This window comes from Pezoporus flaviventris, unplaced genomic scaffold (genome assembly GCF_033815535.1).
Source record: "Pezoporus flaviventris isolate CSIRO_AGI_PZ_B2104156 unplaced genomic scaffold, CSIRO_AGI_Pfla_v1 ptg000140l, whole genome shotgun sequence".
Classification (NCBI taxonomy): Eukaryota; Metazoa; Chordata; class Aves; order Psittaciformes; family Psittacidae; genus Pezoporus; species Pezoporus flaviventris.
Window position 1 is genome coordinate 14,078 of NW_026892688.1, and position 72,089 is coordinate 86,166.

General features: G+C 38.9%; 1 protein-coding gene across 2 annotated transcripts; it reads right to left on the reverse strand.

Moving 5' to 3' along the window:
• Positions 1-3,691: 3,691 nt before the first annotated feature.
• ST8SIA4 (ST8 alpha-N-acetyl-neuraminide alpha-2,8-sialyltransferase 4) lies at positions 3,692-55,331 on the reverse strand. Of its 2 annotated transcripts, none has more exons than XM_061479040.1 (5): positions 54,864-55,331; positions 50,433-50,564; positions 40,844-41,101; positions 32,810-33,103; positions 3,692-5,566 (listed from the first exon to the last, which is right to left on the reverse strand). In XM_061479040.1, exons 1-5 carry the CDS (start codon positions 54,974-54,976, stop codon positions 5,287-5,289), a joined length of 1,077 nt encoding a protein of 358 aa, XP_061335024.1. In that variant the 5' UTR covers positions 54,977-55,331; the 3' UTR covers positions 3,692-5,286. The 2 variants fall into 2 exon arrangements, with proteins under 2 accessions (XP_061335024.1, XP_061335025.1); XM_061479041.1 differs by lacking the exon at positions 54,864-55,331 and adding an exon at positions 54,643-54,693.
• Positions 55,332-72,089: the final 16,758 nt, after the last annotated feature.

Here is a 72,089-nt window from a genome sequence, read left to right on the forward strand (position 1 = left end):
AGGGCAGACAGCCCAGACCCTCCTCCTCTGGGCTTGGCACAGGCAGAAGGTCATCAGTGCAGTGCACACGGGGCAGACACTCTCCAAGGTCACAAGCACATGGATGTTCACAGATCCCCTGAGTACCAGCACAGACCCTCTGCCGCCCGGCACCCTGCCCCGAGCCAGGGTCTCCTGCTTGCTGGTTGGTCCAGATTGGAGTTCACTGGTGATTTCACATGCTCACCCCACGTGCTCCAGGTTTGGGAAGGAAACACACACCCACCCCTTAGCAGTGACACCAGGCAGCACATGGACTGTGACCTGTGGTCCTGTGCCAGTCACCAGTCCTGAGCCCCTCACTTGTCTCACACTCATGCTGGTGACTGGTGACTTCCAGAATGGCAGTTTTGGGAACATATATCCTTCCCAGCCTAGAGTGGGAAGCTCAAAGTTAAAGACCAGCTTCATCTGCTGGCACTGAATCACTGAGTCAGAAAATCATTTAGGTTGCAGAAGATCTTTAAGATCCAACTGTTAAGTCCAACTGTTACTCCAGAACTGCCAAGTCCACCACTAAACCATGTCACTAAGTGCCATACCTACATTTTTTAAGACCTGAAGGTCCTTTAAATATCTTCAGGGATGGTGTCTCAAATACTGATCTGGGCAGCCTGCTCCAGTGCTTAGTAACTGTTTCAGCCAAGAAACACTCCTAATATCCAAACTAAAACTTCCCTGGCACAACTTCAGGCTGTTTCTTCTCATTCTGTCACATGTAATTTGGAAGAAGTGTTCCAACACCTCACTACAACCTCCTTTCAGGTAGTTATGGAGCAACTGAGACCTCTGACTCATGCCAACAGCAGACCTCACAGACCAGCGGTACTCACAGCCTGGTCTGACTTTGGCCTCCTCTCCTCTCACAATCGTCCCCAGCAGCTGGCATGGAGTCCTTGCAGAACTCACACATGTAGGACAGAGTGAGATTATGCAGACAGGTAGTTAAAAAAAGGGAGTTAGGACAGACTGTGTCAATCAGGCGCAGGGCTCAGCCAGACAAGCGTTCTTACCAGCCACAGTTTACACGAAACTGACCCCTTTTCTGTCTATTCCTCTTTTCTTTCTCACCTGAACATTGCTTCATCAACTTGCACAGGTCCACCAATTCCCCTGCAGCCCTCAAGACCTCAAGGTTTGGAGATATCAGGTCTGTGTCTTAGTATACTTTGTCCTTTCCCCTCTTCCTCAGTATTCCATTTGACAAGCTCCTTGATCAGATAATCTTATGGGAATAAACATTCCTACACTTCACATACCTTTACCAGTTAGTGCGACTGACCAGCTTCATCTCATCAGTGATGACTGATCTCATCACTGCCTCCCTCATAATTTCTTGGACAGTTTTGTGTCTGTGTTCTCGTTTATGGCCTCCTCCTTTTCTTAATATCCCCTTTTGTGCTGAGAAAGTCCTTGACCACACAACTTAAAGGAGCAGACATTCTCCTTCCATATTATCTTTCCAATTAGCACATAACTGAAAAATGTTATCAAAACTGTGTTACAAAGGAATATAGTTCAGAATATAGCAGAAAAATGAAAAAAAAACTTCTTTATTTTACAGTTATACAAATAAGAAACAATCCCCATAGCTGTACTTGAAATAATATTAACAGTGTCAACCATGAAAATCCTTACAGAATACATATCAATACTTTAAAGCACAAAAAACTGTATTACATACGCTCAGTAGCAATAGTACTGTGCAAGAATGAAGCTCTCTGTAAACGCTCTTCCTTTATTTTATTTACAACAATTGTGCTTTTCGCTACACAAAGTAACAGTGCTCTTAAAAATAAATAATGTGCAATTTCAGGGTTATATCCTGAAATATGCTAATCTGGATCCCCATCTACATCCTGGACATGTCTTACCCAGGAAAGTCACTGTAAAGAGTGCTCAGCACTTTGCTAGATTAAACACAAAAAAAAGGTTACTGAACCCACACTTGTTTTTCTTCAAATTGTAGTCAATTAGAGAAAAAGTGATGATCTCAAGCACATGTTGTTTATATTATTTAAGAAAAAAATGGTAGAGTCTTTATTACACATTAGATTGTGTTAACCAGACAAGGTTTGAAAGGTTCAGTAGATCTTATGTCTGGAGAGCAGATCAGAGCTCTGGGAGACAGAACTGCCACAAAGCTGAAAACTTAACAATCAAATATAAGCATCTATTATTTTATGTAATATGAAAGACTCTCTCAGCAGAAACATTAACATGTACATTAATAAACAATTCACAATAAATTGATCAGAATTAAATGATGTTGTTCAATATAAAGCTGCCATAAGAACTGGAAAAATATACACTGCTGTCTTGATAGTAGCTCCCAGTTCTTATTTGTAAGATGAGTTTTGGAAATTCAGCTGGCAATTGATATGACTGATACGAGGATCAATTTGAGGAAGACTGAACTGATGGGCACTCCTCAGATGGGCACTCCTCACCAGGGCAGATATCATTACGACATTAAGGATCCTTCTTCTTTTTATCCTATCTAGCTTGGTATTACTTGTTGAGACTATTAGATGATAAAAGTGGTAATTGTAATAAATCCTGCTTATCTGATCTGTGCTGCAGGCAACATGGGAGGTGTGAACATATTTAAACAACAGAAACTATCCAAGGCAGCTATGAAGGTTTAAGATGTTGCCCACTGAAGAGCCACAAGGTGACATTTATTCCACTGCAAAGTACCTATACAGCAGCTAAGCCTTTGGTGCTATGCTCCAGGTCACCTTTAGGGAAAAAGAGTCACATGGTGGAAGTATTCTGGTTTTTCATTCATGACTTGGGGTGCCTCAACAGAAATACCCAAATTGCCCAGGGCAATACAAAGCCAGGAGGTATACAGGAAAGGGTGAAAAAGATCACCTGTCAGTTAATATTTCAGTCTACTTGAATTTGCTTCCCGTTGATGGCCTGACACTAGAGAGAAGAAAAGACATTCCCAGAAGAAAAGATAAAAGCTAAACAGATGCTCCTTTGAGCTACTGTGAGACTGGCATTTGTGAATTCTTTATCTCAATAGAAATTCTGTCGATGTATATGAAATAAGTTCTGAAAGATAACAGCAGCAAAACCCTAACAGAAAGAACAGGAACATTCTTACCTTTCATCAAGGAAATAACCTTGTCCTAAGCTCTTAAGTATACACAGTGTACAAATAACACACTCTGGCTTACCAAAATCCAACTAAACACATTCAAATCTGTATTGCTGTTCAGATTCTCATGATGCCTTGGTTTCAGTGGTGATCATGTTAGGGTCACAGCCTACATCTTAGCATATAGCCAAAGTAAACTGTCCTGGGTGAGAAAGATTGGTGAATTAGGAAAGATGCTACTGTGTTTTAGATACAGCAAAATAACTTTCTGTTTCCCAAAAACTTTTTGAAAAACTGTCTGCAAGGCAGTAATTTAGCTACTACATTTACATAATCAGAGAACTTTAGTCATGAATACGAAATACAGGTGAACTTGAGCGGAAAACTGGGTAATAAATGGCACTTTTAGCTAGTCAATGCTTGAGAGTGTTGTGCTACATATGAAATTGCTCAAGTTAGTTCAAAATTCAACAGGTATAGGGAAGATCATATTTGGAGATGAGGGCCTAAGAACATAAAAGAAACATAGAAGAAGAACATAGAGCTAAGAACATAAAAGAAAACATCCATACATTTTACCTGCATGTTTTCTCCTTAGCCTAGCCTGACATGAAAATAGTGGAATCATGGTGTTCTTCATTTGCCAGCTCCATTAGGACTAAAACATATCATATGCAGACAGGTTTTTTATGTTAGTATATGCTGCATTGACACTTTACCCTCTCTCACCTTCCTGTAATTTCTTATTCTCTTTTTTGAAATAAGAGAGTGGTTTCATGGATAAACAGGAATGATGCTCAGAAAAATCACTGTGAGATAATGCAGCTCTGTTATTTCAATTACACATCAGAACATCAAGTTGATACAAACAAGTAGTACCTTCAACACTGTTAGAAATCTAAGTTTTAAAAGAACAGTTTGATCTACATTTCTTTTATTTTCCATTTAATTGGCTAGGTCTCCTATATTTGTTTTCTTTATACATGTTCTGATGTCACCTGAGTTCCTTTAGACTTTGTATTTTCCTTTAAAATCAGGAACAAAAATTGTGTATGTATATATGTATTTGAATGTATGAAATAATTTCTTTACTCCTGCAGATTTTTTTGAAAAATGAAATTCTATATGCAAAGCCAGAAAAGAAGCTTTGCTTTGAGATGCTTAATGAAAAAAATTAAACAACAAAAAGAATATGCTCCCTTCAGCAGCAAAGAAACATCATAATAAATCTACACTCTTTCTTCAAGGAAAAGAAATAATGTGCATAAAAGTAATCTTTGGTACCAAAAATAAGGGCACCTTCTCATATGTTTTCATATCTGAACACAACAGAAAAACTACTCTTTAAAAATGGATCAAAATGACCTCTGACTGGCTCCATGTAGTGGGCACTGACAGTGGTAGCCAGAAAACAATTGGGATATTACAGGTTGTGTGACAGCAAGATGCATCACAATAACGATAAAATATTTGATTTTTGATTGACATTTCCCTCCACCCTCCCACCTTATGATTTTTTTTCCTAAGACAATTCCATAAGATACATACTTACATTCTCAAAATCCTTTAAGGGCTCAAATACTTAAAAGCAACAAAACCCAACCAACAGCAGTAAGGAAAACAGCAACAAAAGCTGAGATTATAATACAAGATCATAAGCAGTCCCATGACTGAAGGCATTTACCGATTTGTTTGATCTTACGGACTTCACTCTACTCAACTCCATCATGATCTTTTTGCTAATGCCTCATTTAATTGCTTAAGAAATATTCCATTCACTGGGGATTTCTTCTGAGGGCTGCCTGACCACAGAAGCAAGTCAGCAGTAAACAGGTTGTATTTTGCTTCTTTAGTTCATGATCAACGTGTCACTGCAATCTGTAAACACTACTGAGCATACACTCAATCTTTGTTCTTAGTGAAAGTGGCACTTACTTGAACCCTTGCAGTCAAGATAGCTTAGTTATATAGCACTTTACAGGTATAATAGCTGGTTATGTACTTCTGGTAAAATTCCTTTTTCTGATGGCTTAGTGGGTATTGAAATGTATCTTCACTGGGATCTGATTGCCATTCCACAACATCTTTATGACAAGGTGTGCATACTGTACTTCTTGTTGTACTTTACATGAGCCTTATTACTGTATGCATTTCCCTGTCGTTAATTTAAGTGCTCCTCTGTTATGTAATACATACAACGTCTTAAACTCTAATGGCATCCTATGAGGACTGGCATTAGAAAAGTACCGGTACTTCAGATCATCATAATAATGGTACTTGACTGGTTTCCCATGTAAATCCTTTGGGAATGGCCAAAATCCATACAGGTGAATTTCATCACAAAATCTGGTGGCAAGCGTATACATGAGAAGACCAGTGCTGGGTCGTTTAATGTGGACCTTGTTTGTCAGCCAATAGCTGCAAAGAAAGAAAAAGTACATTAAGAAACTCTCATACAACTTCATGTGAATAAATCCTGTAAACTTATTTTACCTGTAATGCATTTATTTTACACTATAATAGAAGCAAAAGTTTCATTCTTCTCTCTAAACTGAAATTATAGATGACAACACCGGTTTGGCACACCTTCATTCCACCTAGAAGAAGAGAAGTGAAACTTGACACCAAGCTGAAGAAAACCTGGCCAACTAAGGTTCTTAATTCAAGCTTTAACCCTAACAAGAAATCACAATGCCTGCAAATGCCAGAAAACTGTAGCTAAAATCCTCAACCAGATCAGGGAACAGACTCTTTCTATAAATTTTGACCTCTTGCTATAAACTTTGACCTCTTGCAGCATCCAATTCACCTTATCAAGTCAGTCCTACATGGAATATCTGATTGTGATTACTTACAGGTTGCTTGCTAAATAGAAAGTAAATGGAAATAATACATGTAACACTTTAAGAATGTGATTTTCAGAAGTAAACAGAAGCGAAGCTTCAATTACTTTGTGATTAAGTACTCAAAGCTTCCTGGCTGCTAACAGCAGTCTCCAGAAAAGCAAAAGCTGATGCTAATAATTTTGAAAAGGTTTTGTTTTGTACTCAACAGTGCACAGATCTGATTGAAGCTATAGGACAGTTTTCCTAAACAGGTAACAACATGTCTGGTTTGTCTCTTCAAAACATTGAATGGCACGAAATGGCAGTCAAATGGATCTGTGGGAAGTTACTTCCCTCACATTGTAACCTGTTATGCAGAAAATGTATGCACCCTAGATAAAATAAGTGTATCATGTTTCATGTCAGCCTGAAATTTCATGTCAGTCTGAAATGAAGGAAAGGCTAGTTCAGTGCTTAGCTATTTTAGGCAAGTTCATGTATTTAGTCTTTCCTTCATGACAAAAAGATATGCTCAGCCAACTCAAGCAGTTCTAACTATACCCTTCTGCACCTGCTCCTTTCATCTGATATTATCGCATTTTACCTCAGCTCCTTGTCCCAAATTGAAGCCATCTTTGCCTCCAAAAGCTTTCTATCTGCCTCAGACATATTATATAGTTTGTCATGGCACAAACCTTTGACCTCTTTCATTCAGTCCAATATGGTTCTCCTTTCTACAATCCTTTATTTCTACTGAGCAGGCACACTTCAAAGAGATCTCACATGATTTTAAAATTTAAACAGTAATCATCTACATGTTTCACAAAAGTGAAAATAGTCAAAGATATCTTTTAGTATTTGTTAAGACTGGAGATAAGTATTGTCAATAAATGGTTTGTAGCAGGAATATTTTAATACTTTCTGGTTCTTTAGGCTTAAAGAAAATGTTTTTTCCTTCCTTTTTAATGCTGTTATCTTACAAAAAGCTAGTTCTTACATGTAGTCCCACACCGTGAATAGAAGACTTGCATGTTTTAACATTCTTTATATAAAAATGTAATTTTTGGCAAAGTCTATTATCTCTACTAAGATAATAATAAAAACTAGGGTAAAGGAGAAAGACTTATGTGTTAAATAATTTGATTTCAAATTGAGACATAGGTATAAAAATTAAACATCTCAGTAATGACTTTTACAAGAACCATGGGGTTATTCAGGCTGGAAGGGACATTAGCAGATCTCTAGTCCAATCTCTTTCTCAAAGTAAGGTCCCTCAGCCACTGCTGACAGGGCCTGTGCTCCAGCTTAACCACCTCTGCAGCTCCCAGCAAAATTTACTGCAGCTGGCAATATCTTTCCTGTATTAAGGGGGCGTAAAGTAGGTCACAGCCTCTGGATGTGGTCTAACAAGTGCTGGGTAGAGGAGGCAATCACTTTCCTCACTTGACCAGCTACCCTCCTGTCAATACAGCCCCAGATGTTTTTGGCTCTTTGCTGCCAAAGAGCGCTGATGACTTGAGCTCTTGCTTCCTACCAGATCACAGAATCACAGAATGTCAGTGTTGGAAGGGACCTCTGGAAATCATACAGTACAACTCCCTGCCAGACCAGAGCCACCTGGAGTAGGTCACGCAGGAATGTGTCCATGTGGGTTTTGAATGTCTCCAGAGAGGGAGACTCCACAAGCCCCCCTGGGCAGCCTGTTCCAGTGCTCTGCCACCCTCAACGTAAAAGTTCCAACTCACGTGGAGGTGAAACTTATTATGTTTTAGTTTATGCCCATTTCTCCTTGTCCTGTGGTTGGGCACCACTGAAAAGAGTCTGGCATTATCCTCCTGGCACCTGCCTTTGAGGTATTGATATGCATTAAATACATCCCCTCTCAGTCATGGCCTCTCCTGCAATCTCTGCTCAGAGAGATGCTCCAGATACCAGATCATCCTTGTGGTCTCCACTGGACTCTCTTCAGTAGCTCCTTGTCTTTCTTGTACCAAGGACACAGTTCTCCAGATGTGGCCTCACCAGAGTCGAGCAGAGTGAGGATCACCTCCTTTGATCTGCTGGTCACGCTCCTCCCGAGGTACCCCAGGACATTCTTGTCCCTCCTGGCCACAAGGGCAGACTGCCAGCTCAAGGTCAACTTGTCATCCACCAATACTCCAAGGTCCTTCTCAGCTGAACAACTCTTTAGTAGATCAGCCCCAACCTGCACTGACACTTGGGGTTCTTCCTCCCCAGGTGCAGTACCTTATAGTGGCCCTCGCTGAACGCCATTAGGTTTCTCTTTGCCCAATTCTCCAGCCTATCAAGGTCCCGCTGATGTCCAGGTTCCTTCCAACAGAGCTCATCCTTGCCACTCAGTCAGCCCCTAGCCTGTGCTGCTGCTAGTGTTAACTCATTCCCAGGCGCAGACCTCTGTATTTGTTCTTACTGGATTTCCTAAGGCTCCCATTAGGCTATGCATCCAGCCCAATTGTTCAGCTAGACTTTGACCCACTTAGTAATCCAGTCATTCACAGTACAGCATCATAACCTGGATAAAAGAATACTGGGGGAGACAGTGCCAAAAACCTTGCTTCCAGTCAGGTATATGACATGAAGTGTTCTCCCCTTGTACACAATGTACAGGATGTTTACAAAATGTTCTGTTATTTTACGATTTTAAAAGGGACTTACCTTTGCCAGATAAATCACATTCTGTTCTTATTCACACTGACAACAAACAATAAATTCTAATTCCTAGTGTTAGAAACAAAAATATTTTAACATTTTCTTGTGGAAGATTGTTTTCCTACAACTTAAAGCAAGCTAAAACCCATGACTTTGTGGTAAAATATTATTTTCTTACTACCTGGGAGAAAAACTGGTTTGAAACCTATAATCAATCACTGAGGGTAAGAATGAAAATTCAAAGTAAACCTGACAGATTTGAGAAAAAAGAAATCCACAACAATTTAACAAACAGGAAATTTAAGTTATACAGAGAATTGCCTGCAAATGCTGGCAAAATATCTTAAAGTGGTACTTCTTCAGACATGGTTGTGGAGGTTAGAACTGGTCTTAAAACTGCATAAGAGTTAACAGGGCAAACCACAGATACTTATATTTTAACGTGTTCGACGTATTTGCATGCCAATTTTTGCCATCCCAGAAGCAATAAGAAGGCTTTCTACTCCAAGTAAAGAAGCAGAAAATGGAAAACTTCTATGAGGAACCTCCAGTCACACATGCGCTGTACCTCCACTGGAATCAATGGGATTACACTGGAAAGTAAAAATTTAAGAGTTTGTTTCTGTTGAGGTCAACAAACTCTCATTCGAGCTCTGGAATTCTAAATATACATTTGAGAATATTTCTTTTCTTTGTAACATTTTACTTTCTTTCAGTCCTCACAAACATTCATCTTTTCTTAACCCCAGCTGACCTGAAACTTCTTAACTCAACCTTGCATGAAGGAAATTTGAAATAAAGTGAAATAAATAAAAACCATGGTGTGAACAGAATGTGATATAAAACATTCCTTCTTTGTTCAGAAGTAACCTTCCGGCAAAATGATTGCCCTCAGTTACTGGCTACAACACTTCAATAATTGTAACTAATTTTTGCCACTGGGCTCAGTTACAATGCAGTACAAGTTACAAATTACTGTACATTGGTGTTAAGCCTTGTAAGTGAGCAGTAAATTGATATGATTTGTAATGGTCTGGAAAAATGAAAGGAACCATGAAAGAAAGGAATATGAGAGGAAAAAATCTTCCAACACCTGAAAACTGAAGTAATTAAAACGTAAAAGTCTGCCCTGAGATAAATCGATTTTTTACACCCTTAATCACTGTTAAAAGATTGCTTTGACACTGACATTTGTCTTCAGTGTTTACAGAACCTCAATATTTTGGCCTTTAAAAATATTGAATCTCTTTCTGCCAAATCAAAATATCTCCTACGGTTTAACCCACAGACAAAACCACCACACTTTCACCCACACCTAGCAAGATATTTTTACATTTATAAGAATGAAATGTACTACTATCAGCATGTTTGCAGAAGAACTGTTAATTGCATAGCATGTTGCTGGCAGATAATGACTTCTTGCAGCTACTGACAAAAATTAAATTCAAATAAACACATAAAAAACATAGACATCTGTTTTAAAGATAATGTTAAAATGATCTTCTGACAGGACTCTATTACAATGACTAATACATGCAACACCTCGTGCTGATTGTCATTACATTAAATGGATACTGGGGAATTCTAACGACAACTCTTACTACTGTGGAATAGATGGCTTCTGACTATTTTAAAACATGAGACATGCTTTCCAAGGTCACTTGGAGTATTGTGTACGGTACTGGTGTCCTCAACATAAAAAGGACATGGAACTGTTGGAACAAGTCCAGAGGAGGGCCACGAGGACGATCAGGGGACTGGAGCACCTCCTGTATGAAGACAGGCTGAGAAAGTTGGGGCTGTGGAGACCTCATAGCAGCCTTCCAGTATCTGAAGGGGGCCTATAAGGATGCTGGGGAGGGACTCTTCATTATGGACTGTAGTGACAGGACAAGGGGTAACAGTTTAAAACTTAAACAGGGGAAGTTCAGGTTAGATATAAGGAAGAAGTTCTTTATTGTGAGGGTGGTGAGGCACTGGAATGGGTTGCCCAAGGAAGTTGTGAATGCTCCATCCCTGGTGGTGTTCAAGGCCAGGTTGGACAGAGCCTTGGGTGACATGATTTAGTGTGAGGTGTCCCTGCCCACAGCAGGGGGGTGGGAACTAGATGATCTTAAGGTTCTTTCCAATCCTAATTATTCTATGATTCTATTCAGAATTATATGTGTCATGTGAGACAAGGAAAACTTGATATGATCAGCTACCTTCAAACGTCAGACAAGCCAGCATATTTAACCTCTTTATTTGCCATACCTACAAATTTGACAGGATTTCTAGGTATAAATGAACTAAGAATTTGGTTGTGACATATTTCAAAAGATTTTAAACTCCTTTCTCTGGACAAGACTGAAACTGAGGAAACATACATGTTATAACCTGAATAGCTCTGAAGGTTATATATACCAAGCTCTGTTCATTGAGGGGCATGCTGATCTCCAAGCAAACTCAATCATACACACTTGCCTGTCACTGAAATTCTGTTCCTTTCAGAGCCGTTACATGGAGGGAATATTTCATGAAGAGTCTTCTGAGAAATCTTACATGATATTTAAAAGGTTAAAATGCTAGTATAAATAAGAAGGTAGAAGCAAAACACTGTGAGAAAAAAGACAAAACATTCCAGTGTTACTCGACTGTCTCTGTCAGTGGAAGAAGCCAGATGATGTATGTTGTCTTGAAAAAAATACTTCCTCAAAAAATATTGTAAAACAGGACAACAAAGAGAAAAGTGACATAGGTTGTCACAACAATAAAATAACTTCTTTGTTGGAGGAGATAAACATAACTTCTTTGTTGTATGAGAGGAGATAAAACTGAGTAGCTTGACACAGAGACAACTAAGAAGGGACGTGGCAAAGAGCTCCAAAATCATCTAGTGTGTAAAGGTGGCAAACAGGGATCCAATTACTACTTTAACAAGCACTGCAACATAAAAACTATGGACCTGGTGGAGGCATTCAATAATAGATCTGAAATAAACAGATGGAAGTTCTTTTTTATACAATATGCCATTGAACAGTGGCATTCACTGCAACAGAGTATTTTGGATGACCAAAATGGCCAACTGACTAAAAAGACACATATTGTTACAATTCACAAACACAGTGGTGCAGATGAAGCTCCTTCTCAAGGAGAAGCTGCTTCATCTTCAAGCTGCTGACCATGAAAGCACTCATCACAGAGTAAACACTTGACATTTCCTCTCTTTCTAATAAGCCTCTGTGCTGGCACCTGGCACTGCTAAGACCACAGGCTATAGGCAGATCCACTCAAACTGACATTTTTATGTTCTTGGACCAGCATCTGCTTTCTCTAGAAGGTGTTAGCTCAAAGAACTTCCTTACGCTGAGAAAGAATAAAGACTTTGCTTGTCTTTTCATGTCTTCAGTGGGATTAATCACATAAATCATACAAAGAGTCCTTCAACTCCCTATGAATTTATGTGAACGTATGAATAAAAAAGCATAATTTTCCTTTTCTGACTGAGATATGCCTTGGACAGGAAGCTGAACAAGGACTCTAGATTGTGAAAGAATTAAGTGTTAACAGTAACACTGGGAGTGCGACACCCAGCACAGAAACACTGCTCAATGTTTGCATGCACAGTAGCTTTCCATGTACAATATTTTGAAATAGCATACACAAGAGCCATTTCATTAAAAGGAATAATGTACATTATCAGGAGCGGAAATACTCCCCAAACTTGTAATCTGCTTAATTCACTACTTTAACATTCACTCCTTTAACTTAACTTTTTAAATTCTACTTTAATTCACTATTTTAACTTAATTCACTAATGTTAAATAAAGCAGATTTCAAGGACAACCTGAGCGAAAGAGTGGTCTGCCTGGCAATCTTCCTTAGAAAAAAAAAGAAAATACCAAGATATCAATAGTGAACACAGTCATGTTACATACCTTGCATTGCCACAGATAAATAAGAGCATGGCCAGTAGACTGCCATTCAGTGTCACCACCACTGCAGAGAATTTTAACACAGTCTATACCAGCTATGGAAAAATAAGAACATATTAAAGCTCACTTTTACCTGTCTTAAAATAAAACAGTTAGCTTCCCTGGTGTAGGAAACTATTCTGCTTTGCATCACTGCTCTAGCATGATCTGCACCTAGAGATGCTTTAATCAGCTTCTGGATAATCACCTCAATAGGAAAAGGATCTGCTAAGGATAAAGAAGTTTCAAAATACAGCATAACACTGCCCTTCTTTTGCCAGTGATTTAAGAAACACTCGCTAAAATGAACACCAGTTAAGCCCATGAAATCCTTCCTCATACTTAAAAAGATTTTGGTGTAACAACTGCAATCTTCTGCAGACATAAGCCACATGCACTATATAATATTTGAAAGGATGGGGCAGTAAGGCCTATATATGAAAGAGAAAACCTTGAGGACTAATTAACAGGATACGGGAACATGCCTCAACTTCTGCAATATCTCCAGGCGAATGGAATACTTTTATTTGAACCCATATTAGCTCTTTCAGTTTTCATCTTAAAAACAAATAAATAAGCTAATAAATAAGTATTATTGACTTAGATTTATAAGGAAATCATAGGATGAATAAACCTCTTTAACCATTTGATAAAAGCATTCATGCAAAGGAAAAGAGCCATATTTCAAACCTTGACAAACAAATGACAATATTTTTGCATGTTAACCCACCATTAGTTTCAAAATATAAAATGCCCATGCTTCAGAGTCCTTGATTCTTCCTTCATAAACAAGGACTTTCAAAATTCCCCCCTTTTTTGGTTTTCAAGTAGAAGCATTCCAGCAGGACGGGCAGATGACATCTCCTTCCCCAGAAAAGCTCCCAGTACGAGATAGAGCATGACTGCAGAAAACATGGGCCTCAACCTGGTCAGATGGTGGAAGAGGCAAGTTTGAGCCTTAGGAAGTGCTGTATACCCAAGCTGCAGTAGAAAAGAAGAATGAGAGCCATTGTGTCCCATCTGCTTGAGTAACTTCTGGAAGAAAACAGCACCATATCTCCGTGAAAGCCGAGTTTTAAGAGGCACAAAACCACTTCTGAGCACATCTACAAGACCAAGCTCTTCTTACAGGGCTGTGAGAAGATCAAGCTATTCACACCTCTGCAAAGTTTAGCAATGAGGTACCTGGCACCCTGCTCACTGCTGTCATGACCAAGGCACTCCAGAACATGAACAAAAGTTAAACCATATGACCAAAATTTTAAATTTATAAACCACCAAGCTGTTTCCGTAAACACTTATGCCAGTATGCAAAACTGCTTTCACATAGTAAATCTCAGCTGATTCTAGATCACCACTTGTGAAACTCTGGTAAATGCTGGAGAACTGGGTTGGATCACTAGAGAAGCTTGCAGAATGGAAGTTTTTATAACACAACACTATTATTAACAGACTGGGCTTGATCTACTCCACACTGATTACTGGTTGAAGGATCATCATGACCACATTTCCTCTATTCACTTCACAATAACCATCTTCTCATAGCTTACTGGGTAAGCTGGAATGCATAGACATACTCTAATGTTGACATATTATTTTTAAGACCAACTTAGAAAGTTCTGGTGTGCATTTGGTCCATTCAAAATTTCCTTAATTGCTTCCAGAAGGCAAAGTCACTTTCATGGTTGAGTTTTGGTATAAGCTTTTTTTCCTGCTTATCACTGGTCTTTCAGATCATTTATTCAGTCTCATCTATGACTAGCCACACAATATTTTTTCAGCTGTAAGGAAAGATGAATCTTCTCTTTATTTTCATGCTTTTCTCACCATGCAGATCACATTCATGACAACTTTTAAAATAAGTTTGCTGAGCAAACCTTTTGCTGACATCTGTGGGACACCTTTGTCTTCGCATTCTTACACAGAAACACCTGAACGGGCCTTTTCACAGCTTCTTTTCACTTCCTCCTTTCTCCAAGTGTTCAAGCTTCTGGGACATAACTTCGATCACTTCTCTTTTCACAGTGACTTTTAAGCCACAGAAATGATTCACCTGTATCCACTATACAAGGCTGCACTCATTACTTCTGCAACATGCTGTGATCTCTGTCCAGCGGTCAGTATTCCCTACTGCTCCAAAATAGCGGAGTTTGCCCAGACTGTTGTTTTCCTCCAGCTCTCAAAACATGCCGGAAAACACTCATCTGCTGCTTGGGTAGTTAGAGCTATTCTTTGTGATACATCACATTACAGAAGAGAAAGTAGAGGCTACTTACTTAGGTAGCTCCTGAAAATTGCAAAGAATACACATAAAAATATTTTTCAAAGTAATTTCAGCTCTTCAGAAAACATTTATGCCATAAAGAGCACTGAATCTTTTGACAGTAAAAGTGGTTAGTCTTCTATTGCACAGCAATGCAGACACTTAGCCTTGCTTCAGAATCATGGAAGTCATCAGCTGACACTCATTCTAGCACTGCTGAAAAGCGTTGCTCCCTCATGAACATAACCATTTTTAAGAGCAAAAAATACTTTCATTATAGAAGAAGCTAGTTGTAAATAATTTATTTAGAGATCACAGATGCACTGGATGTGCACATAGGTGCATAGCAAAGTTGCAGCAAAACAGACCTAGAGTACATTTTACAGACTACGAAAACTAATAGATTTCTGGAGAGAAGGTTTTCATTTCTGGCAAATCAGCTCTTTCCTGAGGTTTCCTGAAAGGAGATACATCTCTCAGAGTGGTGTTCCATATCTACCTTATTTCTGTGACATACTTAGACAATACACAATCTTGCAATACAGATAAGGGGGCAAAATACAAAATTCAATGAATTGCAGACCGTTTGGGTTGGGAAGGACATTTAAAGATCACCTAGTCTTATCCCACCTGCTATGGGCAGTGACACCTTCCACTAGACCAGGTTGCTCAAATACCTATCAAACCTGGCCTTGAACACTTCCAAGGATGGGGAATGCAGAACTTCCCTGGGCAACCTGTGCCAGTGCCTCACCACACTCATCATAAAGCATTGCTCTGTTCAATTTAAACCTATCTTCTTTCAGTTCAAAACCACAGTCCCTTGGTACTTTCACTAGGGACCCTGGAAAAAATTCTCTCTCTGCCTTTCTTATAAGTCCCTTTCAAATACTGAAATGAACAATAAGGTCTCCTTGCAGCCCTCTCTAGGCAGCCCTCTCCTGCTACTCTCTAGGCTGAATAATTATACTTCTCTCTGACCTTCTTCATAGGAGAGGTGTTCCAGTCTTCTGACCATTTTTGTGTCACTCCTCTGGACTCATTCCAGCAAGTCTATGTCCTTCTTGTACTGGGGGCCCCAGAGCTGGATGCACTACTCCAGGTAGGGTCTCATAAGAGTGGAGTAGAGGGGCAGAATTACCTCCCTCGACCTGCTAGCTACATTTGTTTTTATGCATAAGTCTGCCTTTCTGGGCTGCAAGTGTGTATTGCCAGCTCATGTACAAAGATATGAAGATATGTTAATGTTTCTTTGGGTTTTATTCACATAATCAAACACGAATCTTTCCTCATATCACCTTTTCATTAATGCCATGCCTTCCTGTTACACAAGTATCTCCCCATTTCCTACAACACAATTGGTAAGAAATACCTGGTTGGAACCTCATAAACTATGTTTGTGTATAATCTAGAAGACAGTTCAGCTCTATCCTTTCTGTGCTATTCAGGTTTTGTGTGAAAGTCCAAGCTTTCACTATCTGGCCACCTTTTATGACGAAGCAGGAAGGCACAAAGTACCAAGCAAAGCTTTTCTGAGCAAGACATTTTGTTGACTGGAAGGATGCTTCTACCATATAGTCTTACAGACCTACCCAATAGATAGTGATAACATCAACAGTCCTCTGGCACTCATGACTGAAGAGAGCAATATATTCAGAAAATTTGAGAATGCTAATGCTCATGATCATTGATTCATATGTGAATATGCTAAGCACAGTGAGGGAAAGGCACTGAGCTGCTTTGCTTATGGAGTTGTGCTGATGTGCTTCAATCTAAAGCATATCTCTGCTTTTCCAGATGAACACACTTCTTCAGACCAGTGACTTATAAGTACTGAGCTGGGCAGTTTTCCTTCATGATTAGACATACATTAGGGAATATGTAAACATCTCTAAACTCATTGTAATGGGTTAAGCAAATCAGACTTCTATACAAACCTTTAGATACTGAAGACTAGACCACCATTATGTCTTCAGTCCCAAATCAACAGTTCAACACACACAAATAATACTTACAAAAGTTAAGCATACTGACAGTGCAAACAAAAAACTTTGGCAGGAAAAGGACTGCTGGATTTCCATTCCGGAAAGCCCACAGGGACCAATCCTAACAAAACAGTTATAAAAATAAGCAATAGAAAGCAACTGCACTTTATGTAAATGGGGCTAGAAATTTAAGTATGTTTTAGAGAGAGTCAATTGTTTTTTTTTCCTCTCATATATATTCAAAATACTGCTTATTTCCTTCTCTAAAAAGATTATTTGCATTAGTTGGAATTAAACAGAAGTTATTAAGCAAAGAGATGAATGGCAGGAGCGTAAAAATCACATTTAGATTGGAGATGGCACAAGAATATTTTATTGGGTTTAGAGAAGGAACTACCTTTGCCTTCACAACTCATTTTGTATTCAGTAAAATACGACCACCTACCAAACTTTTCACACACAGAAACATATATATATATATATATATATATATATATGTAAAGGTGGGGGCAAATAAGGCAAAACAGAAATTAGAAGTACAGCAAAGTGACAGACAAAAGAAAGCACGTAGTGTATAGAAAAAAAAACAAAAACCAACAAAAAAAACCAACCAGGATTTGGCATTCATAGAAAACCAGTATTTTACTTCACTAAGATTTTCAAGTTATTAGGATGCTTATAGCCTAAGCTTGTGTTTTGACTTACATCATGTTCAGTCTGGGTTTGAAAAAGAACTTCTTCCTCCGCTGAAGGAAAAGCTTTGCCTCAAATGGTAACCACTGTTGGAAAATCCTTCCTCTCCACTCATCCTCTCTGGCTCTCTCCCCGTTCAGAGGAGGCACAAAAGGCAGCACCACTGCTCCCTGCTGCTGGCACACTTCATGGACCTAGGTGTTAATCCAGACCAACTATGATGGTGGGCTAGCTTCCTAGGAGAATGTTTGGTCTGGCATCAGCAGGGTTGATACCAGAGGTCAGCCTCAAGCTAAAGGGCAGAGACACAAGCCCCTATAGGATGTCTTGTATTGCTGGAGGTGAAACTGAGAAATGGAACGTAAGAGTGTGTCTGATTCCACGTGGCCCACAGGGGCAATTTTAACAGAAATTGAGCAGTGTGATAAATAAGCAGGTTACTTTCTACCAGTCCTATTCCTTTCCTGAAAGAGCCTTTATTTATATGTCTCAGAGTAGCTACTGAATTCTCAAAAAAGCTATTGAAGCAGTTTCTTTGTAGGAAAACTCGATAATGATTTGGGTCAGCACAGTTTCCATTGCCAAGAAATTAATTTGACCCATGTCCTGCACAGTAATGATGAATCCTCTAATAAATGCAAACCAATAATTTTACTATTACATAACTATTAAATATCTGTTACACGATGGCAATTACACAGATTATATTTCAGATATGAGAGAAATTAAGTAATTTTAGATTTCAGTTTCAACTGATGTAATACATACCCATGTCAGTGAAATAACATATAATACAACACAACCACATGTTCATGTTAATCTTGAACTTACATGATTCGTCAGACTCTGCCCTGGGGTTCTGACCTCTTCTGGGGATTGCTGAGGGCATGACAAAATGTTCATTAAAAATTACCACATGCAAAGCTATCTCCCATGTCAAACATGGGCAAATGGAGTGGAAAAAGAATTTGGTTTGGAACAAGAGAGGGACTGATTGCATAAGCCTCTTCAAGCACATCAGTGAATGCCTCTTTGCGACAGCCACGTCAAATTAAGACAGGCAAAAATCTTTCGTTTAAACAAAGACAACAATTCAGCTGAAGGGAAAAAGTAAGGAGAAAAGAACAATTTAGTCTTACTGACAAGTTACAATAAAAGCTATGTGCAGCAGATTGACTGGATGACATTGCTAAGTGCTCTGAAATATACAGGTAACTTTGGTTCAGATTTATAAAAAAAAAAAAGCATGTTTCAAAAACTTTCAGAACTCTTGAAGTTTTATGAAAGCATTCCTACAGCTTACAACCGATCAGCATTTTTCCTATAGCAACTGCAGCAGAATGTTACTGGAGTGGTGTAATGAAAGCTAGAAACATGCATTAATTCTAGCTTTCACCATTAGATCTAGTCTTTCATACTGAGTTATCTGCTTTTACACTTATACCAGGTAAACATATTTCTGTTTAAAAAATCCAGATGAATTTTCTAGCTAATGATTTTTCTCTCTTTTCAAAACAATGCAAATGCTATCATGTTCAGAAAAAAAAAAAAAGGGGAATAAGAATAAAATGCAGTGTGTCCACTACGCATATTAAGGAACAAGGAACACAATAGTGGAAGGACCTACTCAAATTGTTAAATTCTTCTTTTTCAATTCAGAAAACCCTGGAACAATTTGTTTGTTCCCCAGAACATCTATTGCACAGGTCTGTATTCTTCAAAGCCCTTTTTCTAACAACTTCTATTACCTATTAAATCTTCTCTAAAAAAGACAAAAAGCCACAACTATGGGACATTCTGCTCCCTGCTATGGAATATTATATTCTGTATCCCTGCAATAGGGGGAGATTTATAAACATGACCCCACAATGAAAACTATGCCCTGTATCACGAAGCATTTAATGAATGGCACTGATACCGAAACTGATTTGAAAAATGTAGCCTGTGAACTTGAGAATACATTCAGGGTGCTCTTTGCCCACTGGATTGATGAACAGGTTAAAACTCCTCTCAACTTGTGATTAACTCCCCTTGATTTCTAACGTCAATAATATCTAACATCGTCTCAGGTAGATAAAACATGTTCAATGCATGTTACTTGTTAGACTTACTTCAATTATACAGAAGAAAATCTGACCTCTTTTGATTTAATCAATACAATCTGAAGTCTCCCTTCTAGATATTATTATAGAAAATATCCATTACAGGCCCTTAAATTTGATCAATGCAATGAACCAGAGCAGATTAATGAGATATAAAAGCTATTGGTTTTGCCATAATAAATCTCAAAGCCACCACTGAATTAACCAACCAGAAGAGCCAGACTTCATACGGGTAATAGCAAATGACTTCAGTAAAATAAGAAGGCAGAAGTTATTTCTCAGGATTGAAATTACACAAAACCTTTAAGCAGTAACAAAGCATTCCCTGAAGCACATGCAAGTATTGAAGAATGTGACTGAACAGAAAAACACCTGCTGCATTACAACTTAATGTAGAGCTCAGAAATGAGAAATTGCCTTACAAAGTCCATTAAATATTAAAAGCACACTTAAACAATACACAGGAGTCCACACACTGAAATGCCAATGGAACAGCGCCTTTAAAGAAGGACTGTTGCTCCCTTTTCACATCCTCTTGAGCTCTAGCTCCACTGCAAACAATGCCAAACAAAATGTCAATTAGCAGCAATGAGATGTGACTGGAGTTCTGCCAAGCTCACCAACCGGTTTCACAAGGACATGCAATACACCATGAAAAAACTGTTTCCAGTCACTGCTATACTTGGTCAGTAACAAATATACCATACCTGTGTGGGACGCCTAAGATCCCACTACTGATTTTACAAGCTGTAACTTCCCAAAAGAAATTGCTCTGGGTTCCCTCCAGAAAGACTTCCTATCTTTAATTTGCTTTTCTCCAGGATTTGCTGATACAACAGCCTTCTGCATCATTTTCTCTTTCCTACTATAGATTTCAGAACTGAGTATTAGGATCACAGAATCACAGACTGTTTTGGGTTGGAAAGGATCTTAAAGGATCATCCACTTCCAACCACCTGCCAAGGGAAGGGACACCTCACAGTAGACCAGGCTGCTCTAAGCCCTGCCCAATCCGGCCTTGAGCACTTCCAGGGATGGGGCAACCACAGTTTCTCTGGGCAACTTGTGCCAGCCCCTCACAGGGAAGAACTTCTTCCTTATACCTAACCTAAATCTCCTGTTTAAGTTTAAACCTGTTACCTCTTGTCCTATTGCCATAGTCCCTGATGAAGAGTCCCTCTCTGGCATTCTCGTAGGCCACCTTCAGATGCTGGAAGGCTGCTATAAGGTCTGTTTCTAGAGAAATCTGACAGAAGACTTTGTGATGATTAGCTAGCATTTGCCAAAAAATTTAGATATGAGTCCATTCCATTGCATAAGTGCTTTTATTTTCTTTCCACGGATTTCATGCACCTTTCATGCAATTGATGCATGAGGCACACAGCAGAAGTGTCTATTATAATTACTGCTGTTATAAATCCATTTTTTTTTTAAAGTAATTATGATAATCCTGAACCAAATCATGTAACCAGTTCACTAAACTGTAAAATTACAATTAAAATAAAAAAAAAAATCAAAGTCTGTGTAAATATAGTTAACTCATTTAAAAGAAAATTCTTGTTACTTTCTTCATTAAAGCCTTTAAATAAAACCCGAATGTCTTACTGTTACTCAATATTATGCTAAAAGTCACAGTGTATTGCCAGTGGATTTACTAAATTACCATCAGCCATATAATTAACAGTAATTTGAAGTGAGATCCTCGGTCTGAATCCAAGCTACTCAACTTCAAGTCATCAATGTTATAGAAATGAAGCGTGTTTACACATTGGCACATTTCCCAGATATTTCATGCCTCGAACTTGCTTTGCTTGTTACAAACAAGTTTATAGAAATTGAAAAAATTGAAAACAAAACCAGAAAGAGAAGCTTCCTCTTACTTCTCACCTCTGCTCAACTGATCATTATGCCAACATCAGAGAGTTGAGATTTCCAGAGCCAATGGTTCCTCTACCCATATTCTCTCAAACATGTCCTCTCTTCCCAGAATTCATTGTTCACCAGCTAACTGACTCCATAGCCAGCTTCTGTCATCTCTGAGGACCTGCTCCTACTATGAAATGTTCCTGGGGACTCAAGAGAAACCCACAAACTGCAACAAATCAATTCCCCTATGAAAACCCATGACAAACCCCTTGCAGACAGCAGAAATCCCAATCGCCAAACAGGTCAAGCCCTGAGTTTTGTTTCCAGTGCTGGCATACAGTAATCATAGAATCATAGACTCACAGAATAGTTAGGGTTGGAAAGGACCTTAAGATCATCTAGTTCCAACCCCCCTGCCATGGGGGCAGGGACACCTCACACTAAACCATGTCACTCAAGGCTCTGTCCAACCTCACCTTGAACACTGCCAGGGGATAACCTGCAGCCAGCTGTGCTACCTCAGCACACAGTCTCCCCAGTATGGCTCAAAGCTGTGCTTGCGAGGTTTCATGCAGCTATTCAACTTCCCAGCTGGTGCAGCTATGTGTACCTCACTTTAGAGAGAACATGCTGCAGCACTGAGGGGGGGGGGGGGGGGGGTTGTCTGTCTTTATCAGCCCTCAGAGTTTTGCTCTGGGGTTTTAAAATGACTGCTAGCTCTGCAAAGTGAGATAAAAAGAAACTTTGAGACTGCTTTCTGAAAGCTTGCAGTCACTTAAGAGCTATGTTCTGTAGTCTACCTCCTTCTATACTCTATCCCTTACAGACTAAAGGTGAGAAAGGCCTCATCTGGAAAGTTCCTGCCAAACGTGAATCCATCAAAGCCTGCAAAACCTACAGGTGGGTTTTACACTGTAGGAGCAGTCTGGAATAAACAGGATACTGCCCTTCTGTAAATTAAATTTAATGCAAAACTGAACATTCTTATATAAGCATAACATGTGCCACCTGTTGGTTTCAGTATGACTCGAGAGACACTACTTCCTCTCTGCCAACACCTCTGAGTGTGCCCACCATTATACTGAAATTGAAAAAACTAAAAAAAAATTAAAAAAAAAAAAAATCCCCTCATGAGCCTCCCAAATATTCTGAAACCAGCAGTTACATTTGTTCTCAATAGTATCTTATCTCAGATCCTTTTACAGGTCTTCTTTGCTTTCAAGTAGGAAGAGAAAATGATTACTCATTCTGCTGGGAAATTCCCCTATATCTCACTGATGCTAGCTAACACAGTGCAACTAAATTTGAAATGAAAAGGCAAGTTCTAGCAATAACTTTCTCTAAGTCAATTTTTTTTTACCACTTCACTAAATAGATGCTTCAAAAAATGCAAATGATGACCCTTTTCCCCACTAAATACAGAATGAAAAATGTAAATATGCGGTCTCCACAGTGTTCATGAGGTATAAACTATGTTTCAATACAGAAATATTAGTTAAAAAAAAAATAGAAATAAAAACAGTGGGGTTTTACATTTTAGAAATAGTGGTTATTTTCTTAATTCTTTCTGTTGTCCATTAATTTACTTGTTGACGACCTGAAGGGCAAATTTCAAAAAAGGACTTCAATACAGTAACCTTTTCATATTAAACTTGTAATATAATCCACATACAATGTTGATCTGCCATTCATGTACAGACATGTCCTTATGTCTACACATGAGCATAAGGACAGTAGGACACCTAAGAATAGGATTCACAGGAACAAAGTCTACTGATGCGTAAGACAGAACGTCCAGAGGGGCAGAGACTTCAGTCTAGCCAGGGAAGGAAATGAGGATTGGTGAGAGATTTAAATCTCATTCCATCCAAAATACAGGCACCTAGCATCTAAGTCATCTGGTGCACCTCCTGACACCAAAGTAGCAGAATCCAGACCCATCCCCTGATAAGCCAGCTATTTTATTTCAAAACATGATCTGTGCTTTAAAACATCATAAGGCATGACAGAGCTCACCTAATCACCTGGCCTCTTTACCTCCCACGTGCCTGAAATCATAGAATCATAGAATCAACTGGGTTGGAAGAGACCTTTAAGATCATCAAGTCCAATCGTTACTCCAGCACTGCCAAGTCCACTACTAAACCATGTCATTAAGAGCCTCGTCTATACGGCTTTTGAACACTTCCAGGGACAGTGATGCATATCTTGCTTCTCTCCACAGCTCAAGGAACTGGGTAGCTTTGTCATACAATTGTGCCAAGTGCTACTGTAAGCCCATAAGCATCCTTAACTCCAACTGCCTTCATTGGAAACGGAAGGCTATGGAGCCTCTTGGAAGACAGACTTGGCATGCTCAAGTGTGCAGTCCTCACCGTTTTTCTTACTTAGTGTCTGAATTTTTCTTACTCAGTCTCTTAATTCTTTGCTGCAAATTGGAACAGGCTAGTAGGCTTCCCTTAGTCTCTGAAAAGCCTACATTTGGCCTCTCTCACCCACACAGCTATTGTCCTGCTCCCTCTTCAGTGTCTTCAGTGGAGGGGGGAGGAAACAGGAAGAGCAAAAGCAAGAAAACTCATGGATCAAGACAAAGACAGCTTACTAGGTGAATGAACGAAGGGGGAAAAAAGGGCAATCACCCACCACCACCTGCAAGCAGACTGAAGCCCACCTGATCTCTCAGCAAGAGCCACTCTGGAAGAAAATCCCCTGCCCTTCTTCTTCCACTATCACAGTTTTACTGCTTGCTGACCATAATGTAAATGACATGGCATTTCCTTGTGGTCAGTTCAGGTCAGCTGTCTTGGCTATGCCCCTTCTCAAATTTTTGCTGACTGCTAGCCTACTCATTGGTGCAGAGAGATTGAGACATGAAGAAAGCTTTGAGGCTATGCAAGCACTCTTCAGCAACAGCCAAACCATCGGCATGTTACCAACACTGCTCTACCTACAAATCCAAAACACAACACCTGTATTCTGGCCAATGACTTTAATGAAGAAAGTTAAGTACAACCCAGCCAGACCCAGTACACTTCAGAAACAGGAATGAACAGGATCTTTTCTCCCACACAACTGAGAAATACATAGACTCCTTGTGTAAAAGGAAGAGATGGACAGATGTGTTTAGGAAGAAGGCAGCTACCAGCCTTGGCATTTGGTAACTTCAGACATAAAATGCCCAAATGCCAGTCAGTGCTTCTGACTCGAAACACTTAAAGTCCTTCTCCATATACAAACAAGAACCCAGGGACTTCAAACAAATCTATTAAAGCATTTTTGAAGAAACTCATGTGAGCTAAAGAAGCAAAGCTACAGAAGATACTAAGCCAAACTCCTTCTTCCTATGCTGACACCACTGTATGTCTTGTCTCAGTGTATTATTTCGCTGATGGACTGGACTTCACAAACAACCCAGTGACCTGGAGTATAAGGTAACTGACAGCACCTGGTGGAGTCATCTTTCATCTGTCATGGTCATTGATGTAGAAAGAAATGCCATCCATACTGCTCTTGACCTAGCTCTGCTAACTCCAATGTGGCAGCTAGAAGTGTAATACAGAAGAATTACAAAAGGATCTATCACAGGCATGTGTATCCATTTTCATCTTCTCTGTACTGGTTTGGTTTGGGCTTTTTCTTTTGTTCCTTCCCTTACCCCCCTGAAAACATGTAACAAAGATCAAAACATAAAAATAAGCTGTCCTTTAATCTGAGTTTTCTTATTATGTTTTTTTTTTTTAATTCCAGATAAAGGGATCAAATCAGAGAATAAGATTAATAAACACATTTAGAACTTGTAGAATTTGTCATATGATCACATGGCATCACAACTCTCCACTTTTACAGGAAGGTTCAGATACAAAGGCATTTTTAGTCATATGGTACTGGGCAAAAAGCTGGCAAGGGACACAGCCAGGACAGCTGACATGAACTAACCAAAGGGACACGCCGTACCATATAGCATATAAAGCTATAGCTTTGTTTGCTTATTTCCACATTACCTCAGTAATTTACTAAGAATTTGAAGAAATCTGTTACTGCCTGGATGCTCAATACAACTGCTTCTCATCACAAAAGCTCAATAAGATCAAAGCTAGATACACATGCCTTTGAAAACTCCTGGCAGACATTACAGTAAAAACAAAAAATAGCAGAATTATTATTACTCTGTTTTACCTTACAAATATCACTTCAAAATAGAGGGAAACTTGACAGAACTTCCTCATGCAAACATGTGTCATACAGAATCAACAGATAGCTCACCTCTTGCATAAAAAGAAAAAGAGAAGTTCCTCTCCATCCTATTTATACTACTTGCACAGCTATAATTTTTGTTACAGAAGTATATGATCAAATTAAAGTTAATTAATTTTGCACCATTTTATAATTTTCAGAAGCATAGAAATGAACACATTTTATGCAAGAGAAATTAAATAAAAAAATAATTGAAGAATAAAAATAATACAGTAGAAAACCAGCTGTCAAAATGAATATAAATTTGCAAATACACGGTATGAATAAACTGCAATTTCCTGCTTAGCTGCTAGTTAGCATTAGATATAGCGCTGTTGCTCACGGTAGATAAACTAAGCAGCAAAACTTGAAAATAGGTGATTTCATTACCATTTTTTTATAAGTAATTCTGTTTCTCTCCTCTAGCTGAAATCAGAAATTCAGCCTTAGAAGAGTAAGTTTTACAGGTCTTGCTGATAATCAGGAACAAAGCAGCTGCCACAGCAAAAGGAATGAAAAAAAAACAAACCAAAACCAAAAAACCCCCCCAAAAACCCACCAAACCAGACACCTACAGAATTTTATTATCAAAAGGCAAGTAAAAATAACGGTTTTCTCCCTACAATCATTACTCGTCTTTTCATAGCATTCATTGTCATTCTTTCTGGAATGGACCACACAATGAAAAATATAAAAGGCAGACAGTTTAGGGCACATTCAGCTTCCCCTTTATGTCCTCCTCTACTTCAACTGTGTTTGCCCACATTGAAAAACCTCTCCTTTTCCCCACAGCAAAGTGACATATCTCTTAACAGGCCCCACTAAATCTTCCTGAAACACAATAAAATAGGAGATCTGTGCAAAGGAAATAAAAGCTCATCCTGAGAAACCTTTAAACAGATAAGGAGGCACCCTCATGAGGTGCAGAGGCCTTGCAGCCATGGTAACTAGCTGGTAGGCTGAAAGAACAGCCCTGGAGTGTCTCCGAAGAACAACTTCACACAACAAATCAAGTCCTGAAAACCGAAAATAACTGGCATCACATTTGTTTGTGGTAAGTTACCTACAAATCCAGCTCTGCTGGTATGTCACACAGGGGCCCAAGGGTACAGTAATAAGGAACTCCTATTTTAACATTCACATATATGAAAAAGGTATTGTCTGCTGCAAAGTAGGAAAATGTGTCATATTTTTTTTCCCTAATACTCTTAATATTTGTATGACGATGCTAAAGATGCGGTCATTTTATATTGAATATAGCATTGTATTTTTAGCTTAACACCCATTTTTTAGTTTTTTTTTGTTTTCTGCAGTGGTTATTTATTGAGTCATGTACTCGAAAGTGGCTTAAGAATTACATTTTAGTGTTAAAGAAAAACGTCAGTTAGCAGTAAGAAAAGAAACAGAAGTGTTTACGATATGGATTGCTCCCAGAAATTGCTTCTTTACTAGCAGAGAGCTGCCAGCGACTATTTGGTTTTGGCATGTTTAAGTTTCTCTAAGTATTTTTTTCTGTAATTCCCACAGTAAAGGACTCTGGATCCATGTCAAAGTTGTGAGAAAGGTCACTACATTCAAACAACAGCTGTTTGCTCTCACTAATAAAAGAAAAAAAGACTCTAATGAAAAGTGATCATAAATAGGCACAGCATTCTCTTTACACAGGCAAACCACAGTGGGAACTCTGCCATCTTTAATACAAGATCAAATCTAACGCAGCTCTTTCACAGGCAGTATCATGGAGGAAATAAGCTGAGCTTAGGCAAATCCCACAGGATGTCCACGCGATTGTTCCGTACCCAAAAGACAGGAAGGAATCTTTTGTGAAGCAATTTCAGCACTATTACTGCAGAGTGACTAATAGTTTGTGGGATCACTCCAACAAAAAAAAAAGCCAAGAAAACATTCTTAAACATGAAGATGAGCGTGAGAATTTTGTTCTGTGGAGATGGAAGAGGAAATGTAAGAAGAAAATTCTAAGAAAACTACTGTACTATAAAAGATTGTATTACTTGGTGGGGGTGGTGGTGTTCTGCTTCTTTAGCAAATGTCTTCAGATATTCACTAGAAACAGGTGAAGACCTGTGCAAGTCACTGGAATTTTACTCTGGCCTCCACCTAATGTACTAGCAACATTCTTATTCTCAGGAGCCATCTCTACTCTCTCCAGGGAACTGCAAGGCAAGATCCATAGCAGAAAGCATCTGCTGATACTACTTTCAGGTTTGGTTGTCTGCCACCACTGGAATTAAACAAGACCTGGACTCTAATCCCAGGAGGCTCTGTTCCTGTTTGCCTGCTGTTTAATGCATATTCCATTAGAGCTCTGCTACTGAGCCCAGACCCTATATAGACACTGTCCACATCTTAAAGACTATCACCTTACTTGGAAAATACCATTAAAAATAATACTAATGAAAGAGTTCAGCATTAAATCTCAGGCATATTAATAAATCAAGTTTCTAAAATTAGTTGTTACATTAAATTTAAAAAAAATGTTGCTTTGTTTTTTCATGATTAGTTACTTTGTAATTAACCTTCTTGGCAGTGGCATTATAGAGCAAACAGATCCTTTTAATCAGTTAAGGTCTTCATTTATAGATTCTAGTTCTATCCTGAACTCTGTTATGCACTGATTACCTCAATTATTTTGTCAATAAGATATGCACAATCACATTCAAAATTCCATAAAACAGCCTTTAGAAACATTTGGTGAAGAAATCGTGCGATGATTTCCAAATCCATTATTCTAACTTGAAGTACAAACTTGCTTATCAAGAAGTACAAAACAAAACAGAGAAAATAATTTATCACATGAAACCACTTGATCTAGATCTACTGAAGTAAAAAATCTGACTCCAACAGCTATTTAAAATATACTACTGATTAAAAAAGTAATTATCATGATGGACTTAGTATTTGCACCATCTGGTTTTCTTACTTTGAATCCCTTTGAGATTTTGGAGGAGTTGCCATAATTTGCTGAAGTTTAATATGGAAGAGATCTGCAAAAAAAGTAATTTCTTTTTCCAACACCATATTACTCTTTTATGACCCAAAATAGTGCACAAATGGACAGGAGAAAATAGTTTTTCAAAATTATCCTAGAATGCAGTCATTATTTTACTATCTGATTGATCAACTGCAACTCCCAAATATTATGTTCTGCTCAGGAAGTTACTTTCATTAAAAGAGAATGAAAAATAGGAGCAAGATTTTCATCTCATAATCATCTCATTCATCTCATCATCATTTTTTCAGTTGCATGTGACTGCAGCAAAACTGCCCTATTATGGAAAACAATACAGGATTTGGCTTCACTAGATCAGAAGTCTAAGAAAGGTAATGTTCTGTCTTTAGAAAGTGCCTGTGCCTTATGCTTTAAAGACTGATGAAGGAAATACACACAAAAAGGAATAGAGACAATATTTTCCAGACTTCCTGGTTGCCAGCCTGTACCCTTCAGCAATAAGCACCTCTATTAGTACTTACATGTCAGGCTGGAATTATGAACTTTATTGATAATTAGTTAGTTACTAAACTACTTAGCACACAAAACATTATGTTTTAATAATTTGACGTGCATTAAATCAATGAACTCTTGATATCTATTTAAATTTACACTGAAAACTTGTTTTTTCAAAAGAAAAGATGATTTTATAATTGTACTTTTATAATTGTACTTTTCATGCCAGTTACCGTTTTTTAGGCAGTTTTCAGCCCTGTAGCAGTGTTTTATATAGTTGGATTATGAAGATAAGCAGTTGCAATATAATACATTAAAGTTTCAAATACAAGCTGCATTTCAACCCACTGAATGATATGAATATGCTACAGACCTTTGCTATCAATATCATCTACATGTTTTTTCTATACAGGAAAAACAGCATGGGCGCATAAGTGGTCTGAAACAGGTTAATGGAACCTTTTAGCTTATTAAACATAAAATTCCACCTTTTATATGCTTTCAAGTTGAGGACAGCTCTTCAGCAGGCCCTCCTAGTATGATGTCTTTGGCATGGTCTAACAAAAATCTTAAGTAGTTAAAAATCTGGGAGGTTTTCAAGATACAAAAAGCAACACAAGACCCACACTGAATTTCTTTACTGATTTTCTTATCTTCAAAGCCTAATTTAGAACAGCTCCTACTAGCTTCATATGAATAATTATTTATTGCAAAATAGACATACTCAAATCAAGAGTAAAGCCAGAACACTATGGAATTACCAAGACAAGAAACTGGAAATAAAAGAAGTGAATAGTTACATTTATGGAGGTTGAGGAGTTTGGAGGTGTTCTAAATATCAATACAGTACAGTGATTGCAAATTTCCATTTGTCTGCTCTAAACTTCGGTAGCCTTCAATGAAATTCATTGAGCTACATTTGATCTATTTGAACTATTTCACAATCTACTAAACAAAGGCTGCAGATGAAAGTAGTTTCCTTGTGAAGTAAGAGTCTATGAAAACTGCTTCTTGCAGTTCAGCTTTCCTTATTGTGCTTTCAGCAAATGGCATCTCCCTCCTGCAGCTTAAAAGGCACATAGCATAAGCCAGGCATTTACAGTCTTGTATATATATTTAGGCACTCTACAAGGAGATCTGATGCTCTGCACAGGTCTTCCTGTGTGTTTTAAGATGCACATTTTGTTGGTAGATTTCCTATTTTTGCTTTTCACAAAGTAAAAGCAATCTTCACACTATTTAGTTCACCCTTTTTTTTTGCAGCACCACAGACTGTCACTAGGTCATAACTGTTAACTCGGTCACAAAAGACATAAAATTGCAAGTGAAGAGTTTGCAAAAGCATCAAATATAAATGTCTCAAATCAAAACAAACACACAAAAATAGTTGAGATTCATAAAACAAGGAGTTCCTTCTAGGTAGTGTCTCTTCACAGGCTCACAGATCATCAGTTTACATTGAATTTGACATAATTATGAGCTTAATAGACAGAATACACTATCACAAAGATTCTTCTTAAAACTAATTAAGTTGCACACACTGTTTTAAATGGCAGCAGACTCAGTTGTCCATTAGTTTCAACCTGAAGTTAGCAGTTGTAACTTGCTTAAACTTTCCCAAATGTTACTGCTCAAAATGAACTGATTTGATAAGCAGGTTATGCAGCTTTAAATTTTAATTTATTTTTCACATTATTTTACTTATTTGTAGAAAATACAAATTTTTAGCTTAGGACCCATTTAATTTGAGAACCATTTTTAGTTATTAATTTCTCATACTAACATGGTATGCCATTTGACATATAAACCCAACAGAACTTGGAGAGATGTAATTTGACATTTAAAGAGACAATCCTCTTCCCCTAGATTTAACTGCTGTAATATAAACCTCATTATTACAGGCTGCTGTCTAAGAAATCTAAAGAATATTTTTCCAAGCATTTTACTGCTACTGAACCACTTCCGAACTTGACTCACAAAGATGTATTTACCTCATGCATCTCACTTTGTAAAGTCAAGATCTAGACCAAAGATAAATTTGACTTCCTGCTTTGTTCTTACTCAGATTAAAAAAAAAAAAAAAAAGTAAAGAACACAAGATTATATTTGGTTACTTCCTACATGAAAAAAAAAAGGGAAAGCAAGGTGATTAAACAAAAAGGCTAGAAGTGGGGGACCTAAGCTTTAGAGCACAGAATCAACAATCTGACAGATTTGTGCAGTCATTTCAGATGACACTGATAGGTATAATATGAAATGCAGTCTAAATCCCCAGCATCAATTCTGGTGGCAAAGTTTTTGCTGCCTTTCTTCCACAGACACCATGTAGGTGCTAACTCTTTTTTTGAAGACAAAGCCCCCTAAAGGACCTTGAAGTTGGTCACCTGAAAGACTGCACATTCTGAATTACCATTTACCTTTGATAATTTTGCCCAGATTTAGCAAATGGAAATAAGAACAGCTGTTTGTGAACTGGAAGTAATCTTATTCAGATTTATACACACACAAAGCCTACTACACCTGTAACCCATGTATTACAGACATTTTGATTACTTGAAAATTCAACACATTCAAGGCCCATAAATAGCTGAAGTTTAAATGTGCAACAGAACAACTATCCAGTAACTATGGAAATGGAGCAACACAGTAAAAAAAATAAAGAATTTTCAAAGGATTCCCAAATTCCAAAGGGAAGAAATTATTTTCTCCCTATGCCAGAAGTGTACACATGAAGAATACAGCAGTTAATCTATCTGAGACACGGCAGAAGCAGAAAAGTCTCATTCAAAGTCCTATACTCAGAAGTCCTAACATCCTGAAGAACAACATATTTCTAAACATTATTCTCCTACTCTTACACTAGATTTTGGTAGTATTTTAAACATCTCTTCTGATCTTACCTCTGCTGCTTTAACAGTATCAACTTTTTAGGCCAATACATAATCAGTAACTGGTATACAAGCCAATACCAATACTTTATGGCATCTCCAAAACCAAAAATCTCACAGAAAGCATAGTTCAAGGAACACAAGCTGAATTTATTTATTTTTTTTTTTTTTAACAACTTGCTGCATTAATGTTTTCAGTCATTCTGATCATGTTTTTGAACTGCCCAAGCATCTGGCCAAATTCAAAAGGAGAAAGATCGCTACAAAACCCTAGACATTTTAGGAAGGGCATCATTATTTTCAGATCTGCTAGGCTTCATTATTTACATGGCTGTAACCTTCCCCCTTATTTAAATTCTCCTTTTCATCTCCAAAATCTTGCCCCCAAAACCCCTATGTAGCACTTTGACTGTCCCCTGATTCAGTAACTCACAAATATCCTCTGAATTCAGACTATTTTTTCATTAATTTATCACTATAATGATCATAAATTTTTTTTTTATACATTAAACTGAAAGTGTTTGCATTACAGCAGGCTAAATGGGTGGAATACACTTATTACCAAACAAATTTATTGTACCATAAATGCAATCTATTACAACAATAACAAAAATATAAGCCTTTTAACATTTTACTTGAGATTTTTCCTGCCAGGTAGGAATTTTAGTTACAAGCTTCATTGTTCCACGGACAGACCAGTCTTTGCCAGACACTTACCCTCTGACAGCATGAATAAGTCTCAGTGATGGATAGGCAGTTCGCACTTTCAATTTATTCTTAAGGATTAATGCATTAACCCACTCCACGTGCTTCTCTCCACCTTTGACCATGAAAGCAGGAATCCAAAGGACACTCTCATTCAGCATGGATAGCCTATGCACAAATTTTTCTCTGTCACTCTCATTTCGAAAGCCTCCAAATGCTCTTTGTACAACTGATGGGTTCATGGTGATAAAATCAGATTTAGTTCCCACATCAGCAGCAAACTCCACCACAGGAGCTAGATTGCACCTGAAGAGGAAGAAATTAATGGAAAAATGAAAATAAATATGAAACATTAACTCAGAAAAAAGTGTGCATGAAAGCAAAGCTGAAAATGAACATGCAAGCCCATTTCAATTTAACATGAGAAAAAAATAGTAGTGATTTTATCCACCATTATATGAGCATTTTATCCGATTTAGATAATTATTCAATGCACTTTTTTTAAAGCACTCAATGTACATAATGCTGTGAGAAAAAAAAGAGAAAAGTTCTTTGTACATTTGAAAACCACGTCATCATGCTTTCAAATGCATCAACAGCTTGAGCAGCACTTATGTATAAGAGCATGTTTTCTAACACCTGATATCTTTCCTGAGGGTTTGTTTGTCATCATGTTACCAACAGTTCAAACTCTTAAAGGAAGCTGAGACAGCCACTTAAGGTCTAATTTATATAGGCTAGTCATTGCCCTTTTTTTTTGTTTTTACAATACAGTATTTAAATATGATTTTCAAATGAACTTTACTCCATGTTAAATGAATGTTCAGTGTTTTGGTGTCTAGTTTTGTCACTGCAGCTGATTGGATGTTTTGACATTTATTATTTTCATTTAATTTAGAAATTATTGTTTTGAAAATATTAATATTTCCAATTTTCCCTCAATGTCTCATCTTCAAATCTTGTTTAGTTTTGAAGTAGCTTTATACTCTTTTCTAAACTTGAGAAACAGAACTCATTAGGCCTTTGTTCAGCAGGTTTTTACTTCAGTTGTATAAATACATATATATGTATTCACACAGAGGCAGAATTCTACCTCAGCAGCACTGGATACAGGTGACAAAATGCAATTAAGAAATTAACTGTGATTTCAGTGACTGGTGTGATCCAAGTGAAACTAATCACCTCCAAAACATCCTCAGTGAAACAGCCTGTAGCTGGTATGCCCCAAATACGTACCTTGATAGCTACTTTCACAATTTAGCAAACTGTTCTGTTGAGGTGAAGGATTCTAAGAAGCAATGTCAGAAGCAGGTCCTTCAAAACATTTGCTGATTATTATATTCCTTATATAAGTAGTATTCTATTAATTCTAATGCCTGCTTACCTTGAATGTCATTACTGCCTAATCAACAGTATACTTAATATCAAATACTGCACAACTTCAGTAATAAGCAATTCAAATGTGCTCAGTAACAATGTTTTTTTCTATGAATAGTTATTTACTGTATCAGTCATATTTTTCAAATCTTACTATCTCAAAATAGATACCTGATTATAATATTAGAGGTAGGCAAGGCATTCTGATTTCCAAATGCTGAGCACCTCTAAACCTTTGCTTTTTTTAAAAATTCAGTTCTATAAATTTGAATTAGCAGCAGTGCTGAAGTTTGAAATAATGTAATAAATAAATCTGCGCTTTTGAAAAGCTCTGTTTCCAAAGAACTAGCTGCTGTTAGCAGTACACTAAGATTGTTATTTTAGTAGAACATGAATGAAAGACTAGCTCTACACAAGTTTTTGGCTCTTTAAAGAAAATAAACATTACTAAATGAGTTGTAGTTCACCAAGTTATAAAAATATTACCCTCATTAAGCTCCTTCTCATTTTCTTAGTGATTACTTCCTTCAAGGAAGGATTTTACTGCTCATTAAATGAGAATTGTATTTACTCCATAGTTATCCACAAAGTCAGAAAATATAAAACACCTGCTAAACCCCATTAATTAAAATCAGCACATTCTTCAGCAGGGATTAAATGCAGCAGTTACATCAGAAGTTTTTCCATGTGAGTTCAGGAGTTTATGTGCTAGTAATGAACTGCAACATCCTCAACTGCTAGTACCAAGTAATTTATATTTACAGATGAGTTCAAGAAAATGTTATAGAAAGGTATCATAAAATCACAGCATAGTTTCAGTTAGAAGGAACCTTCAAAAGGTCATCAACCCCCTGCAGTGCGCAAGGACACCTTCCACTACTAGAATAGATTGGTCAGGTCCAACCTCACCTTGAATGTTTCCAGGGATGGAGCATCTACCACCTCTCCAGGCAACATGTTTCAGTATTTTACCACTCACAGTAAAAAACGTTTTCCTTACATAATGCCTGAATCTCCCCTCTTTTAGTTTAAAACCATTACCGCTTGTCCTATCACAACAGGCCCTGCTAAAAAGTTTGTCCCCAGCTTTATTATGTATTTCAGGTCTAATAAAACTAGCTATTGTGTATTTGTATATAGTCTTGAGTACTATATGTAAATATGTAAATAGCTTTTGTTACCTCAGAGATTTTTACCTTAACCTCTAATGCATTCTTATGCTATGCCACAGTTTCATGCAGTTGTTGGAATTTTTATGTTTGATAGCAGACATCAATGATCTCCTGTCAATTCTCAGGACCCTTTCAAGAAAGCGTCGGAGATACACATAAACACATACTTATTTTCTTCTAAGTCAAACTAAGAAGACTATTAACGGAACAACTTTGTAATAAGCACTTCAGTACCCTTAACTTGTTATATTCCTTAATTCTAGCTTATCTGTAGTAACACACAGAACAAGGTATTGACAACTAATGATGAGGAGCTTGCACCACAAACTTTACTTTATGTGCCTAGGAATTTATACACAACAAATGAAACCCTTTTTTGGTTGTTTGTTTTTTTTTTGGAAGGGGGCAATAATATGCAAGGCACCTCAAATTAATGCTGCAGTCTGTGTTCTTCCCATGACATCAGCCCAGACCATATCCAAACCTCAGTGCAACCTACTATCAAGCAGCAATTATATGATTTAGGTAATGAGTAAGTTTACAGGGCCACCTAATTTACACAGTATTTGTGTATAATCATGATACTGAAAGGTAAATATATGTAAAAAACATTCACAGTAAAAATGCAGAGGTTCCCAAAACAAGCTTTCAGTGTGATAGCAGAAGATTTTCAACAAGAACACGCACTGTAATGCTATTATTAAGAAGAGATCTGAGATGAAAGTGAAACATCACTACCTGTCTGAAGCATCACATGGTTTTTGGGTATCTGAAGAATAACTTAGATCCTAAGATATACAGACTTAGTGATTGAAATTCTGCTTCTTCCACATCTCTCTGTTGCATATACGGATTACACCGGGATATATTAAGAAAAATTTGGGAGAAAATAACCAAACTGCCAGCGGCTAGAGTTGCATGCCATAAGAAAAGACTGAAGAATGGAGTATGTGCTACTATATCACACATCAAAGTAATCAGCTCTGGGTTTACTGTGACCCCTTTATGGCCCAAACACACATCCATAATATGCTTTTATATCCCAGGGCTTAACAAAGAAAATAATAATAAAATCATATCCACAGAAGTAAGCTCAAATGATATGTCAGTTATTCCACAGAGATTCTCAGTTGAACTAGCTTGGTTATTAATAAAACTAATAAATTCCATGCATATGCATGCAAATGTCCAATACATAATATTCATGGACCATATACCAGTATTTTCATGTTAATTTTAAATAAAACTCATGAAAATTTGTTTGAGTTAAAGTGATAACTATTTCCATTTTATTTGACATTGAGAACATGTTCTTCATACAGTAATAATACAAGAACTGGGCATAAATCTGTACACTTGTTAATCTTTTCACAATCTGTGCACATGAAGTTTATTGGTTGAAATAAATATTTAGAAACCACTCTAAAGCCCAAGCTGCACAAAATTGCTGCAGAAACATGCCTTGTTTCATTAATATCTCCTCCTTGTCCAAAGCCAAAAATATCCATCACACAATACTAATCACATACACTCTGAGAAACCAAAACATTAAAATTAGATTGTGGCTGGAGAACATAATATTAAACTTTTCTGAAACATAAGGCATTACTTAAAATAGTACTGATAACCCACACACCTTCTTGAATAGTCTGCAAGCGTTTATATTCAGGTTCATATCTAGATTCCTCTAAGAATCAAAATTGCAACCTTGAATTCAAAGATTCTTGACATTTTAAAACCAAATTGCATCCAGTTCTTCAAACAAAGGTGTGCAGCAGCAAAGCACCGTAGTACCTTTCACACACATCTACCCCTAAAAAGGTAGATTTACAAAAAAAACCCAGGCACAAACCTCCAATTTCCCCCTGCTGAATCTAACAATTAGTAAAAGGTATGGATTCTCACATGCTCTGTATACTTGTTTGGCTTCTGATAAAACTACAGGTTTTTTTTAAGCCTTCTAAACTTCTGTCCTTACATCTTCACCCACATCATCTACTTAAGAATCAACTTCCCTTTAAAGAAAAGGAAGGTGCACCAAAGTTGGAATTATAAATTCTTACAGAAGGTACCCATTACTGTGGTCTACCAGTGTTAAGTAGCACCAAGTGCTACCTAGTAACTGAGGTAAAGATTGACTTTGTAAGAAGACATCTCCGTATCATCTTTCACTCCACAGTGGGCTTCCTGGAGTAGTGGTCATGCAAGGACCCTTCCAGCAGCTGAAGAAGGGGTGAGGTGAAGCCAAAAAGGGAAAATGTAGCCACAAGAAGTCAGGCCTTCTCCAAGTTTCTCCAGAGATGGAAGCCACCCATGTCTAACTTGACAGGATACACCAAACAGCTACACTGGTGCTCCCCTTTTCTCAGGCACCTTAATGGCTGTGCAAGAACATGTGAAGACAATGGCTTTCTTCTGCTTTCATTTAATATTTCAATGTAGTGTAATAATTTGTAGGAATAGAGTTGCCACAGTTGAGAGCTGAAAAAGGTCTAATGAGCTAGCCATGATATACTGAAATGTTATTTTGAAGGAAAGAATCATGCTTTAAAATAAGTCTGTTACGGCAACTTTGCTTTCAAGGTATATGCAGGCTCCACTGACGCAATGCTTATGATCCAAGAAATGTGTATTAAATACTTGAACATAAAAGCTGAAACAAGTTACAGAAACAGAAGTTCCAGAACATAAATACATTAATATCTTAAATCTTTTAACACTGACAAATTTATGACTGTTTTCCGCTATCAGCTAAAGAAACAATAGAGAAGAAAGAAGCTACTATCACTCTTTGCTCATGTATTACTATTAGTAGAAGAATTTAAATTGTTCCCTTTAGATGAGCAATCATGGCTTCATGATATGGTTAGAAGATCTGACTTTTCTGCTTCCGAACAGATACCCTGTCTTCTGCTCATATCACAATTACTTTCCCGCAAAACCAAGGCATCAAAGAGGAAGTCAGATTACCTTCCCTTTTGCACAGGATAAACCAACAAATTTATTTATTAACAAGGGGAGAGAAAACAGTGGCACATGGATGCCTGAAGAACAATTGCACTGTTTTACTTGCAAAATTTGCTGGCAGAATTGTATGTTGGCTTGCAGGCATACTTACTGACTCTAGTTTAGGTGCCTATCTTTAAACATTTTTCATAATAGGTGTATTCTAATTATCCAGTGTCTCTACTTGATCAATGTTCTTTGAAAGACATTGTTCTATAGAAGGCACTGAATAGGCATGGATGTATAAAAGGTAGATAGTTACCAGAACTTTGGATTAGTTTCAAAGACATTGACAGATACAATCAAACAAATTACTTTAAGTACTGGGTAGTGACAATTTTCTTTACCCTTAATAAACCATATATTCTGTGTCTTTATCAGTCATTGCTAACATCTTCATACCACCTTTATAGGAGCATTAAAATTCAGGATTATTGAGTCTATTGTACTGTAATGCACATACTGCTGGATGCCTATTGTGCCCTCTTCACTTTCTCAGATGTTCTCTATCAGTTTTCTATTAAATTAATGGTATTGTTAGTGTTAGAACTAACATTAGAACTACTGCTTTAACAAACAACTCTCTCAAAAACACATTCTTTTGTTTCAGATCTCAAAAAGAACATACAGTACTATTAAAATCAACTGTATGACATATTTAACAAAAACAGCATGACATACTTGTCACAGCACATAGGCATAATGCACTCGGCACCAGGAGATTCTACAATAATGTTGCTCACCTAGCTGCATGCAGTACAGACAGCAACTGCTTTTCAGAACAGCCTCAGGTGGTGAGTAGAATAAGTGCATTTTACTTCTAGAGAAATCAGCTGAAAGCAAAGAAGGTAACAGAGTATCATGGTGTATTTTGATACCATAATCCTAATATCATACAGTTTAACCTATGAGATAATCTGTGAATTTCTAAAATGTTTTAACTTTGATTTGTAAATCCAAAAATTTCACTGTATTAAAATTCTCTATGGGCCACAGTGTCAAGAACTCTATTCCTTATCTGACCCAGTCTATTATCCACTGTATCATCAGCCTAGTTATACTGATCATTTTATTAGTTACACCCCATATAAGATGTTCCTCCAGTCTAAATAACTGAGCGGCAACAATAACTTCCTAATGTTTCTATTAAGCTTCACCATTCTTTTATTCATACACTAATCTTTAAGAACATCTTTACTCCACATGGCTTGAATTAGTTAAAATCCCCTATGGGGGGATTCATGGCTAGTTAAAATATAAGAAAAAGCATGGAGATGACTTCAAAGAAATTCAGCACATGACTTAAGTAAAAACATGTTGCTTGCCTTTTGAAAGAAAATTTTCGTCTGGAAAACCTAGTATCTAAATTTTTCTGTAGTCCTGTTAAATGAATCACATTTAATCTCTGAAAGAGTATAAACCATGTCATAGGCTAAATGTGGTTTAAAAATGTGGTATGTATTTGGGGATTTCTTCTGTAATAAGGATGCTAATTTTAAAGACTAGTGGTACAAGCAAAACAAGTAAGGAAAATGAAAGAGTGGTGTGTTACTGTTTCAGTTCCACTTGCTAGTACACTTTCCAAATGCAACTTTTATGAGTATATCCTGTTTTGATTTATGTAGTGAAAAACTATTATTTTTCTTTTCCATAGCCTTTTGATATTTTTTGCCACCATCCTCCCTCAACATGAGAAAAGGAAAAGCAAATTACTCGCAATGATAACTATTTCTATACTGTTTTCTGTCACTGCCCCTCTGTTTTCTGCTCTTTCACCCTTCCTCAAACCAAACCAATCAAAACTTCTGCTTCAAAAGCAAAAGAACCCATCTTTTGTCCAATTTTCTCTATATAAATATAATGCCAGGCTGTCAAATTAGGCCAGGCATTCCTCTTTATTTCCTGTTAATATGTGAAGTTCAAAGGCATTCCATTGTGTGTGTTTGAAGAATGAATTAACAGGTGAAGCGTAACATTTTTTCCCAAACTTCAGGGATACATTTTTAGAGCAATGTGAAAGGATTTAGATGTGTGACTTCCAATTACCTTAACGGCAGCCATCTGCTTCAACATCAATACATCATGCTGAAATTTTACCCCATGCTGCACATAAGTAATGTAGTACTTTACGATAGGCCATCTTTATCAGTCAAGAGCTAAGAAAGAGTATTTTTTAAAGATAAAACATTTTGCATTTGTTCTACCAAGGCCTCCATAAGAATATTATTTATTTTGTCTGGAATAAAACCAACAAACAGCAAAAATAAGTAGCACAAACCTCTCTCCTCTGCTGCCTGTTTTATTTTCACTGTAAAAATAATCCTCTTGTCAACAATATGAGCACGTATTTAAATTTGCAGAATCACACAGTAAAGGATACCATTTCAGATTAGTTTCAAATACTGCCTGAAATCTGAGATTAAAACACTTCTCCCAGCTTTTCTCCAATAAACATAGCAGGCTATACCTTCAACAGCAGATGAAAACTCACCTTATTACAAAGTCATGGCTATCAATCTCTTTTCCACATCCACTATCCAGAAGGATACCAGAATTCCCAACAACTGCACAGGTTTTAAATCGGCGATTCTTCATTGGGGAAACTTCAGGGAGAAGGCTGTGCAAATCCTGAGAAATGTTAAGGGTGCGACGTCTGTCCAGTACATAATGGATTACATCTCCTGGCTTGAAACTGCTTTTGACCACTGATATATCTCTTTCAGCATCCAAGAATCGAAGAATGTTTTTTCTGGGTTGATAGAAAAATGCAGAGATAAAAGACAGCACTCACTGCTCATGTGGAGTCTATCTATTAAGTAACACTATTAAGTAATACAGACTGTTCAGTGAGAACAAGGTAAAGCAGAGGGCAGACAGTGTCAGACAGACTAAGGAGTAATTTCCCATGCTCTAGGATGGAGTTAGAGCAAAGCTGTTAGGACAGAGCTGAAATCTTTGTTACACTATGACATATAAATACTACAGTGATAGAGCTTAATGACCTTCTATAAAGGCACTGAGAGACCAAGGGAAGACAATTTTGGAAATTGGAAGGCATACTATTTTTGAGTATTCTCCAAAACTTTGGAATAAACACATATTTGAAATAAAATCAGAAACATAGTTAAATATATGAGGTATTCATGATTTAAGAAATAAATGCTTCACTACCATCACATCTCTCAAAAATCAGCTTGGTTTAGGAATACCCATGTTTTCTTACAGATTCTTATTTTACCACAAGAAAACATTCAGTTTAGTATAAACTTGATCCTAATTAACTGAAGTTCAGCCAAAGTTATCCTAATTAACTTGAAATACGAACACCCACAGTCTTTTGTGCCAATTTAAGCAAAATTAGCTTAAAAACATGCTGCAAATTAAACTACTGCAGCTCAAGGTCTAGTCAAGCTGTTAACTGAACTCACAGAAACACTTATGAACTCCGTCATTGCTTTAATGATCAGGTTAGCCCACCTTTTATCTTTCTTCTCTGCAATTAATTATAGTTGGGTTCAGACAAGATGACGGTTTAACAGGCTACCATGGGTCAAGAGAACTACAGTAATGAAATAGTTGTATACTATCAGCACACAGCAAGTAACAGAGGAAGAATGTCTGCTTAAATGTCAGCTGAAAAAGTTACAGTAATAGTACGTGCTTACGGGGGGGTGGGGTGGGGGAGGGAAGGGGGACAACATGGGTCTAAAAACCCACACACACTAAATTGAAAAAAGACACTTTTAATGACTGCAACTGTATAATGACTGATACTTGCGCTGGTCATGTTGAGCAGCTTTCAGTACACACTTATCCTTGTTGTAAAAAGCTTAAAAGGAATACAGGTCAGAGTTGAGCCACTGCTAGCTCAGGGTTGCAAATAAGCTAAACCTTACAGGCTGGTGTTAATCCCTGCTCTGCAAAGCATGTTTGTTTGTGAAGACACATAAAGACCACATGTGAACTGAAGCACATACTGAAGCAGAATAAACGTAAGGAAGAGATGGGGAGTGCTGAGCTGGGGCAGGGTTCACTATGTGTTAATTCAAATAGAACTTCTGCCTCTGCAACTCTAACAAGACAAGCAGAAAAACAAGAACTTTGTATTTTCCACAGCTGTCAGCAGGTGAGGCGAATTTAAAACAGAACAGACATTTGGTTGAGTAAGAGAATGCTATTTTTACGTAATAAGCTTCTACAGCAGAACTTCCTTAGAGGAGATCAAAACAGGAAAAGATAACTAGAGATGTCACTAGCAGTTGCAACACTGACTCAGAGATATAAAGGGGAAATAATCCCTCACAAGTAAAAAAGGATGAACTATCGGAACACTATCCTCATAAACCATTGTGTCATTGCTTCAAGACGAAAGAATACGTCTGAATCTTGCAACCAGTGATACAAAATACTTACCCTGAAACTGATCTTATAAGCCACAGAGGAAGTGAAACATGCTAAAAATATTTTTTCAAGTATATCCTCTCGTTTATTAAACTTTGACCAAAAAAAAAAGAAAAGAGCAAAAGAAAGGAGGCTGCCTGGGTCTGTCTGTTATACCTGTCATATATGAATGAAGCTGCTTCAGACCAAAGACAGCTTGTGCTGAAGCATATGAGGGACTTAATGGAGAAGGATAAACAGTCTTAAAATCCTGAGTGTCTAAAGCTTTTGGTAATACCAGACAAAAGGAAGATGAAGACTTCACTTCAGCCTGTAAGTTGAAAGACTCTCCATGGGTTTGTATTAAGCTTCATTTTGTGGATAATTTGCAAGAGATACAGAAATTAATACAAAATGGGAAAGAGCAAGAAAAAAAGGAACTGGCCAATCTAGAAGTATTAAAAATCACTAAAATGATTCATGACCTAAGAACAGAGCTAAAAGAGCTGTGACAGTAAAGGACAAGATGAAGGCATCAAAAGTTAGCATCTGCTGAATATCCAGACTCAGTTCACATGCACTCTGACATGAGAAGGGGTGACCACAAATGAGACTCAAAAAGCCAAAGAAACCATGAAATGCACAGGATCCTTGGGCTCTGCATAAAAAAAGTCACATGTGATCACCAGAAGATTCACTTTAATAATCTGAAGCACCCATTCCTGATACCTAGAATGAATAGTCCTAATACTGTTTCTGTTAGTAAACAAATAGAATCATAGAATAGTTACTGTTGGAAAGGACCTTAAGATCATTTAGTTCCAACCCCACTGCCATGGGCAGGGACACCTGACACTAGACCATGTCACCCAAGTCTCTATCCAACCTGGCCTTGAACACCACAAGGGACGGAACATTCACAACTTCCCTGGGCAACCCATTCCAGTGCCTCACCACCCCAACAGTAAATAGCAACATTTGTGCATGAAATCTTGTGTATTATTTTAAAACATAAGTGGAAGGCAGTGAAGCTATGCAAACAGTGCCAAGAAAATAAAAGTGCCTTGGCTTCCACTATTAATTTGGTTACTTACAGTAAAAGCTTAATTATCTATGTGCTCACACATGCTCATATAAGTCCTCCAAAGGGTTTCAAGTGGATCTGAATTAATTAGACACTTATTTAAGAGAGCTGAAATTTCCAGATGTGTAAGGAACTTATTTTTAAATAAAATATTGAGATGAGCAAAAGTCACCGAATCTTAGTATCTTCTCATCTGTTTTCTTACCTAAAGTCATCAGTAGCTCATTCAATTAAATGTATGCACAGGTATTACAGTATACATTAAGAGTCCTTGTATAGGAGATGCAAAATAATGCTGACATGAAAATATTTTAATTGATTAATTTGACTGTATCCAGATATCTTTTAATAATGAAAAAATATATAATTAAGAATGCAGACTTCATGCTATTGTTTTAAGTTCCTCTGTGGTACTGACTCATCTGTACCATGGGGATAGTAGTACTTCCCCTTTTCATTTAAGTGCTGAGACAAAAAAAAACCACCAAGGGATATGACAAAACCTGAAAGTACATACATGAGTGTCTCAGTCAGTCTTGATCCTGGCTAATAATAAGAACTTGTTTAAACCTCTGTTCTGTCCCACAAAGAGCATTGGAAATAGCATAACAAGGTTATTCTGATTAAATAGACCTGACAAAATAATTTAAAATAAGTGCTAACCCATACCAGCTGCATATAAAATTAAAAAGTAAGCGGCGTTAGAAGAAGAAAAAAAATGATTTTTAATAAACCCTGAAGCAGAGGTGTTCTGCAACCTTAAGCTAAAATGTGTAAAGAAGTTGTTTTCTTTGAATTGGTCTTCAAGCTTTGTTTTGATAAATAAAACTGTATTAAGGGTGTTGCCTGAACCCTCTGTGGGCAGGAGACGCAGATGTGGCTCCCCCAAGCAGATGTGTGCAACATCTTTATGTGACTCTCAAAAACACAGTGTCACTATCTGTGGTTGACCTAAGGTTCTGCTTTTGTAACCAGAAACAGATGTTCATAGTATTTAAATACCAACTACAACTCCCAGTTATCTGATAAAGTACATGCAACAGACAGTGTTGAAAATGCTCTGAAAGCTTTCCAAATGCTGTAAATACGTATTGCTCTGGGGTAACATGGTGACATTCTTCTGTTTATGCGCATTTTCCTGGTTTTATTTTGTACTATAGTCTTTGACCTACACAACTATTATATGTGGGTAAACTCTCCCTCACCTGCCTCACGTGTGTGGATTAAGGAAAGAAACTAAATCACTTAAACATTTAAAAAGTAAATGTATTATTTTTATACATTGTCAAGAACACTGAAATATGACCTTCAACACTTTCCCTGGGAAAATAATTCCTTTTGAACAAGATAATGCCACACATCCCTGCTGCTGGGGTATCTGGACTTGTCTGGACCCCAACCATGAGGGGACACCCCTGAAGTACATCCACCGTACCCAGGAAGCTGGGCTAGCTTGCAAGCAACCACATTATGGAAACAGAGGACTATGTGATTACCCAGTCTACACTCTGTCCCCACTGAGTATGTTCCTTTATCTATATACACAGGCCAGGTTGGAAGGGGCTTCGAGCAACCTGGTATAGCGGAAAGTGTCCCTGTCAATGGCAGGGAGCTGGAACTGGATGAGCTGTAAGGTCCCTTCCAACCCAAACCATTATATGATTCCATAATTCTATAATACATCAACCCCAGTCTATGTCTATCTAATATACTCCTAACAACCTCCTGTGGTGGGGACTCAGCAAACTCTGCATGAAGTCTATGTCAATGCTTCCCTAGCCCTACCAGCAGCACCATACTGCTCATGCTAGCTCTGGTCTTTCCCACAGCAAATGAAGACTGTTCTTGTGCCTTATACCTTGCCTTTGGAGGACAGACTATTCTACTGTTGGCAGTACTCTTCATTTACTTGATGCTAAGAAGCCATCCATTTTCATTCTTTTCTTTACTGGATAAGTCATGTGTTGTAGGTCTCTCCTGCTCTAGTTGCTCTCCTGCAGACTTCCTCTGACTGATTCACATAGGTCTTTAAGCAATTTGACTTTTTAACCCTAGCAAGCCTGGACACTGCTTTGTACTCCCAAACTGGAAACTCTCATCCTTTGAAATCACCAAGAACTACTACCTGGGTAAAGCATACCTTTAGCCAGCTGAATCAGTTTAATTAAAAAAAAAACAAACAAAAGAACAAACTGTGGTAACACAAGGTCACAGCCTGCCCTTGAAGACGGCTGGCTTTAACCTGATGGACAGGGAGTTTTAAGAATATCCCTTCAAGGGAAGCAGCATTTAGAATCATAAAATAGTTTGGGTTCGAAGGGGACTTAAAAGGTAATCTAGTCCAACTGCCATTTTGGATTAGTTAAAAAAAAAATGCCTAACTTCAGCTAACTGTGGAAAAGTTCCTGGTATTCCTTAGCCCACGGAGGACCCCACAAACATAAGTTCCCGTTCCAGCCCTCTTCATGCCCTTTAGGGCACCCCATTCTCCCTTGATCAGAAAGGTCATTAACTGAAGCAACTAGTAGCACAAACCTTCAGTGGGGATGCAAAATGAAAAGAGGACTTTTAAAAAGAGCATGACTCAACTACTTCTTGCCATATGAAGGGCAGCTGTATGTCACTTTTTCATGAAATTAAGCAATTTAGAGTCAAAAGAAAGGCATCAAAAATGTTAATTACTCCAACTTGCAGTGAACATTGACCTTTCAGTTGAGGAAAGGGTCTAAAGAGGCAAAAACCCCTTAAGGTTTACTGTAACTAAGAAAGGCCCAGTCTTAAAGACAAAGAAGCCCTGAAGGAAACAATGCAAGTGGCCCCAAAGTGTTGTTTCAAAAGCTTCACAGCAATGGCACTGCTCCAACACCACTTCAGCATTTACTGCTTACACTTCAGGGAGTTATCATAGCTGGTTTATATTAACTTGAAAGACAAACAGTGATAATAATCTGAACTTTTCTGAGGAGGAAGTTGCACTTTTTTTCTGATGCTGTTAACATCTCAGGAGTTCTGACCCTTTTCTGAAAGGAAAATTCCACTCACCTGAGTTGTCTGTTACACTACAAAGCGATTAAACGCATCCTCAACACTTTTTTTTTCTTTTTTTTTTTTTTTGCCTTTCCCTGCGATTCAAAACCTTCATCTGCTTCTTCCAACATAAATGCCCACATTAAATCAAAAATAAGGCGAAGAAGAAAGTCACATACTGAAACGTCACAGATGTGCTGGCATCAGTCCTGTGTGAAAGACCTCCTCAGACATGTTTATAGTATCTCAGCCAAATGTCTCCTTTCTGACAGTACAGCCTTCCATACAACTGAAATGTCCTGATTTCCTTAACTGGAAAACCTTCACATTGCCACAGAAAGTAGAAAGGACTTTAGACACAAAACCTTGCAGGTAGCAGATTCTCTCGCCTTTTCATGACTGAAATAATTCAGACAGAAAGGGAGCCAAACAAGAAGTCTTGTGCCTTCCCTTAGGCACAGGCATTACTAATTTTTCTTTAAAGTTGTTGTCAAGCAGAATGTTTAGAAAAATTACAAGACAAATCATGATTGGCAAGGCAGCAAATCTGTTACAGTCTCAAGTAATTAATAATACCTATCATTTCCACCTGAATCAAAGAAATTCTATCTCTTTCTTCTAAAGCCTGCTTAAAATCCTTATGAGCCTGCTGCCCTCTCAAAATCGTTGCTACATTCTGTAGGCTGACACTAATGGCTGCAAGGTCACAAAGAACATCTTGTGACCTATGAAAGCTGCTCATCCCCTCCAAGGGATCCTGATGAATCATAGAACAGTTAGGGTTGAAAAGGACCTTAAGATCATCTAGATCCAACCCCCCCTGCCATGAAGGAGCTTTTCCACTCATTGACTCCTACCTGAGCCTGACCTCGTCAAGAATTCATAGGACTTTTGAGGCTGATAGACTGGTCACTAACCTGAACAAAAATAAGATGGCCAGAAAAGATGCCCATCGTCAACAAAGCAAATAGCAAAGCATAATATTCCAGCTGCCAGGCAAGGAGGTACAGACATAACAGTGACCAACAGTTCTTGCACAAAGCAAAACTATCAAATATCTTCTATGTTTTAAAATTGCTAATGTGGGTGTCAAACTGACATAAGACTCAAAACCAGCTGCCATTTCTGCAATTTATAGTAAGTTTTATGAAATGCGTTTATGCTGTACACTAATGGTTTCACAAATTACTTCTCCACTGCTAAGAATCACTACATTTTTGTATATTATTCAACAGGCACTAGGGTTTTTTTGTTTCACTCTTACTGTTATTTGCTGTTGTCAACCTTACACCACCAGAACATCACTGTTCACATTTACAGTTGCAATAATAGAGTATGAATCATCTTCACAGTCTACACAGTGCATGTAATGTACTTTGGAGAGCTGAACAGTTAGTTTAACCATGAGAACACTCTAAGAGACTGCTAGACACAATGGAAGTTAGTTCTGATGGTACATCTCTAAGTGTAAAAGTATTTACAGCTAAGATGCTTCTTACTGCTGTGACAAGGAACAAAGGTGTACAGTAAACTGCCTGTAAAAGTGAAAGAATGCATATCGATTAGACAATATCAGAATGCAAAAAATTATCATAGGGGACTGCTTTCTCAGGGAAAAGTATGCCAAACTTTCCTTCCTCAATGCTGAGTACTGTAACTGAGTATACTATGCACACTAGCAAAAAGGATTTCTGGAAAGAATAGTATTCTCTGGTAGCAGTGATTCTTTTCATATAGTTCATGTAAAATTCTGGCCTCTGTCACATACTCTAAAATCTTTTACTGGTTCAGTGAAAACACCTGCTCTCTGCCCCAGTGTTCATGGTATAGCTATTTCATCTCAAAACAAGACTAGCAACGTGGACATCTAAATAACCTCAGAATTATGCTTTCTACTGTACAGAAGAATCATTACGCTGATAAAGTGAAAGCTTGACTGCTTAAACCAGTGTACAAGATATATGCTTTATTTCATTGTTCTACAGAGACAAAAAAAAAACAAAGCAGCCTTCACTGTAAAATTCTGAAAAAATACCACATAATCACATCATTTGTTTGAGAACATGTTAGTGATTCATAAAATGAGAAAACTTTCCCCAATCCAACAATAAGGGAAAAAAAGTAGCTTTGAAACTCATTATTTTAGCAGATTGAGATGATACACATGTTGTAACGGGCTTAGAAAAATCTAAAGCATTCTCTACTGGTTTGCCTCTTTGTCTGTATTTTGCTTTTGGATCAGGTGAAAAATGAACAAAACCCAAGCTTCATTTTCTCTCAATTATAATCAAAAAGTAATTGCAATATTTTTACTTGTTTGATGTTTGGCTTGAGTAGAATTATGAATTGTCATGAAATATGACAATTTTTCAACAAAACAACTGAAAAGGTTTATATGTCTCTACCTATAGTCACTCAATGGTTTCCAAATCAATTTACTTCACAAGTAAATTCACAGCATGCTATTTTCTTCTACTTGTCAGAACCATAACCTATGATCTGGAATTTCAGTGGTATTATTCTGAACTTACTCTGTATTTCTCCAACTTAAACTGGCAGTTGAGTGCATACAAATTTTGAATATTGTTACTGATACAGAAAATCTGCTTATCTTTCCTGGACTACCTTGGAGCAGAACTTAGCCTTTATGGAACAGGCTGCATCAGAAGGGACGGTCCTGGAAAAAACAACATTACTGAGCTGCATTTTAGGGCAACCACCAGGCCTTCACCAGTAGGAAACCCAGGTGTCTGGGGAGCAGCCATGTGCCTGATTTCTGCCAAAAATATATATTTTCTATTGTTTTTCACAGAATGTGATGTTCCTGGCTCTTCACACTGCCAACCCATGCTCCATAAATTTCTCTTACTGGCCATCTTCCCAAATAAGACAGGGAAAATATAATTACGCTTAAAAACACTAGAGGCTGCTGCTTCTCAGGCCCCAAGGTGAGTAGACCCACTGTAACTACTAAGACACACCAGAACTCATGTTAACTCTGCTACTGCTCCTTCCCACCTCAGCATTACCTTAAGGCTCTTTTCACCCCCTAAAAATTTAGAAAAAAATCTGCATAAGATATGGCCACTGTCAACATGAGAACTTGGGCCAGCCACAGATAGGGTTGGATTTGCAGCACCTGATATCCTAGCTCTTGACTCCTTAAGCTCCCTTCGTAGTTAAGGAAGAAAAATTGGTATGTTCAGGATACTTCCATCTGTTCTATTGCAGACCTTCAGGATGAAAGGAAATCACATCCTGAAAGGGCTAGTTTCTCACCTCTGACTGTAAGAGTCTTCTAGAGAATTCAAATGTGACATGCATCATATAGATACTGACTGCAAGGGTCTGATTGACATGGCCAGATAAAAACATTTTATTTATTCTTATGAAGGATGATTGACTTTGGAGTCTAATGAAGTTTATTTGCATTTAACACTGAACTCTGAACTCTGTATACAGTTATATAACATCTACCTGCAGCCATAAATCAAACAACTGTTTTCCAGAACTCAGGAATTACAGGCATTATGAAATGAAAAGAATTACAGATAATACGTAATGAACTGCTTTTATCTAGAACACTCACCTTATTTCCATGACCAAAGAAGAATTGATTCTCCAACCTTCTACAGCACGGTGGAAGATTGAGGAGCCACTCTTTCGAATTGTCTTATCAGAGCTATTGATCATTGATCTACTCAAACTCAATTCACCATCTCTGCAATGCAATATAGAAAAGACAGAATTACATCAAGGCTGAGTCTGGTTATAAGAAATTTATGTCACAAGCACCAGTGATACATACATTTATTCACAACAAAAAGAAAGAATTGCCTCTCTGTTTGCCAAAGCAAATAAACTATACCTGTGAGAAATGTATGGGACATCTGTAACTAATACTTGAATATGCAATTTAAGAGCTTATTTATATTTATAATGAAATAGGTGTAATAATAAAGTCCAAATTGTGACGTTTCACCCAAACTTTACTATGTTTGTGAGACATATTCTGAACTTCCATATTCCAGTACTAAACTAAGAATTAAGTGTTAACTTTCAATCCTTTGACCAGCAATACAGCATACAAACTACAAAATTTCCTCAAGGCTTCCTGAAACTTTCGTATGCATACATCTAAGCAACCCCAGCTGTCTTATCCTCTTCATCAGTCTTAACATAGTCATAAATTTTGGTAAGGTAAGCTTAAAAAAATACAGTAAGCTGTGGGTGATGATCACTGAATATGTGATAAGGTATCACAGTTTTAGCAGAGAAGCTAGAACAACACAAGCACAACTGAAGGTGTTAGGTCTAAAATCTGATTTTAGCTCCATAGGTTTCTATTGCCTTCCATATTGTTCCCATTTGGATGCCAGAGCAACATTCAGCCGAGGTCGCACATAGCTGTTAATCATTCTACCACACAGAACACTTTGTAACAGTCACGCAGAATAGTAACAGTAACATATAGAAATCTCTTTACCTGTTAAATATGCATGCTCCAAAATACTGCCAATAACAGTAACTTCACTTAGTTTGCATACAGAACTTTTGACCAGCCACTCAAACAGCAAAATGGAAAAGATGTGAGTCTGTAAGCTTTCTAGGGAATCACGGACCCTTGCTTCCATGTGACTGTAAATTCTTAAAACAATTGGATCCTTGCCCTTAGAAAGAGCTATTATTGTGTATACATATATATATATATATATATATGAAGTAATAATATTTGCTAAATTATACAGCAAACTAAATTCAAACTAACCTGAAATGGGACATTAATTAAGCTAAATTAACAAAACTGGCAACCTAGTCATTTTCAAAAATTGCTATGATTGCAAAAGCCCTGTAACTAATAAACTAATATTCTACACCCCATTAAAAACAAGCCAGCATTACTAGCAAAGCACTCCCTCCCTCACCCTCTTTACGCCAACACTCTGAAGATTGACATTGCACAGACTCGTGAGTAAGACTGCCACCTACCGAAAATCTTACAACTTCAGGTAACGTAGGTATAAGATCTGTATGTAAATTACATAAATCACTAACTTGAGGATATGGAAGGATGCTGCACAAGTCCCTGAATTCAAAAAAACAGAATGTAGGTAATGCTTTTTGCTATTTTAAAGTGTTTTTTTTTCCTTAAGAAAATTCAATAATGGTTGTAACTATATTTATTACTTATATTTGCCAGCATAGAGTTGACACATCTAAAAGATTACCAAAATACTTCCAGGCAAAGCACTCAGTCTAGAAGCACTACAGAGGTGTCTCCATTTTATGCTGGGTTAAACAATATCCAGTAAGTACTTGAACAGTAACACAGTTGACAAAACTTGACAACAAGTCAACAACACCTAAAGCACCTCAGCCTTTGAAATATGGTTGTCTTCCATATTCACAATTTAAATCTGCAGTGACCTACAGAATATGCAGTAAAACCACATTAAATTATGTGATCAGGAAGTAAAAGGAGTTCCTAGGCACTTTGTGTTAAAGTTCTACAATGAACACAAAGGTGTTCACTTACATGATCCTTTCCCTTTTATTGGGAAATTTTATTTAATTGTCACCTAAAGTAATATTAAATAAACTAACAGATAAAAAATTAAGTTTACTCAAGAAAATCCTTCACTGCGTAAACAACTGTGAAATAAATTCGGGCTACTTTGTATCTTCTAGGATCACTGCAAATCCTCTCTGATGTAAAGGAAAGGCTGCCAAAGTGTGACAGCAACTTGTGGCTGACAAGTACCAACCACTTGGAATTACATTGCCTCAGTGACCAATCAGACAAGTATTATAAGACTATATCTTCTCATAAAGACAGTTCATTAAATACAAATAACTGTTTTCAAGCATATTCCACATCAGCAGCAGATTACACGCATTCCACGCAGTAAGTATGTTTCACTACTTAACTTTTAAAGGGACATTACTATCTAGAAGGGCATGCTTTCACAATTGCTGTCCTAGCACACTTGCTACAAGAACACAGTGCATACTTTGAATTGCACATTGTCCATTTTTGAACGTCTGGGATTCACCTGGGATTAGTGTCACTAATAATAACCACCTCACACATTCACAGTTCTATGTTGCTAGTACTTCTGGAAGTAAAAAAAATCCCACAGAAAACTGACTTTGCTTGCTCATGTGGCCAGTCAAAAATAACCAAATGGCATGAGCCCTTCCCTCAGGAGAAAGGCAAGTGTGACATCTATAGTGGCAGCAGACACTGGTAATGCAACTGGGGGTCTTTTTCCTACTTCATTCAGTAACAGATGGGATGAGAAGCTGGGAAAAGAAGCTAGATTCCAGTATCTTTAGCCAAAGCACAAGACTGCACAAGAAGTCCCATACCAAAGTAGAGACATCACTAAATGACCTGGCAGAAGTACATTACAGCTATGTTTCAAGCTGTGTTGTTAAGGATATACATATTTATGACTAAATATACTTATTTTCTTTCTTTTAATATTAAATCATTAGTTCATTTTAGTACCTTTTAGATCATGAAAACAACATCGCAAACTGAAGAAGGCTTTCCTGTTTCTGCAAATATGTGGGTTCTACCTAGCGACTGATTTCTGAATCATTTTAGTAGCTACCTCTAGTCTGACAAGAAGGAGTACATATTAAAATATATGGGTATCTTTAATGCTGAATGTCCCTTACACTTATTTCCACACGTATTTTTGCACACCTACGACCCCAAAACTTACGTACATCTTGTAAGCGTGCTAATACCACAGCATCACGGCAGGAACTAGGCTTACAACCAGGCTTAGCAAGTGGGAGTTAGCAGCAAGTTTGAACATCTTTTAACACCAAGGGAAGTAACCATCGCATCATTAGCAATGCAGCCCGACAGGCGAGGCAGCCCCTGCTCCGGGGAGGTGCCGGGGCCACTGCCGCACAGCTGTCCCCAGCTGGGCCCTGCTGCCCACACCCTGCTCTGGCAAAGCTGGGGGAAAGAAATGCAATTTCTGCCTTTAATACTGGGAACCGCACGGCACGAAGTAGGTTGTAACTGTCCCACGTTTCTTCAGGCCCGTACACACACTTACAACCTCTTTATTCCTCTTCTCCAAATTAAGGCACGGGCTTACACCAAGGAAGAATCTCCCCCACAGTCAGTCTGCACAAGCAAACAAAGTGTGAGCCTCTTCCCCGTGTTTGCTGATTTCACCAAGCCACCGCGGAATTTATGCACCCCTTCTGCAAAAACGAAAGAAAATTACACCCCTCCAAGGGAAAACAGGCTCAGCTGTAAACACAGCATCTTCACACGGCAGCTGCAAGTTGGGAGAAAACTGGAGAATACAGGCAACCACGTACACAAACATAACCTGCAACACAACTGAGATGCAAACGAAAACACGGAAAGGGACTTTCCGCCTTTTATTTTCAACAGAAGACAGGTAGGAGAGTGAAAATACTTACCAGGGTCTCGGCGACAGACCAAGAGTTTCCAGCGGAGGGGCCTCGGGAACTAAGGAGGATGTCCCGCAAACATCCCCAAGGAGCACCTAAGTTAAGCACAGCTCCCAGGCAAACTTTAAGGACAGAGAGGCAGGAGCACCTGGAACTGCCAGCGGCCACGCACCTCGGCGCGCTGTCCCCTAAAGTCTCCCAAAGCAGGAAACGAGGCACAACGCGCTCCGGCAGCCGCCACCGCTGCTCTAGCAGGCCCGACCCTCGGAGAGCAGCCTCGGCCAAGCGAATTCCGCGGTTCTATAACCAGGGCTGGGTGGGAGCAGCACCGGGCATGCCCTGCCCGTCCCCCTCACCTCTAGCCACTGGTCTCCGACACCTCAACTCGCTCGTAACCCGTCCCGCACCGGTACCCTGTGCCGCACAACACCCTCTCCCCACATGCCTTCCCCCAGCGCGACCTGTGACCAGCCACAGCCGGGGGAACCTGAAGAGACCGCCGTGGGGCTACGGAGAGGACCTTAGACAGCGACACCGACCCTCGGGGAGCCCTCCCAGCTCGGCGCCCCACAATTACCCGGCGAGAGCTGCCTCCTGACGCTCCTCGGTCCTCGCTATTTCTTTTGTCTTATAAAAGATGAGGAGGAGACTTATCGTGCACACAGTCCACCTCTTCCTGACTGAACGCATGTCTTCTGCGAAACGCGGCGGTCCCCCTCCCCCTTTTCCTTTGTTTGTCAGGGGTGTGCGGAAAAACAACTCCACACGCGGCACGGATCGCCGAAAACACAGTAATATTTCTTTTCTTCTTCTTTTTTTTTTTTTTTTTTCGGGAACTGTTAAAGGAAATAAAAATAAACCCCAAGGCGGGCGCGGGAGCTTGGTGCTGCTCGCAGCTAAGTTTGTCTGTCTTTCACCCTGCTCTCCCCTGATCAAGCAGCCGGGCGCGCAGGCGGAGGCTCGCCGTCTTCGGCCGGGGGCACGGGTGTGTCGTGCCGTTGCCAAGACGCGCTCCTCCCTCTCCCGCCGCCGCTGCCCTTGCCGCCGCCGCCGCCGCTGCTGCTGCTGCTACCGCTGACGCCCCGGCTCCGCTGCGGCCCCCTCGCGACCGCGGCGGTGGCCCGGGGGCGACGCTAGCACCGCCCTTCCCACGAAGGGGCTGTGGCGGCTGGAGCGCGACCAATGGGCGCCGCGCGGGGCGGGCATCCGGCGCTGGGCACAGGCAGCGGCCACGGGCGGTGCCGGGTCGGAGCTGAGAGAGACCCGAGACTAGAGCTCACCTCCTGTTGCGTCCCCGCTGTGTTTGGGGAGCGGCCGCCTGGGGCACCTTGTACCGCGTCGTCTGCTGAGCATCGGAAACTTTGATCAGGGACCGGCTCTGCCGGTACCACTAAAGGAGCATCACACTTCCTTTCCTGAGGTGGTTTATGGTGTTGTTAATTTTATATTTAGTTACTTATTTACTCAGCCCGGATGGAGCTTGAATGTTGGGCGACGTTTTCCCATTCCCGACACCCAGAGGGAGAATGCGGGGCCAGGGGGAGAGAAAAGGAGGAAGCGGCCGCCTCTGGACACACGCCCCGGGAGGTTAACCCCAACCCCGGTCAAACCCGCCGCCCAGCCCTCGCTCGCGTTCCGTTTACACGGTGTCAATATGACCATTGCTTTCCCACTTGTAGCACGGTTTCCCTGAAAAGCAGCAAGAAAACCCCAAGACAAACCAACCCATTCATCCCACCCCACCCCCCCCCCCCGCCAAAAAAAAAAAAAAAACGAAGCCCCAAAACAAATCCCCTTTTAAATGTATAATGCAACATAAAAAAGAAATGATGAGTTATATGCACTTTTCTTTGCCCTCCTTGAAGTGTCTGGGATGTCCTGAACTACCTTCATTTGATGTGACGAGCATCTGCCCCCAGCCCTTAAGTTTGCTTTTATAGAGCAAGCTTCAACACCAACATCACTCTCCCACAGGGATCCAGGAAGGGTTTGTGACAAATCTGATGTGACTCCTTGTCCTGGGTTCAGCAGTAGCAGTCATGTTTCTCCTCCTTGGTAGCTGGTGCAGTGCTGTGTTTTGACTTTCGGCCTGGGAACAGAACTGATAGCGATGTTTTGGTTTGGCCAAGGACTTTGTGAGCCTCATGCTCTGCCAGGGAGGAGGGGAAGCCGGGAGGAAGCAGAGACAGGACACCTGACCCAAACTGACCAAAGAGCTATTCCATACCACAGCACGTCATGCCCAGGATGTAACTGGGAGTTAGCCGGAAGGGCTGGGATACTGCAGGGTTGGAGGAGGTATCGGTTGGTGCTTGGTCGGGCTGAGGGGGGCAAGTTATGTCGTCTGGTGCTGAGGTGTTGTATTCTCGTCCCTTGTTATTTCCTTTATCATTGTTATTATTGGTGGTAGCAATAGTGATTTGTGTTATACCTTAGTTACTAAACTGTTCTTATCTCAACCCGTGGGAGTTGCATTCTTTTCGATTCTCCTCTCCATCCCTCTGAGAGCAGGGGGAGGGCAAGAAAGGGGGGGAAGTGAGCGAACGAATTACCTGACTGGGTTTAAACCACAACACTCCTCTCCTAGTTTAAGAGCAGGAGCTCTTCTATGCCAAGGAGACAGAATCTTCCCGGGGTCCGTTTAGTCTGATAAGGTATCTGCGACACTGTTTGGTTAACAGACATTTCACAGCAAGATGCAAGCAGATTTGGAGATAAACATGTTTTTTTTTCCTCAGAGAATATTCCCTCACAGGCATTAAAAGTGAAGAAAGGTTAGAGAAATCCTTGAGGAAGTCAGGGCTGCTAATAGTTGTTATGTTCTAAAAATCAATTGTTTTTTTTTTTTTTTAATAGGAGAGGTTTAATTCAGCTTTGGTGGCATGGAATGGAAACTTCGCAATTTTCCACGCAAGCCGGAGCAAGCTGTTTTCTGTGCTCTTCTCTGCTGTGACTTTGATAACCTAGTCTCAGGAAGTGAACTCTAAATAGCATCAGCAGCAAAAGGAGAAAAACCCATTCTATCTGTGAGCATGAACTTTAAATTTCACTTGGTATAATTCATACCAGATAGTCTCTTCTGGAAAATAAAAAAGTGTATTTAATGTAAAACCCTATTTAATACCATTGTAAAAACTGCATCACTTGTTCAGCTTAAAAGCCAGTATTCCATCTGTCTTGTTAGCCCTGATGAACATCTGTAGTGTTCTTTTTTATACATTATTTTTGTATATTAGATTGCTTTTATAATTAGACAGGCTCATCAGCAACAGATAATTGAAAATGTATACAGCACATCCTAAATTCACCCATCTTCAGTGGTGGTTTTACTCCATTCCACCCACAGGTACCAATGGCAGCTTACACTATTTGTTAGCCACAGCAGCTCTCATGCCAGGCCATGTGCACATTCGGAAAGTAGTGTGTCTTCAGCTTCTTCTTCCCTGTCTTCTTCTGCATTCCCCTTGAAGTTTAAAGCCCATCTCCCCTCCTACTTTATATGGACTAATCCTCACTCCACACAAGGAATCCCTGCTTGCATCCAAGAGACTTGAGGACTGATGGTGATAGGTGTCATGAGGTGCCTTGTCCAGCAGTGCCCTTTTTAGTTTGTGCTCAGTGCACTTGCAACCAGTCTGACTGAAAAGTAATCTTCACCATCTGCAAAGACCAAAAAAGTTGACTCCACATGACTCTATGTACAGGTAGCCACTGCAGTCTCATCCAGGCAAATAGATGCTTTCAGGGCTTTTTTATGCCTGTGTGTTTGAAGTACCACCAGCAGTACCAGCATCTGCTTTATGATGCTCCCAGCACCCTGGCTAATATTGTAACTACAAGCTCTAAATAGTTAAAACTCCAAAACTTTTATTCAGTTATTAAAATGTAAAACTGTCAGTTTACACTTGAGTAAAATACAAAGAAAAACACTTCTCCAAAATCACACATTAACAATCTGTGGCCATTTTCCTGAAAAATGAGGCCATTGCCATGCCTTTCATTCTACTAGCATAAAAACATATTGCTGGGTCCGAAGAGGACTATGGGATCCTGAGAGGTAACCCAGCATATCCCCTGTCACACGTCAGGATTTGGGATATCACTTAAGTACCTGACTCAGTGGTTTAAGATCAGATGGTAACTCAGCACCATGCAGCTGCTCGCTCAGCCCCCTCTTTCCCCTTCCCTGGGCAGGGTGGGGAGGAGAATTGAAAGAATGTTAAAACCCATGGGTTGAGATAAGAACAGTTTAATAACTAAAATAAAGTAAAATATAGTGATAATACAAATACCAACAATAATTATAATAATAACAATAGGGAATGGCAATTAAAAAAAAATATTTCAGAAAACACAAGTGATGCACAATACAATTGCTCACTGCTGATCGATACCTAGCCTGACCCAAGAAGTGATTGGTCCCTTCCAGGTAACTCCCCCCAGTTTACATACTGGGCATGTTCTGTGGTATGAATACCCCTTTGGCTAGTTAGGTCAGGTGTCCTGTCTCTGATCCCTCCTCACTGGCAGACCATCAGAGAATGAAAAGTCCTTGATCAGCAAGGACTTAGCAACTTAGCAACAACTGAAAACATTGGTGTGTTATCAGCATTGTTCTCAGATTAAAGCCAAAACACAGCACTGCACCAGCTACTAGGAAGAAAAATAACTCTCCCAGCTAAGCCAGGAAAGTATCCACTCCTTATTCCATACCATTATACATCATTCTAAGGTCCCACAGTTCCCAATATACTATCACTTTTTCTGTGTCTATAGATATAGATAGATACAGATATAGATATAGATATATAGATATATAAATACATACAGACAGATATCATTGCTGAGTTCATGGGTCATCCGTACAAAAGTTTGTTGAGTTATTCAGTCCATTACATTGGGCTTCATATGTCTTTCAAGGCAGAAGAGATGGTGTTTGATGCTGAATTGTTGCCTGTTGACGCCAGTTCTGATTTTATCACCGCTGCAGTTGTCCAGTTTCATCAAAGTTCATGCTTTGTTAGTATGATAATCAAAAGAAAGTTGGGTTCAGTCAGTGGTGATCTGAGCTCCCTGCTTCTGGGGACAGTACTGGGAGATTCCTGCTGCCGCTGCTACCTAACCTGTTCTTCAAGAGTTCTGCTGTTAGCAACTCCACCACCTGTTGTCTTGATTGATTTGATCCTGCAGTGATTCACTGTCTTCATCTTCTGTGCATCCTATTATTCTAAGCTCCATGGTTGTCTATGTAGCAGGTTCCAAGAGTCAAAGGATTCACCTAAAAGTTGATCCACGGTAAATTCCAAACTTGTTTAGTGCTCTTCCAAATCAGTCCTGGTCCTCCCTGTTTCAAAAATAGCCTTACAGCTGTGATTGCAGCAAGGAAGACTCATCTCATGGCATTTCTGACAAGGTTTCCCTCCTAGTCTTATTCTCTAGCTCTCTAATGTACACATGTAATATATAGGTACAGAGCATGTGTATAACATAATTGAGCCAGGTGGTACATTTCCTTTGCAATGACAAAGTTTATTAAAACACAAAATGAGATTACTCTATAGAGAATTTAAACATTCATATCTAGTACTTCACCAATTCCTTTAATTACCTTTCTTTAATTTATCATCAACAGCACTTCATAACTCTAACAAGCTACCTAAATTATGCCTTGAAATTATTTCCTCCTTCTCATACAATCTAATGATATTTAAATAATGAGTAGAGTTTATATCAAATAGTATGATTTATTTTACATGAATTTAAGGGATGGTTTAGCTCTGTGACCCAGAAACATGTTCAGTAAATCATATTTCATGGCAGCTGGTGATGACAGCAAAATTTCTTTCATGAAGACTACTGAAGGAGCAAAAATGTGAATAATACAACTAACCATGCGTTTAAGCATTTCAAATTTCAGAGTGCTAATTAGGTCCTACGGCAAAGAGATCTTGAAAGAAAGCATTTTATGCTGAAGAAAGTAGCTTGAAACATTTACATTTTTTAAAATACATCACTCCTTTTTGCATTAAGAGTATTTTATGTTGTGTGTGGGTGCCTAGAAATATCTTCTGACTTAATTCAGCCCTTGCTATCACTGAAGATAGAGAAGCACTTAAAGAGAGGAGAAGCTGTAGCGTTTCCATCACTGGATGTCTTTAGGATCAAGTTACACAAATCTCTATATTCTTAACCCATGGGGGCAGGATGAATGAAGTAACTTTTTTCAGGTCTTTTCTAACTAAATGTTTAATGTATAAATTTAATGTAAATCTGCTCAAATTACAAGAAGTAGAGTGTTCTGATTTCCATATAGTAGCTTTTAACAGAATATTGTGAAGAGGTCATGTTTTTGTACTTGCTTCTGTTTCAAAAATATTCATGGCTGATGCTTCATGCTTTCATGTGCTTAACACTTAACTATGATTTAGTCCTATGCAATGTGTTTAATAGTATTAACTATTCAAATTTTGTTGTAAAAAAGAAACATCAGTTAAAACAGTGAATGACTCTTTGAGAAATTTTTAAGTACTAATTAGTTTTCGTTAATATCCTTAATTGATATTTTCATTGATGGCTCAAGCAGACACCAGACATTCCCATTGTTTGCTTAATGCTAACATGCACAGAACACTAGTACTTCTCAGAAGTACTCTTACAGCCAAAATCTGAATATCTTCTATGCTTCTATTTATCATCACATATACATCACTTTTGTTAAATATCCTCTTGTCTGAAATGTAATCTAATTGCTATTGTAGTAGAGGCATAGTCCTGTATTGCATTTTTAGCATTACTGACATTGCAAATAGCAGCATTTCAAATATATCAGCTTCATAAAGCAGCAGCTTTTCCTTAGACAGATGAATTAAATATGATGCAGTGAACTGCATTTTTGTGTAATTATTCCACTGCATAGGACTCAAGGTTAGGTTGGCAGCGCTTAAATTTCTCTTGATGTTCAAAGACACAAAAAGCAGGTCAGAATACGTATTCAGATTCACCTTCCCTGTCATGCTTGTGACTAACATGCACTGATGACTCAGTGTTTGCAATCGCCTTGCAGAAAAACCAAAGGATCAATAATGTGGAGACTGTTCCAGTAAGCTTACCTGAATCTCTTAGCCACTTCTTTGTGTGTGTGATAGGAAGAGAATATCCTTTTCTCTAGAATAAATGCTACAGCAATTCCTTAGAAAGCATTGGAACTAAATCCCAATGAAGTCATATTCTCTGTTTTACATTCTTCTGTGCACTAATGTATTTACACAGTGCAGAGGTCCCCAGATGAAATTGCAGTGTAACAGCCAGGAAGGATGTTTAATTCATGGGCACTCACTGTTGTGTTTATTACATTGCAAACTTCTCTGATTGAGGCACATTTTTATATAATGGTAAAATATAAATTATATTAACATTTCAAGGAGAATGATCATGCAGATAGAGGCCAAACTAAAAGAAGACATTGTCAGTTGTCATGATCTCCTTACTTTTGTGACATAGGATATTGCAAATGTCCTATAGATTTTCATTGAAGGCATGCAAATTTTCTGCTAATTCAAAATGGTTATCAGCTAGTATGCATTTCAGGAAGGCTAAAACCTTACTGCTCTAAATCCAAATGGCTATAACATTCATTTCATATGTGTGAAATTTGATAATGATGAGCTGTGTTACTTTTCCATATTTTTCCAGTAAGGCTCAAGGCAGTCTGCCCTTAGGGAAAATAATCATTCTGTATTTCTTATAGTTGGGATGAAGAGAAAAAATTATGAAACAGAAATAAGGATTAAATAACACTGGGAAATTCACAGAAGAAAAAAAGAGAAGAAGAAGTAGACATATAAGAAGGATGGGGATGAAGGGGTTATGAGCTTGGGAACTGACAGAGAGGGAAAAAGCTGTATCTGGTCCGATAAAATAAATGGGAGAAAATGTTGAGAGTCCACAAAAGGTACCAGTTGAATGGAGGAGGATGACTTAGGCCTACTAAAGAAGCTGAGGTAAGAAATACATACAGTGTGTCCAACTTTTTTCTTGATTTGTTCTTCCTGAGAGACCAAAACAGTTGTCTCCTTCGTAAGCATGTTTAAGAGCATGCCTGAGCCTGTGTTCCCTTCACTCTTCAGATACAATTCTGTTTTGGAGTCTGAAAAATTTATCTTTATGGGACATAAAGCACAGTTAGCTGGGGGACTACTATTTATGTAAAAGTTTCTTTTTGGTCAAATGGAAGGAATTAAAAAAAATTTCTGACCGTATTTCCATCCTTGTAGTTTAATAATTTGTTAATATAATAATTTAACTTTAAATAATTAAAAAATAATTAGATAAATGATTACAGCTTCAGAAATCACTCCTCTTTCTGATTACATCATATTGCAGAAGGGAAGGTGAAGAAAGATCATGACAATATGTTAGCATTGGGTTAGTCCTGAGTTTTTGTGTTTGCTCCTCCCTTCAGTGAAACATTGGTCCAAAGCGGCTCTTCTGAGGGGTTAGAGTGAGAGGTCATGGTTGAGGCTAGTGTTTAGGGTTCAAGTTTGGGTTAGAGTCATTAGGATTATGGTTATGGTCATTTTAGGGTTATGGGTAGGGTGCTAGGATTAGGTGTTAGGGGTTACAGGTTATGGTTAGGGTTAGTTTTAACTTAGCTGCATAGAGTCTGTGCTGGTTTTAGGTGACCTCAGGTCAGTGATCCCAGAATTCCTTACTATATGGGACAACAGGAAGATAAATGTCTGCTCTGTATTGGTCCTATGGTGTTTCCAGTAGGCCATCGAAAATAGGATGTGAGATCAGAGTCAGGCCGATCATCTCTGTTCTTGCATGCTTCATTCAAACACTGCACAAAAAGTTCAGGTTGGTTTAGAAAAAGCTCAGTTGTTCTGTTCTTCTATGCTTTAGACAAGCTTTTTGAGTTCAAAGACCTGGAATCACCGAAAGATGAATTTTGGTTTCCACACAGCCCAGAGTCATGCAGATAACTCTGCACCAACATACTGATTCAGAAGCAATGTTCATTGGGTCTGCCTGGAATTTTAAGTCATGCTTTTTACTAAGAGGCAGTACTCATGACAAGGATCAGTGTGATTAATTGTAGTTAATACGTCAGCACACCTGCTACCAGACTATTCTTCAGTTGCTACTTCAGAAATAAAGTTTAAGGAAGTTTCTGAAAGACATAATAGTACTTGCTTTACACATCTATTAGTGCGTAAAAAAAGTAGATTGCATTGATTGCAAGTAGATTGCAAGTAGATTGCATGTTGATTTTTTTGTTCAAGTGAGTAGTCATGGTTATAAAAGCAAGGCAGATAAAACGTTAAATTTCTTTTTCATTTATCTGAAAGGCTATGCTTTAGTTACATTATTTGTAACACTTCACAACTCATCACTGCATGTAAAGTCATATGGTTCCTAATCACATTGTAGTGAAAATATAATACGAGAGATTATGGTGTGAATTTTCCATGTGTGAGAACTGGAAATAGATTTTCTGAGAAGCCATATGATAGATTTGTGAGGTTCTACCATATTTTAGTAACTATGAACGGCCTCCCGGTGAGAACCATGATTTTACTAATAGTTCCCGGCAGGATACCTGCCTAGTCTATATAGATTTGGAGGAGGGGAAAGAAGCTATTTGTCTGAATTCAAACTGTATCAGGAGCCATTCACCTTTGGAAACTATTTCCTTTTTTTGTTATTGCTAATTTTAATTTTTTCTTAATTTAATGGTAGTTAAACTATATAGATAGATACTACTAAATTGCCTGATTTCCATTGCTTTGTGTTAGATAAAGTCACACAAAAGAGCTTCCCATATGCCTTTAGCGGTATTTTCTTACTTATCTCTTTGAGGCATTTGCTGAGATCAAGACTACAGGTTGTTGTGATTTTTTTTCCCCTTTTTTCTTTCCTAATTGGAAAATTGTAATTCAGCAACACTTTTATGGCATCTTGTGGTTTACCCCCAGCTGGCAACTAAGTACCACACAGCCACTGGTGGAATGGGGTGAGAATCAGAAGGGTAAAAGAGAAAACTCGTGGGTTGAGATAAATACAGTTTAACAGGTACAGCAAAAGCCGGGCACAAAACCGAAGAAAAAAAAGGAATCCATTCACCACTTCCCGTGGTCAGCCAGGTGTTCAGCCATCTCCAGGACAACAGGGCTCCATCACAGGTAATGGTTACTTGGGAAGACAAAAGCCATCACTCTGAACATTCCTCTTCCTTCTTCTCCCAGCTTTATATGCCCCATATGACATATGGTGTCATGCTTCCCCTCCATGACACCATATGGTGAGGTGTACTCATATATTGGGGTCAGCTGTTCCAGCTGTGTCCCCTGCCAACTCCTTTGTAGCCCCAGCCTGCTCACTTGTGATGTGGTGTGAGGGGCAGGAAAGGCCTTTGCTCTGTGTAAGCACTGTTCAGCAGTAAGGAAAACATCCTTATACTATCAACTCTGTTTTCATCACACATCCAAAACATAGTCCCAAACATCCAAAACATACTAGCTGCTATGAAGAAAATTAACTCGATCCCAGTCAAAACCCAGACATGCCTTTATAAGTTTCAATAAAATAGGTTTTCTCCATGTCCAAACCTGGATTCCTGATCAGTGGAAAAGATCAGATCTACCAGTTTGGTAATGTAAACTGTTCTGCATCCACCTGTCATACAAAGGGTTTAGACTCCAGTCGCTGTTAGAGAAGTTTTTTGGCTGTTCTTAGCAGCGATTTACAGACCTTATATGAGCAGACGAACAAGCAAGACCTTTTTGTTGTCAGCTAAGCTACCTCAACATAAACTCCCATTTTCTGCAGAAAAAAACACGCATGCAAACTGTTACTGTGTAACAAACAGCAGATGCTGTAACTTCACAGTGTATCCTCTGCTGTGGTGTTGTGAAACCTCCGTTGCTATGACAGCTTTCAATGAAAGATTTACAGTATGAGTGACAGCAAGAGGCTTATACCATTGCCTACTGCTTAAGATGGGACAGAACGCTCATCTGCCACATTCCAAATCATATCTTTAAGCAGTGGCCTCTTCAGGCAAGTCATTCTTTAAATGTATATCACCCAAGCTAGTAGGCAGGCACGTGATGCAGATCTATGGTCGAGTTTCTGATTCTGCTGAAGTAAATGTATGTTACAATTTCTATTGACTTCATCAGGGTTAGGATATCACTTCATCCCTCCTACCTTCCAGTCTTTTATTCAAAATAGGAAGCCACTAAATGTAACAAGAACGTAACAGGAAAGATATTCCCTAATTTTACTTTGTGTGTTTTATTAAACATTATCTCTTAGACTAGAAACTTGAAGTTATAAAAAGCAAAAATGTATGCCATAGAAACTTCATTAATGATCTAATCCTGTTACTTGTAGTCTGCTCAAAGACCATAGAGAGAAAAATAGATTTTCTTCATATTTTGGTGACTGAGAAAAAGCATTTGAAATCTTATCCCATCACAGTAGCCTTTTAGATGCCTTTCAATGTTGAGAGTTTTTCATCTGAAGATGTATAAACGCTGTATGAACTTCAGACTTTTGACTTTTAAAAGTCTGATTTGCATTAAATAAAAGGGAGAGAACTTTCTGTTTTTGCTTAGAATACTTTATGGTTTAGTGTTCTTTAAAGGAAATTATGTCACAAAATCAAAAATAGATATTTTTTATGGAAATGAATAGCTCAGTGACTATTTTTATAGTTCAGAGAAATGCTGTGGGAAGTATATTTGATTTACTAAGCTTATTACAGACTGTGAACTTTAACATTAAAGCTAAAGGATATTCAGAGGTTTTGAAATCATTGGTTCAGACCTGACTGAAATAAAATAATGCGTGAAGGAAAGGAATATATATGTAAACATACACGTTGCCTGTAAGTTGCAAGGCATAAGTATTCTCCAATTATGCCAGAAAGGCCAAATGTGAGTCTGAAGTGCTTGAAGAGGAAATCATCACCTACCTGCGCAGAATTTTGAGAAGTTATTTTCACTTGTCTATTTTGGCTGACTGGAGAGTGGGAAAATCTGCCTTGGTCCTAAGATAAATAAAATTTCAAGATTAATACAGATTTGTGCCCAGAAACAGGTCATTTGAAATGATTTTGCTAAGCTGCAGCAAAGCCCTGTAGTTTAGTTGTGTACTCTCAGTGGAGAATTTCCACAGTGCAAAGCACATATTTGCCATGTCTAGGACTGTGCTTCCTTTCCACATCCTTGCCTTGAAATAAAAAATGCCAAGCAAAGGGAATAAGAGACAGAAGGGAGCTGTAGTGTACTATGTCATTCCTCCCCTGGCAGTGACTGGAAATTGCTTTGGAGCCAGGTCCTACCAGCCCAAGCTCTGGTACAGAGCACAGACATACTCCGTATTGTCAGGATGAGGAAGGGCTTAGGAAACCCTTTTGTGAATAACAGCGTAAGATTTATGATGAGTTCCAGGTGGCACTTGATTCCCAAATGTCAACGTGTTGCATAGTTTATAGAATAATATGGGAGTACCTCTGAGTGTATTGGCAGTCAGCTTTCGTAAGCACTTAGGGTGCATTAGCCTGCTTTGACCATGCCATTGTCAATGAGCTTGTCCTGGGTTCAGCTACAGTTCTTTTTCTCATTCTTGGTAGCTGGTGCAGTGCTGTGCTTCAGCTTTGTCTGAGAACAATGCTGATAATACACCGATGTTTTAGTTGTTGCTCATTAGCACTTACCCTGATCAAGGTCTTTTCATTCTCATGCTTTGGCAGTGAGGAGGGGCACAAGAAGCCAGGAGGAAGCAGAAACAGGACACATGACTCGAAATAACCAAAAGGGGTATTCCATACCACAACACATTATACCCAGTATATAAATTAGAGGAAGTCACCCGGAAGGCCCAGATTGCTGCTTGGGTCAGGCTGGGTATCAGTTGGTGGGTGGTGAGTAATTGTATTGTGCAGCACTCGTGTTTATTGTTTTTTTCCTCTTCCTTTTTAAGTTTTATATTCTCTACCCTTGTTATTTCCCTTATCAGTATTATTATTGGTGGTAGTAGTAGTGATCTATGTTATACCTTAGTTACTGGACTGTTCTTATCTCAACCCGTGGGAATTACATTCTTTCAATTCTCCCCATCCCACCAGGAGCAAGGGGAAAGAAGGAGAGGGGTGAGTGGCTGGCTGTGTGGTTCTGAGTTACAGGCTGGGTTTAAATGAGGACAGGGCTTTAGCAGACCTTTCTCAGAATCTTTATCTGGACAACTTAATGTGTCTCACATTAGAACTCCTCTGAGCATTTCTGTCAGCATCTCAGATTATCAAGATTTGAGTTGTAAATCTTGCAAAGCAGCATTCTTTAAACAATGATTTTAGAATTCAGGCTTATGATTTTCAAGAAAAAAGTTCTTATTTTGCAGGGATCTTTGTACTCTTGTAGTTTGGGGAAGTAAGCAAGCTGGTGATTAATGAACTTAAGCTTGTTGCAAAAAATTGTGGTTCTTTGCTAGGTTAACTTTTATCCTGGCTATGCTGTTCTGTTGTATTCCCTTGTGAAATTCTTTTTATAGGGCAACCCAAAAAACAATTTGAGAAAATGGACTCTCTCCAGATGAAACTTTGTTGTGTATTTACAGACCTTTTTTTTTACTGACAGATCCTATACCAAACAAATGCTCCTTTTTTTTTTTTTTGTCCATAATAGGTACATCTTTTCTGGCAGGCTAGCAATTCTTTGGGTTTGTGTACAGAATAGTTTTTTCTTTGCCCAGACTCCCCAGATCTAGTCAGTTGCCCACTGCATTGCATATTTATTTTGCTTTGTCCACTGAACAGCACAGGAAGTTTTTTTAATCTCTTAGATTGCTTGTCATTTGCTCAGTTTCATCTTTAGATTTTGCATTACAGATGGCTTCCTAAATCCTGGGAAATGTCTTCAAACTCCTGCAAAATGAATTTGATCCTTTATCATTCAAATGAAAGTAGCATTTTCATAAGGTGAACCATGCTGAATAATACTGCTTAACAGTAGAATAATATATTTAAAGATAGCTTAGTTATATTGCACCAGAGAGTACTAGTTTTCAGTGTGGTCTTTACTCACATTGTGCGCACTCTGTAGCTGCTGAACAGCCCATGCAAACTCTGCTGCATTTCTTGCACCTTTTTTCCCATGTACCCAGTACTGTCCTGGCTTGCAGTCTGTCACAGCCTCTGTATCTTCATCTCCTTGATTCTGATAATTACAGTTCTATATAAGTATTCTATTGTTTAAGCCAATTCAAACTTGAAATCATTGTGTCAAAGCACATTCTTATGTCCAAGTTTCTTCTTGGTACAGTAAGTTTTAGTGTGTTTCATGTCTTTTTTAATGGTTGCTCCAATATTCCAAGTACTATCATCTCTCTCAAGAAGGACATTTAAGTCAACTAAGACTGAAATCTTTTACTTTTCAGTTAAAAAATGTTATTTGTCTGTTCTATTTTCATATGAAGTAAACCAGACCTTCGATTTCTGTCTCAGGTCTCAAGTGAACATTAACTGAAGCCACTGCTTCAGTCAGATCCTTGCAATCACCATGTTTTTAACTCTGCTGAAACACACACCTGCCCTCTCCTTCCAGTCACTTAATTTCTACATATTCTGTAGGAATGGTCTTCTGGGGCAGTTAGTCCAAGGCTGCTCTGCTCTTCCCCTTGCAGTGAGAAAATCGTCCAGTCTCTCTGTAACTTGTGTGCTCATGATGCCCTTAGAGTTTCTGTATCTCACAAGCAAAACCATTTAAAACCTGACTTCCTGACTGAGGCTTTACTGTATGAAGTTGGTCTTCTCAGCTGTTTAAATGAGGTTGAAATGGAAGGGGAGGTCTCACGGCAGCAGACAAAGTGAGTATCTGGGCTTTTCTGGCTTATTCTGAAAAGAAATGGAAAGTGGAAAAGAAAATTCAGCTCTCTTGATATTTTAAACTTTCTTCAGTTCCCAGCGGTGTCCTTCACTATCCAAATATTGCAACCTTTTGGATGCCATTGTCACCAAGATTCTAGAACATGTGACTAAGGAGACCTATAGAAATACATGTTTAATTCAGCAGTCTTCAGCACCAAGATTCTAGACCATGTGACTAAGGAGACCTATAGAAATACATGTTTAATTCAGCAGTCTTCAGCATCAGAAGTAACACTTTATAAAGTGAGGAAATTGAGAAAGCCCAGCAAATTAGAATTTTTCCTCTTGCCATCACTTGTGTATGTCACATTTCCATTACATGGTTTGAGAAAGAAAACAAACAGAAAACGTGAAGTAAAGTCTTAACTGTTGCTCCCACCCCTGTCAGTCTGAGCTTCTGTAAAGCTTTTATGTTCCTCTTGAAGCAAATTTCAGTGTAAGGAAATTGGACGTGTGAACTCCTACACATTTAAAGATCCAGGAACCTATGAGAAATTGCACCAGGGACGGGAAAAAATGCTAGACTAAGTTATCAGAATTTAAAGATTTATTTGGTCCAGGCATAAAGGCTTTGTTTTGGGGGAAATTGCAATATGTTCTGTGAAATGGCAGACTCATCTTTTCACAAGCCTGTGATATAGCTAAATCATACATATTTAAATATCCCAGTCAGAAGCTAGGCAGTGACTATATTTCGGATGACATGAAGGCAAGGTACAAACTTAGTATGAGGAAAGAGACTTGCTCTACAAATCCCAATAAATATATCCAGGGCCAGTGAAAACTATGCTTTACAAATGCTTTTAGAATCATAGAATCATAAAATAGTTAGGGTTGGAAAGGACCTTCATATCATTAAGTTCCACCCCCCCTGCCATGGGCAGGGACACCTCACACTAAACCATGACACCCAAGGCTCAGTCCAGCCTGGCCTGGAACACCACCAGGAATGAAGCATGCACAACTTCATTGGGCAAAACTTTCCAGTGCATCACCACCCTCACAGTAAAGAACTTCCCCTTATATCCAATCTAAACTTCTCCTGTTTAAATTTGAACTCATTACCTCTTGTCCTATCTCTACAGTCCCTAATGAAGACTCCCTCTCCAGCATCATTATAGGCCCCCTTCAGATACTGGAAGGCTGCTTTAAGGTCTCCACGCATCCTTCTCTTCTCCAGGCTGAACAGCCCCAACTTTCTCAGCCTGTCTTCATATGGGAGGTGCTCCAGTCCCCTGATCATCCTCATGGCCTTCCTCTGCACTTCTTCCAACAGATCCATGACCTTTTTATGATGAGGACACCGGAACTGTACCCAGTACTCCAGGTGAGGTCTCACGAGAGCAGAGTAGAGGGGCAGAATCACCTCTTTCGACATGCTGGTCACGCTCCTTTTGACGCAGCCCAGGACACGGTTGGCTTTCTAGGCTGCGAGCGCACACTGCCAGCTCTTGTTAAGTTTCTCATTGACCAACACCCCCAAGTCCTTCTCCTTCTCCAGAGCTGCTCTGAATCTCTTCTCTACACAACCTGTAGCTGTGCCTGGGATTGCTCCGACCCAGGTGTAGGACCTTGAACTTGGCATGGTTAAACTTCATAAGGTTGACATCAGCCCACCTTACAAGAATGTCAAGGTCCCTCTGGATGGCATTCCTTCCCTCCAGCTTATCAACCAAATCACACAGCTTGGTGTCACTGGCAAACTTGCTGGGGGCGCACTCAATCCCACTGTCCATTTTGCTGTCAAAGATGCTGAACAAGACTGGTCCCAACACCGATCCCTGAGGGACGCCACTTCTTACGGGTCTCCAGCTGGACATCGAGCTATCGACCACAACTGTTTGTGTGCGGCCATCAGGCCAGTCCTTTATCCACCGAGTGGTCCACCTATCAAATTGGTATCTCTCTAATTCAGAGACAAGCATGTCGTGTGGGACAGTGTCGAACACTCTGCACAAGTCCAGGTAGATGATGCCAACTGGTCTACCACTATCCGTCAGTTTGGTAGCCCCATCATAGAAGGCCACCAAATTTGTCAGGCAGAATTTCCCCTTAGTGAAGCCATGCTGGCTGTCACCAAGCACCCTGTTGATTTTCATGTGCTTTAGCATGCCTTCCAGGAGAATCTGCTCCAAGATTTTGCCAGGCACAGAGGTGAGACTGACTGGTCTGTAGTTCCCCGGGTCATCCATTTTCCCCTTCTTGAAAATGGGGGTTATATTTCCCTTTTTCCAGTCATCAGGAACTTCACCTGACTGCCGTGATTTTTCAAATATGATGGACAGTGGGTTAGCAACTTCATTCACCAGCTCCTTCAGGACCCGTGGATGGATTTCATTCAGGTTCCATAGACTTGTGTACGTTCAGGTTCTTAAGATGGTCTCGAACCAGTTCCTCTCCTACAGTGGGCCTAAGGTCTTCGTTCCCACAGTCCCTGCATCTGCCTTCCAAGACTTGGGTGGTGTGGTCAGAGCCTTTGCCAGTGAAGACGGAGGCAAAGCAGACATTCAGGATGGAGGCAAAGCAGTCATTCAGAACCTCAGCCTTCTCCAAATCCTGTGTAGCCAGTTCTCCTGATAACTTCCAGAGAGGGCCCGTATTTTCTGTCTTTATTCGCAACATACCCGTAGAATCCCTCCCTGTTATCTTTCATATCCCTAGCGAGGTTTAATTCTAACTGGGCCTTAGCTTTCCTAACCTGGTCCCTAGCTTCCCGGACAACATCCCTGTATTCTTCCCAGGCTGCCTGTCCTTGCTTCCACCTTTTATAAGTCCCTTGAGTGTCCTCAGCAGCTCCTTATGCATCCATGGAGGTCTCCTAGCCCTCCTGCTGCACTTCGTTTTAGTCAGGAAGCAACAGTCCTGAGCTTG

Excerpts from the sequence above, each read along its gene's own strand:
- ST8SIA4 (XM_061479040.1), bottom strand. The coding sequence starts at position 54,976 with ATGCGTTCAGTCAGGAAGAGGTGGACTGTGTGCACGATAAGTCTCCTC. Across the intron at positions 50,565-54,863 it reads CAGGAGGCAGCTCTCGCCGG|AGATGGTGAATTGAGTTTGA; the intron begins GTAATTGTGGGG and ends ATTGCATTGCAG. Across the intron at positions 5,567-32,809 it reads CTTATTCATGCTGTCAGAGG|CTATTGGCTGACAAACAAGG; the intron begins GTAAGTGTCTGG and ends CTTTCTTTGCAG.